This window comes from Protomyctophum parallelum (genome assembly GCF_964188405.1).
Source record: "Protomyctophum parallelum genome assembly, chromosome: 13".
Taxonomy (NCBI): Eukaryota; Metazoa; Chordata; class Actinopteri; order Myctophiformes; family Myctophidae; genus Protomyctophum; species Protomyctophum parallelum.
The window spans coordinates 40,954,427-41,026,515 of NC_139708.1; the positions used below are offsets into that span (position 1 = coordinate 40,954,427).

General features: G+C 43.7%; 3 protein-coding genes across 3 annotated transcripts in view; 1 reads left to right on the top strand and 2 right to left on the bottom strand.

Annotated features, from left to right (window-relative positions):
- Positions 1–5,555: 5,555 nt before the first annotated feature.
- LOC310868668 (uncharacterized protein) lies at positions 5,556–19,381 on the bottom strand (the record flags this gene model as incomplete). The annotated part of the gene is made up of 7 exons (XM_083779124.1): positions 5,556–5,671; positions 6,370–6,487; positions 6,645–7,538; positions 16,951–16,987; positions 17,431–17,542; positions 18,297–18,414; positions 18,569–19,381. The coding sequence occupies 7 exons, from the start codon at positions 19,379–19,381 to the stop codon at positions 5,556–5,558; spliced, it is 2,208 nt and encodes a 735-aa protein (XP_083635250.1).
- A 13,420-nt stretch (positions 19,382–32,801) lies between these two features.
- On the bottom strand, positions 32,802–60,328 carry LOC310868817 (voltage-dependent calcium channel gamma-1 subunit-like; the record flags this gene model as incomplete). The annotated part of the gene is made up of 5 exons (XM_083779288.1): positions 32,802–33,037; positions 35,096–35,233; positions 37,497–37,568; positions 59,039–59,138; positions 60,188–60,328. The coding sequence occupies 5 exons, from the start codon at positions 60,326–60,328 to the stop codon at positions 32,802–32,804; spliced, it is 687 nt and encodes a 228-aa protein (XP_083635414.1).
- Positions 60,329–66,039: 5,711 nt separating this feature from the next.
- The window catches only part of LOC310868669 (uncharacterized protein), a gene marked incomplete at its 3' end in the record, with an annotated part of 10,410 nt that continues 4,360 nt past the window's right edge, over positions 66,040–72,089 (top strand). The window contains exons 1-4 of the mRNA XM_083779125.1: positions 66,040–66,344; positions 70,396–70,508; positions 70,753–70,827; positions 71,577–71,882. Of these exons, the coding sequence (XP_083635251.1) occupies positions 70,433–70,508; positions 70,753–70,827; positions 71,577–71,882 (457 nt within the window). The 5' untranslated portion in view covers positions 66,040–66,344; positions 70,396–70,432. The remainder of the gene's footprint in view (positions 66,345–70,395; positions 70,509–70,752; positions 70,828–71,576; positions 71,883–72,089) is intronic.

The following is a 72,089-nucleotide window of genomic DNA, read 5'->3' on the forward strand; positions in this document are numbered from 1 at the left end:
ATTCCAATTCATGATTTCTTCTACCTCAGAAACATTTCCAAACTCCGCTCCACAGTTCACACTCCCCCTGCCAGGGGTGCAGTACTTTAGTTCGACTAGTCATTGGTCCGAAAAACGACAACCCACCTCAAACGGGAGGCATACTATCATCCGACAGAGCATTGCTCCGAAGGAGCAATGCTCCGAGGTGCGCTGCGGGTCGGGAGAGGGTGGCGGTTAGGTTTAGGTGTCTGCCCCGGGGGAGGTTAGGGTTAGGGTGAGGGAGGAGGTAGGTTGTCGTTCGGACCAATGCTCCGTCGGATGAAAGGCATGCACTCACCTCAAACCCTAACCTAACCATAACCGCAAGCACGGGAGCAGGCGCTAGTCCGAGATGCGTTTGCATGTCGGACTAATGCTCCGTCGGATTTACATGCGGTCCCCCCCTGCCAGATGCTGAGAAACTTGTCCATGCCTTCGTCTCCTCCAGGCTGGATTACTGCAACGCACTACTCGCCGGGATCCCTAGCAAGAGCCTCCAGAGGCCCCAATACATTCAAAACCGCTCAGCTAGGATCCTAGCCTAGCCACCGAGTTTGCTAGCGCTCTGGGAGAACAGAGCAGCTGAATTCTTTGTTTTGATTAGGTGGTGAATGGTGCTGGTTTAATCAAGGGCTATAAGGCTGGTTCAACCAATCAGATTGCTTCCTCGAAACGACCTGTGGTTATTAGTTTTAACCTGACCCTTATCGGCCCCCGTAAAATCTGAATCCCCCCCTCACCCCCCCTTTTCCCCTCACTGTATATACTGTTTCTTTTCCCTTTTTGCTTCCTTTATGATGAATTCCTGTTCTTTAACTATATAGAAGTGTCTATTTGTACGTCTCTAATTGTTTTGATGAATTGAACATGGACCCTGTTGTAAACAAGTGTAATGCTTAATTGGGTCGTCCACTCACAGTTAACAGTCTTTGTATTGAGTTGTGCTTGAAATGTAATAAACTGTTAATAAATATTTCAATCAATCAATCAAATCGTTTGGCTGGGCCAGTTACCACAAATTTGAATGTTGTATAATGCTGTTTTACCTTTTGCTTTTTTTTTGCCATGCTTTTAACTCTGTAAGCGCTTTGAGATTTGTGAGAATGTAAAGTGCTATATAAATAAAATGTATAATTATTATAATAATTATTATTATTTATTTCCCACTGCTTTATAATGATCAATTATCTGAAAATTAAAACACAACAAAGATATTTCACTTGTCAAAGTCATTTTTGACATTTGTGATCGATTCATATTCATCCATGTCCACATTGTAGAGCATGACATTTGTTCGGGATTTCCAGGGGTCCCTTGGAATTCCCGCAGGATGGGATTAAAATTTGTATTAATTTAGAGGGGGGGGGGGGGGGGGGGGGGGGAGGGGCGAGGTGGTGGCGAGGAGAGAGAGAGAGAGAGAGAGAATGAAAGATAGAGAGAGAGAGAGAGAATGAAAGATAGAGAGAGAGAGAGAGAGAGAGAGAGAGATACATCAAAGAGGTTGACCCCCATTTGAAGAGAGATGCCAGGGACCCCCATGCATGCACAAGAGAAGATTTGTACGGCTCTAGCAGTGATTTTCAACCCGTTTAATTTCAAGGACCCCTCCAGTTTGACATGCATATTAATATACAGAGTACAGACCCCCCATTTAATGGCATTTCTATCTCTGGGAACCCAATTTATATTGTAAAATCAATGTTAATTTAACTCTGAGAGAGTACAAATGGAACCAAATAGGGTTCATTTGGTTCCATTTGTATACACTCTACAGACCCATAACTTTGGTTCCAAACTATAATTTAGCTGTGGACCCCTTGGAACTCCCTCAAGGACCACGTTGGGAACCACTGATGTAGAGTGTGCTTTCTGCTGCTGCTGCAAAGAGCACACAATAAAGCAGCATGTTTATATTCACTCTTCCAGCACTTTACTTAAAAAGATAATCATTTTATCCCATACAGGACTTACCTTACTTACCCTTACACTCATAATATATGAGTATATGCACAATCATGCATATATTATACGTATAAATGTACCAGGTTGCCTGTCACAACGCCAGCAGAGGTCAGTGTTGTTCAACTTTAGTTTAGCCATCTTAAACGGAGTCCAATAACATCTAGCTCTCATCTATTTATTATTAATCTCTCACAGGCCCGGCGCCAGGATGAAATGACAGAGGGGGCAATCGGGGGCAAGTATTGGACATGAAGACAATGCGCCACAGTTGCATATCTATAGAGGGCAGAGGCGCACAATTTTGTTGGCTTCCTTCGGAAATGTACCATTGTTTTGTCTGTAACTATTTGATCTAATTAAGGGGGCAAAGAGGTTGATTTAGGGGGCCGCCGTGGCGCCGGGCCTGATCTCTCAAGAACAGATTCTTGTCAGCAAGGCCATTCAGAATGTGTATAGATCTGTTGATAGGGGGAATGAAAACACAGACACACCACAGGAAACGGAGGGCTGAGGGGTGGCTAAACGGGCCAACATCCTGTTATACATTCTACTGGGGCCATAGAGTATTAAAAGGATAGAGACTGAACCGGAGCGATTGTATTATGTTAAAAAAGGTTGTTTATATATATATATATATATATCTCTAAGATGGTCAAGATCGCCTAGATGGCCAGGATGGTCGAGATGTCCAAGATAGTCGAGATGGCAGAGATGGCCGAGATGGTCAAGATGTACTACTAGTCAGGAGGGAGCTGATGGGTTATTTAATACTTCAACCAATACGATGGTCTGTCACTCTTTGATTTGTGTGGCATATCATGTCTTCATACAATGACGACATCAACCTCTTTGGTCTCTCTCTCTCTCTCTCTATCTCTCATTCTCTCTCTCTCTCTCCTCACCACCACCTCGCTCCCCCCCCCCCTCTAAATTAATACAAATTTTAATCCCATCCTGCGGGAATTCCAAGGGACCCCTGGAAATCCCGAACAAATGTCATGCTCTATAATGTGGACATGGATGAATATGAATTGATCACAAATGTCAAAAATGACTTTGACAAGTGAAATATCTTTGTTGTGTTTTAATTTTCAGATAAATTATCATTATAAAGCAGTGGGAAATAAATAATAATAATAATAATAATAATAATAATAATAATAATAATAATAATAATAATAATAATAATACATTTTATTTATGTAGCACTTTACATTCTCACAAATCTCAAAGCACTTACAAAGTTAAAAGCATGGCAAAAAAAGCAAAAGGTAAAACAGCATTATACAACATTCAAATTCGTGGTAACCGGCCTAGCCAGGTTAGGTTAAAACAAATTATACCATAGGTCGTTTCGAGGAAGCAATCTGATTGGTTGAAACAGCCTTCTAGCCCAGGTTTAAACCGGCACCATTCACCACCTAATCAAAACAAAGAATTCAGCTGCTCTGTTCTCCCAGAGCGCTAGCAAACTCGGTGGCTAGGCTAGCTAGTTTCTTGGGACATTTGTGGTCGTAGTGCCTACATCACTGTCGTGGCAATAATCACGTTAAACCACATCCTCTCGTGTAATATTGCTTAAGTAAGAGGACAACAAGTCAAGGGGAATGCTTAATTGGTAAAAAGGTTATAGTTTTTTTGTTCCAGAGACATGGGGCTGTGTGCTGTGTGAGGGATGCGGCGAAGGCAGAGCTCTTTAAGAAGATCTTTCCTTGAAGATTTCATCCTATGAGACACAGAGTAGACAGAATGTAGAGGGACCAATATAAAGACAGGTGAACATTGACAAAGTGGTCCTTTAACCAAACACAACTAATTTGTTAATAAAATACAAAAGAATATGTTGCAGTTCTAGTTCTCATTATTCCAATACAATGGATGATAGCGTGCAGGTTAAATAAGACACCTAACAGCTGCTAAACTGTGATTGTGGTAATTTAGTGTAACTATAGACCAGCCAGCCCCTTTGTGCAGATAACCAGAAAATTCAGAGGACCTTTACACATTTTACAATTCCATTTGGTTTTGCGGACCACCAGCCACACAGAGTTTATCTGGCCTAGAGCGAGGGTCCCGAACCCAACATGCTTGCGTACCATTACAATATTTTCGGTTCTTCCTATCGGTTCCCACAGACGGGTGCAGTCACAGGCTATTTTTTTTATATTCTACTCTTTTTTGGACACGCAGGGTCAGGAAACAGAGCTGATCTACAAGCCTACACTGCGTTGCATCAGCGACGCGTTGAGAGCTTGGAGATCGGCTGAGGCGGAGCTATAGTTATCTGATCCAAAACATCATTCCCGTGCCCTGATAGTCTGATCTCAAGTCGGGATATCATGGATGTAACGACCAAATAAGGGCGACGGGCAATAGGCGAGTTAACGGTTAGAAGTCCTATTGCATAACTGACGATGCCAGGGAGGCTGTCTGCGGACAAACATTTCGCCCTGTGTAGCCTGGCTATCCTGTGTGTGTGGCATGCATGCAGAGAGAGAGAGAGAGAGGCGTCCTGTGTCGGTCTCGCGCTTATAGGCTACTGTATCACGGCATATCCTGCATGTGCGTGAGATGTCAAAATGAATTGGAATAAAAAACTAATGATGTGTATAGCCTATATCGGGTCTGGATCGCATCTTGGTGAACTCTTGCAGTGTGTTATCCCTATAGTCGGCGATCAATCGTTTAGTGTGAAAGCCACACAGATATAATGACAGGCAATTTAAAAAAAAGACTCCTGTAGTGTGAAATACGATCTGATGACTCGCCGACAACTTTAAAACTCATACAGAGTAGTGTATAGGGGCCATTAGTCTTTAGAAGAACTCACCCTCAGCTTGTTGTACGCGGCATCAATCACGCTGCGTCTGAGAACACACACACACACACACACACACACACACACACACACACACACACACACACACACACACACACACACACACACACACACAAATGTTATATGGTGCATAGTGCCTTTATCCAAGGCGCTTTTACGTAGATTGTGCATTACATTCACCCATTCACACACCGATGGCGGCGGAAACCATGCAAGGTTCCCTAACCGGGGTCATACCTATGTTCCCTCAGCCCTATGTTCCCTCAGCCCCGAGGTGCGCTGCGGGTCGGGAGAGGGTTGCGGTTAGGTTTAGGTGTCTGCCCCGGGGGTGCGCTGCAGGTCGGGAGAGGGTTGCGGTTAGGTTTAGGTGTCTGCCCCGGGGGAGGTTAGGGTTAGGGTGAGGGAGGAGGTAGGTTGTCGTAGACTGAGGGAACATAGAGCTGAGGGAACATAGGTACGGTCCCCCATAACCAGCAGATCGGGAGCAATTTGGGGTTCAGTGTCTTGCTCAAGGACACTTCGACATGTAGACAGGAGGAGCCGGGATTTGAACCGTCGACCCATGGATCATTGGACGATCTGCTCTACCTCTTCAGCCATGCACAGTCACAGACACGTACGCACGCACGCACGCACGCACGCACGCACGCACGCACGCACGCACGCACGCACGCACGCACGCACGCACGTGTGTTTAGTTGGTAGCCTACATGTGTTTTCCGTGCCGTATTACTTACTTGCTGGCCAGACCTCCACCAGGCGGGAGGTTGGGGATGTTCACAGCTGCAAGGGTCTGCACGACATTCATCAGGCCAGGATCTTTATCACCCCCACCTCTCTGCAGCACCTCTGCACGCACACGCACAAGCACACACACACACACACACACGCAAGCAAGAGTACGCACGCACACACGCACACACCATGCCAAAATTCAAAAAGTAGTTACGAAGTGCATAATTTTTTACATGTTAAATCCCAGTTTAAAGGCATTTTAACTTATTTTAGCCACCGTGGACGTCATCTTGAAAACGATGCCTTTCTGGTTGTTTGTTTTTCCTAACATTTTACTATGTTATTTAGCACACCCAATGAAAAATCTATTTTTATAAATTATTTTGGTTTATAACCATAGCTATACGTATCTAATATTTGAGTCTGTGCAAACAGCCCAACGCGTTTGCACAGCTTTTTGAAAACCTTATACCCATACCTACTGTAACACCAAAATTCTAAAATTCAAAAACTAGTCACCACAAGCCAAATCGTGGTGATTTCTTACGAGTTTGCCCCCAGCTATAAGAGAAGATTTTGACGGCTCTAGAAGTGATACTCAACCCTAACAGGTCCATTTGTACAATCTCAGAGTTACAGACCCACAAGGGTCCATTTGGTTCCAAACTATCATTTAGCTGGGGACCCATGGAACTCCCTCAAGGACCCCTGGGTGTCCCCGGACCCCATTTGGGAAGTATAGGCAGCTTTTCCGACACTGCATGGGTATATAACTCTAGACTGCAGATGTATCCTGTTGGGTGTCCTCTTACTTTGAACCCAAGTGCATAATTTCGCATCCAGCTCCTTGTCTTTCCTCACGGCCTCATCGGAGACCTCGGGAGCCCCAGGGAAACACACCAGCACCACGCTCATATTGTCCCTGCTCCCCTGCAGAACCAGACCGGAGAGAGAACAACACATAAACATAACATTTCATTCTTGGTGAAATTATCCTCTTGGGATATATAGTCTCATATCACAATATTGAAATCCAATCAAAGTATATTTATTATTATGCTTCAATCAATATGTGTACATTCCCTACCTTGTGCAGGCACGTATCCAACACTTCGTTGCAGACTTTCTCCAGGTCGCCGCACACCTGTAGCCTCGAGCGCACAAACTCGCACAGCTCCTCGTTGGACATCACGTCCCAGACGCCGTCGCAGGCCAGCACCACAAACTCGTCTCCCTCCGCTCTGCGCTCCATCGTCACCTCGGGCTCTGCGCTCACCGGCTGCTCCGTGGGACCCTTGTCCGTCACGCCCTTGTACTCATAGTCCCCCAGGGCCCGGGACACGCCCAGGGAGCCATTGACCCTCTGGTTCGTGACATGGCCGCCGGCGTTCTGGATGCGTTCCATCTCCCGCGGGTCGCGGGGCTTGTGGTCCTTGGTGGAGAAGCAGACCTGTCCGTTTCGGCACAGCACGGCCCGCGAGTCGCCGCAGTTAATGAAGTAGAGGCAGTCGGGGCTGAGCAGCACGCCCACCGCCGTGCAGCCGCTGGGGTCCGGCTCCGGGCCCTGCTGCTGCATGACCGGGCGCATGAGCTCGTCGATCCGCAGGAAGCCCCCCTTCACGGCACGCTCCACGGAGTCGGCGGGCTGGAGGGCCCCGGGGCAAACACAGTATGTTTGGCCAGTATGATATGTGGCCAGATCAGTACTTGGCCTCCCGGGAGCCGGCGAACACAGAATGTGTTCCAGCATGTGGACGGAGCAGTACTTTGCCACCCCGGAGCCGGCATGGCCGTCATACACGGCGAAGAACGACCAGTCTCCAGGGAGTCCGACCACGGCCGTGTGGGCGTCCTCCATCTCCCTCCGCAAGCCCTGCATGGAGCTGAGGCCGTAGCGCAGCCCGTTGCCGTCGTCGTGGGCGCTGTGCTTCTCCGTCTTCGGTTTGTCCAGGAATGCACTCATAGTTTCACCGTCTGACCGCTGCAGGGAGAACAGAACAGAGGAGGGAGATCAACAACCATCCCATCCCTTTATACTTTTGCCCAGTGGACTTTAACGTTTGTTTAGGGCAGTAAATTACAACGTATTTAGTAAGACGTCATGACGATATAAATACATATTGTATAATTTTGTATTTGTAACTAACTTTGTTTCATACAAGAAACAATAAGCAAGGATGGATAAAGAAAATAAACAGTGCAGCTGTAACCAATGTGGAAAAATAAAACAGAACGGAGCGAAGAAAGAAAGGAGCCAGGTTCTTGGCTGCAACCTCGTCAACTCTACATGGACTCCTCTGTGACGTACAAAAGCAAAATAAAGGCCCCCCTCACTTTTTAAAACCTCTAAAAGTAAAGAGATAATACATTAATGTGGCAAAATAAATCAGCTAGGTACGGATGGGAGAATCACTTCGAAACATGCGTTTCGCATTCATGAATGCATGGCTTGCAGTGTTGTGTTCAAAAGGAAATAAATTGAGTGAAACTCCTCTGTCTGCAAAACACTCTAGACCAAATTGAATCCCCCAACAATTCCAGACATGAATTTCACAAATTAAATTCTACTCATTTTAAAAATAAGTGAGTATATTAAGTTTAGTTTTCAAATAATTTTAGTGGAGTAAAAGTACACTATTTACCTGTTAATGAGATGTAGTGGAAAGGAAGTCCGGAAATCTCTGTCTGGATAAGTGGTTGAAGATGGATGGATGCAGTTGAGTGGAAGCAAAAGTATTGACAATTGGAGGAAAGCGAAAGAAAAACCCTTCAAAGTCAAGTAGGCCTACAGTACTTTACACCACTGTTCACCTCTCACACTGATGACCTGCATCCTGTCAGCCTCCTTATAAACAGTCTTATCAACCCCACCCCTAAACCCAACCACTGGCATCATGGAGAATGAAAACCCAACCACTGGCATCATGGAGAATGAAACCACTGGCATAATGGAGAATGCAGTGATTCACTGTTGCAGGAAGAATCTTTCACAGGAATACAACCAGAAAACGAACAATTTGAACAATCACTGATCTTCAAAGTGTGGACGTCCCCCAGTAGTTCAGCTATAGACATATTGGTATCATCAGGGCATCAGGGGTTCAATTATCTGTTGGGAGTCTGGGAGTTTCACTTAGCCCAATCTAAGCATCATTTCATACATAGGCTATTGGAAAATAGCCAATCTACAACCTCACAAAATGGAGAATCGTGCATTTATATAGTGCCATTAACCAAGGCGCTTTTCGTGAATTGTGCATTACATTCACCCATGCATACATGGCTCCCGGTCGCTGCCCGCACAGAATACAAAACTCTGATGCTGGCATTCAAAGCAACCAAAGGTATGGCTCCCCCATATCTTACAAGTATGATTGAACCCTACAAACCCTCCCGCGCACTCAGATCAGCCAACGCAGGGAAGCTGGAAGTACCCTCACTAAAAACGCCGGGACAACGCTCCACACGTCCCAAACTCTTCTCCCTTCTGGCTCCAAAACTGTGGAATGCACTTCCCATTGCAGTCAGAACTGCAGCATCACTCCCAATCTTCCGCCGTAGCCTGAAAACCCACCTTTTCAGACTCCATCATGGCCCATAGCACTTACCCTACCCCCTTAGATAGCATTTATGTTGCCTTAGATAGCATTTGATACAGACTTATAGCATGTTATGTAGACAGCACTATAATTGTATTGTATTTAGTCATAGCACGCCATAGTACATATGTATAGCATAGTAGTAAATATGTATAGTTTATATGTATATATAGTATTATATGTATAGTGTATGTATAGTTTCATTATATGTATGTATAGTTTCATTATATAGATATTCCACTGTTACTTTCTTAGCTTACGCATGTTTCATGATAAATGCTTTTATGTGATGTATTCCCATGCTTTTGTTCTTGCTTAAATGTAAGTCGCTCTGGATTAAGAGCGTCTGCTAAATGCCTAAATTGTAAATTGTAAATTGTAAATTGTACACCGGTGGCGGCTGAAACCATGCAACGCACCATGACACTTGGACATGAACTCAGGGGGAGCCCAGGATCAACCGGCAACTCTGCTCTCTACCACTGCCACCCCACAAGCTTGTATAGTTCTGCTAACTTTGAAAAGGACATGCATGCCAAACTAGGGACAACATCAGGTTTTAATGTGGTTAAACGTTATTAAGTTACTTTGCGGTCTGATACGTCTTCCCTTCTGAGTTTGTTTACAGGACTTCACAGGAGGGTATTTAATATCACATCATATTCAATCGATTCAATTCAAAGAGTCATGTATTTACACTGTGGAAATACTGTAATACCTTGAGATTGGGCCTGCTCCTAAAATAAATAACCCCCAAGAACAGAATGAATTAGGCCTGCATGTGTTCTGAACTGCAAAGATCCGTAAAAATTGGCCCTCACTTGAGAGGGTCTAATGATGCTGTGGCTTCCATCTCAGATGTCATGTGGCCAGTCTATGACATACGGCAGTCATCTAGGAGATAGACAGCTTCAATGGAACAAATAAACAGGCATGTACAAAAGAATAAATGTTTTTATGGTTTATTACCTACAATATGCTGCTGCATTATTTGTCTGTCTGTCTGAAGGAAGGAAGCCATAGTACATATGTATAGCATAGTAGTATATATATATAGTTTATATGTATAGTCTCATAATATAGATATTCCACTGTTACTTTCTTAGCTTACGCATGTTTCATGATAAATGCTTTTTTTTGTGATGTATTCCCACGCTTTTCGTTCTTGATTAATTAATGTAAGTCGCTCTGGATTAAGAGCGTCTGCTAAATGCCTAAATTGTAAATTGTAAACAAATATACGTGTCAGTACACAATATACAATGAAGCACAACTTGAACCTTGAACCCTGAACCTTGAGTTAGGTATAGCCTAATTCTCATCAGCTGACATTGTCATTTGTTTGCGGCTGGATTTAAATGAGGCTATTCATATTATGACAGTGTTGATTGATTGGCCTCATTGATTCCATATTATGATAAAGACATTGTGCTCTTGTTAGCCTACTGTATGTTTCCCCCAGACATATGCTGCTGAGTGAGGTCATTGTGCTGCTGACTGAGGTCATTGTGCTGCTGAGTGAGATCATTGTGCTGCTGACTGAGGTCATTGTGCTGCTGAGTGAGGTCATTGTGCTGCTGAGTGAGGTCATTATCTTTAACTGATAACTTCATCTTTGCTACTAGATTTAAATGTGGCTATTCATATTAAAACACTGTTGATTGATATGATAAAGTATTTTTGATTAGCCTCGATGAGCTGCGTTTTCAGCTGACATGCTGATGTGCAGTGATAGAAGAAGTATTTGCATGTTTATAGTAAGTAAATGTATCAATGCTGTAAATAAAATATACTGTTACCCAAATACTGTAGAAGTCCTGCATTCATGTATCGGCAAGTATCAAAATATACTTTAAAGTATACCAAAAGTAAAAAGTAAAAGTGTGTAATAATTGTTTTTAAAATAGCAGATCAAGCTCACAATGCATCATATTGTGAGCTTGTAGATCAGCTATTTCAAATGGCCAAAATACATATTGTGTTTTGTATAATAATCAACATCTACATAGGCCTAACTATAGTAAATGTTTTCAGTCTTTGGACTTGTTGTGATTTTGTCCAGTTGTGTCCAATGTGTTTTTCTGTCTGTCTGTTTTTTATTTTTACATTTTACACTATGCTGCTGTAACGTATCAATTTCCCTGCGGGGATAATAAAGTACATCTCATCTCATCTGATCTCATCGATCCGGATTAAATAAACACAAACTGCCAAAAAAGTGTCTAATACTGTCACAATCACATAAATATACATACTAAATGAAAGTAGATTGTCAACAACATAGCAAACAATATACACAGTTAATTTATATTTTCCAATAAATATCTCATATCAAATGTGTGTCCCACGTCTCCGTCAACTCCGTCAGGTTTTTTTAAAAGTCTTAAATTAATCCGAAAATATTGTCGACAGATTTAGCCTGAAGACTCCTTTTCCAAGTCCTGTTTATATTTGTTGCAACAGTGGAGCACCTCGTCTGACAAGCATTCAATTGTTTGATATTTTAAACAAACAATGTTGATATCAATGTGGTCACAGCTTTTACATGTCAACTCCGTCAGGATATTATTATTAGTTATTTGTTAAGAATTCCAAAATAATGTTTAGTATTTTAGTTTAGGGTTAGCTAACAACTGAAGAAAAAACTAAATGGCTACATTGTACTACAGAGGGTTAAGATGAAAACAAATGCCATTTTTTCAACTTCGTCAGACGTCAACTCCGTCAGGTTTTGTGTCTGACGGAGTTGACGTGTATCTGACGGAGTTGACAAAAGTGTTCCTAAAACAATAAAATTATAGTTTTTGAATAATGGGAAGTATTCTAATTCGGCACACAGTTAGAGCATGCCTTAAGGAACATTTTTGGCTATAGGGCCATCACAGATTTGTCTCGTGGTGACCATGGCAGCCATTTTCCAAAATGGCCGCCACCTGATGTTATTTTACAATAACGCAAGTTCTACACCACCTAGGATCTTGATTCTGGTGACTAAGACTACATTTTCAAGGATGAGGGATACAATGGTACAATTTAGATTTTCCCTGTGACCATGGCAGCCATTTTCCAAAATGGCCGCCACCTGATGTTATTTTACAATAACTCAAGTTCTACACCACCTAGGATCTTGATTCTGGCGACTAATCATTACATTTTCAAGGATGAACTTTCTCTGGGAGGGGCTTATTTCAGGTGCACGTTGAGTTGCTACTGACAAGGACATTAAAAGGAGGTGGGCTTTCTGGCCTTTGACTTGTCCCTTTACAGATGCACAGTTTGACTTCACTGGCCACTGCAGGGAACTGTGGGGGAGAAACTTTGGTCTCTTGACACCCTGATTAGGTTCAGGGTTTTTTTGGTGGAGACTTGCCTTTCATGACATCGTTGCTGCAGCAGTTGATCCCCTTACTGCCAGCGGTGGCACACTCTGGGTCTCTGGGGCGTTGTATCTTGGTGGCCTCCTGCCAGTGTTTCTCCATCCTTCTCATGAGCTCTGTGTTCTGGGGCTCTGTTATAGTCAACTTACATTGTCTTGGCTGGAGATTGCTTTCCTGCAGGGTCCAGCCCAGTATTGTGCAGATGGCTGCTGGCCCACATGGAGGCCCCAACCTCACTTGTTCGGTTGGTGTGATTAGGTGATTAATAATAGATGATTCGATGTCAAATATTTTGTGCTTATGTATTGAAACACCAACTGAAATACTACGTAATGATGCTTTTTTTTTACATGGTTTTTATGTTATAATATTGAAAGTAGAGGTTGCAAATGAAGGATTTGAGAAATGGGATATTTCATAATAGTGTGATATTGGAACATAACAATAGTAAATGAATTGTATTACTTAACTTGACTACTGAAAGCCATTATAAGATAACAGAGGACTTTATATTATTCATGCATAAAGGTCCCATTTTAGAAACAAATACATTAGGCGAAAAACCTGTTCCTTCTCAAGATTGGTAGTTGAGACCTGTGTCTACAAATACATCCATTTGAGTTTGATGTTTCTTAAAATTCTTAAAATTTCTTGATTTGAAAAAAGTTTTGTCCCTTATCTCAAGAATGAGTGATATATTATACCCATAAATGTACCAGGTTGCCTGTCACAACGCCAGCAGAGGTCAGTGTTGTTCAACTTTAGTTTAGCCATCTTACACGGAGTCCAATAACATCTAGCTCTCATCTATTTATTATTATTCTCTCAAGAACAGATTCTTGTCAGCAAGGCCATTCAGAATGTGTATAGATCTGTTGATAGGGGGAATGAAAACACAGACACACCACAGGAAATGGAGGGCTGAGGGAGGGCTAAACGGGCCAACATCCTGTTATACATTCTACTGGGGCTAGATAGGATAGAGACTGAACCGGAGCGATTGTATTATGTTAAAAAAGGTTGTTTTTTATGAGTTGTTTTATTATGAATCGATCACAAATGTCAAAAATGACTGACAAGTGAAATATCTTTGTTGTGTTTTAATTTTCAGATAATTGATCATTATAAAGCAGTGGGAAATAAATAATAATAATAATAATAATAATAATAATAATAATAATAATAATAATAATAATAATACATTTTATTTATGTAGCACTTTACATTCTGACAAATCTCAAAGCACTTACAGAGTTAAAAGCATGGCAAAAAAAGCAAAAGGTAAAACAGCATTATACAACAATCACATTTGTGGTAACCGGCCTAGCCAAACGATAAGGGTCAGGTTAAAACTCATTATACCATAGGTCGTTTCGAGGAAGCAATCTGATTGGTTGAAACAGCCTTCTAGCCCTGGATTAAACCAGCACCATTCACCACCTAATCAAAACAAAGAATTCAGCTGCTCTGTTCTCCCAGAGCGCTAGCAAACTCGGTGGCTAGGCTAGCTAGTTTCTTGGGACATTTGTGGTCGTAGTGCCTACATCACTGTCGTGGCAATAATCACGTTAAACCACATCCCCTCGTGTAATATTACTTAAGTAAGAGGACAACAAGTCAAGGGAATGCTTTGGTAAAAAGGTTAAAGTTTTTTTGTTCCAGAGACATGGGGCTGTGTGGCAGAACTTAAGGCCCGGTTGACCATGGTGCGGAGGCTGGTGTGAGGGATGGGGAGAAGGTGGGTGTTGGAAGAGCAGAGCTCTTTAAGGTAGGGGGGGAGGGGTGTATTGCCGTAAATGCACTGGTGAGTGTGAAGTTAAATCTTGGATTCAGTCCTGAAGGCGATGGGGAGCAAGTGGAGAGAACGGAGGGTGGGTGTAATATGGTCATATGTCTCGTCAGGATCCTAGCTGAGCTGTTTTGAATGTATTGGGGCCTCTGGAGGCTCTTGCTAGAGATCCCGGCGAGTAGTGCATTGCAGTAATCCAGCCTGGAGGAGACGAAGGCATGGACAAGTTTCTCAGCATCTGGCAGGGGGGGACCGCATGCAAATCCGACGGAGCATTAGTCCGACATGCAGACGCATCTCGGACTAGCGCCTGCTCCCGTGCTTGCGGTTATGGTTAGGTTAGGGTTTGAGGTGGGTTGTCGGACCAATGACTAGTCGAAATAAAGTACTGCACCCCTGGCAGGGTGAGTGTGGACTGTGGAGCGGAGTTTGGAAATGTTCCTGAGGTAGAAGAAATAATGAATTGGAATTGAGATGCATCAGTAATCGATTTATCGTCAAAACATGGTCTTCTTAATTGGAGTCTGATCATCAAGCTTTCCGTTTTTCCGAGGAGATTTCAGCGCCTATGAGACACAGAGTAGACAGAATGTAGATGGACCAATATGAAGAACATTGACAAAGTGGTCCTTTAACCAAAAACAACAAATTAATAAAATACAAAAGAATATGTTGCAGTTCTAGTTCTCATTATTCCAATACAATGGATGATAGGGTGCAGGTTAAATAAGACACCTAACAGCTGCTAAACTGTGATTGTGGTAATTTAGTGTAACTATAGACCAGCCAGCCCCTTTGTGCAGATAACCAGAAAATTCAGAGGACCTTTACACATTTTGCAATTTGCGGACCACCAGCCACACAGAGTTTATCTGGCCTAGAGCGAGGGTCCCGAACCCAACATGCTTGGGTACCCATTACAATATTTTCGGTTCTTCCTATCGGTTCCCACAGACGCGTGCAGTCACAGGCTATTTTTTTATATTCTACTCTTTTTTGGACACGCAGGGTCAGGAAACAGCTGATCTACAAGCCTACACTGCGTTGCATCAGCGACGCGTTGAGAGCTTGGAGATCGGCTGAGGCGGAGCTATAGTTATCTGATCCAAAACATCATTCTCGTGCCCTGATAGTCTGATCTCAAGTCAGGATATCATGGATGTAACGACCAAATAAGGGGCGAGTTAACTGTTAGAAGTGCTATTGCATAACTGACGATGCCAGGGAGGCTGTCTGCGGACAAACATTTCGCCCTGTGTAGCCTGGCTATCCTGTGTGTGTGGCGTGCATGCAGAGAGAGGGGCGTCCTGTGACGGTCTCGCGCTGGTAGGCTACTGTATCACGGCATATCCTGCATGTGCGTGAGATGTCAAAATGAATTGGAATAAAAAACGAATGATGTGTATAGCCTATATCGGGTCTGGATCGCATCTTGGTGAACTCTTGCAGTGTGTTATCCCTATAGTCGGCGATCAATCGTTTAGTGTGAAAGCCACACAGATATAACTAGAACTGCACTCTGTCGAGTGCATACTTGCTTGTTGCACACTAGTAGACCATAAATGGCCAACTAGTGCGCAAGCAGAGCGCGCAAGTACTTTCGACCGCTGTAAACTGTCAAATCTCAGTATCTCTGTGAAGGAACGTTTGAAATGTCTAATTATTAGGTGTAACTATTTGCTACCCACCTACTTTATGCATATAAACACCTATAGTACCTATTATTAAGTATGGTTCAAGTTTCTATCTATATAAGAAATACAGTTTTATCGATGTAGATATATTCTGGATCCCTTTTTAGTTTTTTAAAGAAAAATAAATCATTGATATGTGATGAAAAAAAAAGTATATAAACTGAATTAAAATATGTTATACAGTATAATTATTCTATTATTTATTCTAAATTGTAAATTGTTTTAAATGTATTTCATCTTGGAATATAGTGATATTAATACTAAATCATGATCAGAGTAATAGGTGTCTCACTTCAATTTCTGTAATAATACTTTCACATTTGTTAAAATATTCATGATCTAAAATACTTCCGTAATCTGTAGTTGGATTTGTATTTAATTGTTTAAAGCCTAATCTTGACATGAAGGTGACTTAAGACATATACGTATACATATACATATACTATATAGAGTATGTAGTTGTAAGTTGATTAGCGGTATACTGTGGTTACTTTGCGCCAAAAACCGTGCCAGCCACTTGATGAGTATGGAAATATGCGTATGCCAAATAAAACAGCAGATTTGTGCCTGGTTTGCTGGGACCAGATTACACAAATGACCATATTTCTCACGTCATCATTGAGAGCTAGTCATACATATACACACCATGTACTCTGGTCCCAGCAAACCAGGCACAAATTTGCTGTTTTATTTGCATACGCATCAAGTGGCGGGTTGGCTGGCACGGTGCACACAGACCGGGCGAAATTATTACTTGTGCGCTCTGCTTGCGCAAGTAATGACAGCCAATTTAAAACCAAAAAGACTCCTGTAGTGTGAAATACATAACGATCTGATGACTCACCGACAACTTTAAAACTCATTAGCCATTAGTCTTTAGAAGAACTCTTCACCGATGGAGTGAAGAGCTGAGAGAGAAAAGTGAAGAACTCACCCTCAGCTCGTTGTACGCGGCATCAATCACGCTGCGTCTGAGAACACACACACACACACACACACAAACACACACACACACACACACACACACACACACACACACACACACACACACACACACACACAAATGGTAAATGGTGCATAGTGCCTTTATCGAAGGCGCTTTTACGTAGATTGTGCATTACATTCACCCATTCACACACCAATGGCGGCGGAAGCCATGCAAGGTACCATAACCAGCAGATCGGGAGCAATTTGGGGTTCAGTGTCTTGCTCAAGGACACTTCGACATGTGGACAGGAGGAGCCGGGATTCGAACCGCCGACCAATGGATCATTGGACGACCTGCTCTACTTCTTGTCACAGAGACACACACACACAACACACGCACGCACGCACGCACGCAAGCGCGCGTGTGTGTGTGTGAATGTGTGTTTAGTTGGTAGCCTACATGTGTTTTCCGTGCCGTATTACTTACTTGCTGGCCAGACCTCCACCAGGCGGGAGTTTGGGGATGTTCTCATCTGCAAGGCTCTGCACGACATTCATCAGGCCAGGAACTCCATCAACCCCACCTCTCTGCAGCAGCTCTGCACGCACGCACATGCACACGCAAAAGCACACACACACACACACACACACACACACACACACACATGCACACGCACGAGTATGCACGCACACACCATGCCAAAATTCAAAAAGTAGTTATGAAGTGCATAATTGTTTTTTACATCCCAGTTTAAAGGCATTTTAGCTCATTTTAGCCACCGTGGACGCCATCTTGAAAACGAGGCCTTTCTGGTTGTTTGTTTTTCCTAACATTTTAGTATGTCATTTAGCACACCCAATAGTAACAGAATGCATTGAAAAATCTATTTTTATCAATTATTTTGGTTTATAACCATAGCTATACGTATCAAATGTTTGAGTCTGTGCAAACAGCCCAACGCGTTTGCACAGCTTTTTGAAAACCTTTTTGAAAACCTTATACCCATACCTAACACCAAAATTCTAAAATTCAAAAACTAGTCACCAAAAGCCAAATTGTGGTGATTTCTTGTGAGTTTGCCCCCAGCTATAAGAGAAGATTTTGACGGCTCTAGCAGTGATACTCAACCCTAACGGGTCCATTTGTATACACTCTCAGAGTTACAGACCCACAAGGGTCCATATGGTTCCAAACTATCATTTAGCTGGGGACCCATGGAACTCCCTCAAGGACCCCTGGGTGTCCCCGGACCCCATTTGGGAACCACTGTTTTAGGCAGTATAGGCAACTTTTCCGACACTGCATGGGTATACAACTCTGATACTGACGTATCCTGTTGGGTGTCCTCTTACCTTCAACCCGAATCCGTAATATGGTATCCAGCTCCTTGTCTTTCCTCACGGCCTCATCGGAGACCTTGGGAGCCCCGGGGAAACACACCAGCACCACGCTCATATTGTCCCTGCTCCCCTGCAGAACCAGACCGGAGAGAGAACAACACATAAACATAACATTTCATTCTTGGTGAAATTATCCTCTTGGGATATATAGTCTCATATCACAATATTGAAATCCAATCAAAGTATTTATTATATGCTTCAATCAATATGTGTACATTCCCTACCTTGTGCAGGCACGTGTCCACCACTTCGTTGCAGACTTTCTCCAGGTCGCCGCACACCTGTAGCCTCGAGTGCACAAACTCGCACAGCTCCTCGTTGGACATCACGTCCCAGACGCCGTCGCAGGCCAGCACCACGAATTCGTCTCCCTCCGCTGCGCGCTCCATCCTGTTCACCTCGGGCTCGGCGCTCACCGGCTGCTCCGTGGGACCCTTGTCCGCCACACCCTTGTACTCGTAGTCCCCCAGGGCCCGGGACACGCCCAGGGTGCCATTGACCCTCTGGTCCGTGACATGGCCGCCGGCGTTCTGGATGCGTTCCATCTCCCGCGGGTCGCAGGGCTTGTGGTCCTTGGTGGAGAAGCAGACCCGTCTGTTTCGGCACAGCACGGCCCGCGAGTCGCCGCAGTTAATGAAGTAGAGGCAGTCGGGGCTGAGCAGCAGGCCCAGCGCCGTGCAGCCGCTGGGGTCCGGCTCCGGGCCCTGCTGCTGCATGGCCGGGAGTTGGCGCATGTGCTCGTCGATCCGCAGGAAGCCCTCCTTCACGGCGTCCTCCACGGAGTCGACGGGCCGGAGCCGAATGTGTTCCAGCATGTGGTCGGAGCAGTACTTGGCCACCCGGGAGCCGGCGTGGCCGTCGTACACGGCGAAGAAGGACCAGTCGGCGCATCCTCCAGGGAGTCCGACCACGGCCGTGTGGGCATCCTCCATCTCCCTCCGCCAGCCCTGCATGGAGCTGAGGCCGTAGCGCAGCCCGTTGCCGTCGCCGTGGGCGCTGTGCTTCTCCGTCTTCGGTGTGTCCAGGAATGCACCCATAGTTTCACCGTCTGACCGCTGCAGGGAGAACAGCACAGAGGAGGGAGATCAACAACCATCCCATCCCTTTATACTTTTGCCCAGTGGACTTTAACTTTTGTTTAGGGCATTAAATTACAACGTAAGACGTAATGACGATATAAATACATATTGTAACTAACTTTGTTTCATACAAGAAACAATAAGCCAGGATGGATAAAGAAAAGAAACAGTACAGCTGTAACCAATGTTACAACTCTACATGGACTCCTCTGTGACGTACAAAAGCAAAATAAAGGCCCCCCTCACTTTTTAAAACCTCTAAAAGTAAAGAGATAATACATTAATGTGGCAAAATAAATCAGCTAGGTACGGATGGGAGAATCACTTCGAAACATGCGTTTCGTATTCAAGAATGCATGGCTTGCAGTGTTGTGTTCAAAAGGAAATAAATTGAGTGAAACTCCTCTGTCTGCAAAACACTCTAGAGTCTAGACCAAATTGAATCCCCCAACAATTCCGGACATGAATTTCACAAATTAAATTCTACTCATTTTAAAACTAAGTAAGTATAAGTTTAGTTTTCAAATAATTGTAGTGGAGTAAAAGTACACTATTTACCTGTTAATGAGATGTAGTGGAAAGCAAGTCCGGAAATCTCTGTTGAAACTGTTACTCCTGCTGGAACCCAATTCCTGGATAAGTGGTTGAAGATGGATGGATGTAGTTGAGTGGAAGCAAAAGTATTGACAATTGGAGGAAAGTGAAAGAAAAACCCTTCAAAGTCAAGTAGGCTTACAGTACTTTACTCCTCTGTTCACCTCTCACACTGATGACCTGCATCCTGTCAGCCTCCTTATAAACCGTCTTATCAACCCCACCCCTAAACCCAACCAATGGCATCATGGAGAATGAAAACCCAACCACTGGCATCATGGAGAGAATGAAAACCCAACCACTGGCATCATGGAGAGAATGAAAACCCAACCACTGGCATCATGGAGAGAATGAAAACCCAACCACTGGCATCATGGAGAATGAAAACCCAACCAGTGGCATCATGGAGAATGAAAACCCAACCACTGGCATAATGGAGAATGCAGTGATTCACTGTAGCAGGAAGAATCTTTCACAGGAATACAACCAGAAAACGAACAATTTGAACAATCACTGATCTTCAAAGTGTGGACGTCCCCCAGTAGTTCAGCTATAGACATATTGGTATCATCAGGGCATCAGGGGTTCAATTATCTGTTGGGAGTCTGGGAGTTTCACTTAGCCCAATCTAAGCATCATTTCATACATAGGCTATTGGAAAATAACCAATCTACAACCTCACAAAATGGAGAATGGTGCATTTATATAGTGCCATTAACCAAGGCGCTTGTCGTGGATTGTGCATTACATTCACCCATGCATACACCGGTGGCGGACGAAACCATGCAACGCACCATGACACTTGGACATGAACTCAGGGGGAGCCCAGGATCAACCGGCAACTCTGCTCTCTACCACTGCCGCCCCACAAGCTTGTATAGGTCTGCTAACTTTGAAAAGGACATGCATGCCAAACTAGGGACAACATCAGGTTTTAATGTGGTTAAACGTTATGTTACTTTGAGGTCTGATACGTCTTCCCTTCTGAGTTTGTTTACAGAACTTCACAGGAGGGTATTTAATATCACATCATATTCAATCGATTCAATTCAAAGAGTCATGTATTTACACTGTGGAAATACTTTAATACCTTGAGATTGGGCCTGCTCCTAAAATAAATAACCAGAATTAGGCCTGCATGTGTTCTGAACTGCAAAGATCCGAAAAAATTGGCCCTCACTTGAGAGGGTCTAATGATGCTGTGGCTAGGGATGCACCGATCCGATACTCGTATCGGAGATCGGCGCCGATCCAGGCTAAAATTCTAGATCGGGTATCGGATCGGTGGCCGATCCATTATCCGATCCGATCCGATATTTATGTGTAATTACAGTATGAAAACAACTCTACCTCCTCTGTGACACAGCAGTGTAGTATTGACAGTATAACATGTGGAATGCAGCCAGGCTAGCCTGCTCACACATTAACCTGGTCTAATTTTTGCACAGTTATTTAATAAATAATTCAGTGCATTTATATCTGTGTTTGTTACATTTTGTTTTACAAAGTTGGGAAAGTAATGTTTAAGTCAAGCCTTGATTTTGCCTTACACAAAATAATGATTCCAGACTCCACACAGTGAGGTATACAGCTTAATAGGTTATTACGTTTTTTTGTGGGGGGTATCGGATCGGTACTCTGTATCGGCAGATACTGGACCCCCATGTATCGAAATCGGTATCGAATGCCAAAAAGCCGGATCGGTGCATCCCTAGCTGTGGCTTCCATCTCAGATGTCATGTGGCCAGTCTATGACATACGGCAGTCATCTAAGAGATAGACAACAGCTTCAATGGAACAAATAAACAGGCATGTACAAATAAATAAATGTTTTTATGGTTTATTACCTACAATATGCTGCTGCATTATTTGTCTGAAGGAAGGAAGCCAAACAAATATACGTGTCAGTACACATTACAATATACAATAAAGCACAACTTGAACCCTGAACCTTGAGTTAGGTATAGCCTAATTCTCATCAGCTGACATTGTCATTTGTTTGCGGCTGGATTTAAATGAATATTATGACAGTGTTGATTGATTGGCCTCATTGATTCCATATTATGATAAAGACATTGTGCTGTTGTTAGCCTACTGTATGTTTCCCCCAGACATATGCTGCTGAGTGAGGTCATTGTGCTGCTGAGTGAGGTCATTGTGCTGCTGAGTGAGGTCATTGTGCTGCTGAGTGAGGTCATTGTGCTGCTGAGTGAGGTCATTGTGCTGCTGAGTGAGGTCATTGTGCTGCTGAGTGAGGTCATTGTCTTTAACTGATAAGTTCATCTTTGCTAGATTTAAATGTGGCTATTCATATTAAAACACTGTTGATTGATATGATAGTCATGATGTGCAGTGATAGAAGAAGTACTTGCATGTTTATACTTATACTAAGTAAATGTATCAATGCTGTAAATGAAATATACTGTTACCCAAATACTGTAGAAGTCCTGCATTCATGTATCGGCAAGTATCGGCATCAAAATATACTTTAAAGTATACCAAAAGTAAAAAGTAAAAGTGTGTAATAATTGTTTTGAAAATAGCTCACAATGCATCATATTGTGAGCTTGTAGATCAGCTATTTTAAATTGCCAAAATACATATTGTGTTTTGTATAATAATCAACATCTACATAGTAGGCCTAACTATAGTACATGTTTTCATATAATTGTAGTTGTGTCAAATATTTTCCTCTGAGAAGTTGTGTATATAGAAAATTGTAAATACTGGAGAAAGTAAAAAAAATACCTAAAAATTGTACTTGAGTACAGTACTTGAGTAAACTAGGCTGGTGCCCGCGGCTGTAAAGCACCAAGTTGGTAACGATGGAAGTTGGAGATCCTGATCCATGCCCCAACCGGCTTAAGGCTCATATAGGTCCTGATTCTTCAACGCATTTACGCTGATATAATGACGTGACGCTAGCGGAAAGGCATTTACGTGGATTTCCCACATTAATTTGGAATTCATGGAAATGGCCGTGAACTTGACGTTCACGTAGGTTGGTCGGAAACTCCGTCAAATCCTACGGGACGTCTTTAGGTGGCGGAGAAATTTGCGGAAGCATACACAGCATAAACTGCCCCTGCAAGCCCGACACACCTTTTTATTTATTTATTAGGATATTACTATAGCATGCGCGATTGCGCTTCTCACTTGACAGCTTTCTACTCGCAGTGCAACGCGTTGTGAGCTTGTAGATCGGCTCTCGCGCATGTTAAAAAACAAACTCACAATTATAATAAGAACATAGGCTTATCTGCATTCTGCACTGTACGAATCCAACATTGTTTAGTGTAGTAATGCCTGCAGTAGGCGGCAGGCCTATTGAAATTGTTTTGTTACGGAGCTCCTTGAGTCAGTTGACTGTCGGTCGGTGTGTGTGTGTGTGCAGGGTGTGTGTGTGTGTGTGTGTGTGGGGGGGGGGGGGGCAGACAGCAGCGTGCTGCCGATCCGATTCACATTGAAAAATGAATAGGGCTATATAGCCCTATATAAAAAATAGAAGACCACATTAGCCTAATGAATGGCATCAGCGTGTTTGAAAGTCGGCCAGTCATATCATAGTTTTCACCTCCACTCACGCTTGTTCACAAACATGATTGACAGACTTTATAATAATGTATATTGATATTGATCACATGCATGGATGCCACACACAGAATAGTTTAACTCACTGGATAAACTCACTGGATTATAATTTCTTCAGACAAGAGGATCCCAGGCCTACGAGGTAGGCCTATAATTATTCACTTATGAATGTAGGCTACTGTTCTTTATCGCGCAAACAGTGTCGAGGGCCCATGCCCCCCTCCCTCTCTCTCTCTCTCTCTCTCTATCTCTCTCTCAAAAGACGACTTTTGCATTGACAATTTGACATATATCCGATATTTTAAATATCGGATATGTTTTACCTCTGCAAAGGTATGAGTGAGCACCCGCCTTGGTCCCGAACTTAATTAAATACATTATAATTATATTGCTTCAGCGTAGCACGCACCGTTGTAAGCTTGGAAATCTTTTAATTTCCTTTGGTGTCCTTTGATGGATTGATGTCAGTTTGTACATATATAGAAGCCTACAGTGGTAATATACAATGGTGCAAAAACGACATTTAACATAAAAGCCCTAACTGTCCTGCTCCTACATGTGTAGAATTATTAAATTAATAGAGTGCGGGCTATATTCATAGCAGTGACCGCGGCTGTGATTTCTTTCCAGCAATCATTTTTATTGTAATTTGTGAAGCCGCTATTATAGTCTGCGGCTGCAAAGCCTTTTTTCTTTTTTTGACAGACGGATCTCAAACTGCTGTCTGCTGAGTCATGCTTGAAGCCTTTTATGGTGCGATATGGGGCGTGGATCTATGGTTGTCGGGTGCTTTTCCGATCACTTTGCACCCGCTGCATTCAGTATGATATACACCTGCGATACGCCTGCGTACCTGTGGTACACACCACTCTCTGAATAACACGTCATCTCAACGTAGCTTGATCGGACGGATAAATACGATATCTGTTTCCGCCACCGTTACACTCTGGCGCATTTCGTTTTTGAAGAATCAGGACCATAGTCTGGATTTTCGGTGGTGAGGTGACCAACGAACTACAACATGACGTCACGAGCCGCCCCAGCCCTTCTCTCTGTTTTTACTCACCGCCGCTCAACGTTATTTTAGCTCTGGTGGTCACCTCACCACCGGAGCGGTAGTCACCTCACCACCGAAAATCCAGACTATGTATGAGCCTTTAGCCATGGTTCACATAACACTTGTACTTCACGAGATTCATGGCTTAACTTCCGCCTGTTTTTATTTTTATATATTTTTTATCCCACGATTTTGTAACCCATTTTTCACCTCTGTGTCAATCATCTAATGTGATCCTGGGCTCTACACACCCTCCACCAACCCCATATATGGGGGACAAGGGGAGAGCAACGGACTTGAACTCATGCTTCCTTCATGCCTGAGTGTCTTTACACCTGACAGGGGGGAGTTTCCCTGGTTGGACGTAGCGCGTGGAAGGAACACGTTATTCCAACCAGTTCCTTTCCCCTCCATCAGACGCCCCGGCTGGCCAGGGGGAAGCAGTTTAGTGACCAGGATTACTGCATGTTTTTTGTGAGGGTACCTACTCTAGGGGACACGGGGAGAACATGCAAACTCCACACAGAAAGGCCCTTTCGCCAACCCCGCCTTCGGGTATGGGCACTGATGACGCTCTGTGTCCCTTTATAACTATATATGGAGTTCTGTGTCAGGCATGCCCAACATATTGTAATGTCAGAACAGGCCAGCTCCATATATGGAGCTGGCCTGTCCTCTGCCCTGCAGAGCCTGGGCAAAGGCCTTTTTGGGGTGGTTGTCCTCTATGACCAAGCGCGTTTGTTGATAAAGATGAAACTGGTCTAGCTACATGGCAGCTTTTGTTATTACTCTATACCTAATGCGACCAAAAGGATTAATGTTTCTACAAGATATCATACTATTTTCATAGCCTAAAGATGATTTTGTTAATTAACAGATGTGGGCCTTTCTGTGTGGAGTTTGCATGTTCTCCCTGTGTCCCCTAGGGTAGGTAAGTTAAGTATTAAGTATAGGCTACTTAATGAAAACACTGACCTGCATCGTGTACAATTTCCAATCAGGCTACACTCACACCTAACATTGGTCTGTCTATTGTGCCAATGAAAACACACAGCATACACCCATTGTTGTGAAAACACAAAAGCCGTGAAAATGGCACCCATTGCATTATGCTGTCAAATACATTCTGGGGGTCCTTGGCATGAAGAAATGATGAGAACTATAGGCTTACTGATTTAGTCAGTATCTTTGTAGGTCCCAATGGGCTAAAGTGCAGTGAAGATTGCCTCTGCCTGGCAGTCTTTAAGTGGCGCTCAGGCAGGGTATGAAACGACCCTCGCAGCAGCAGGTGCGTGTGCACTCAGCGGGCGGCTCCACACCTGCTGCTGCAAACAGTGTTTTCTATGTACACAGCATTACGCGCGCCACACGCACGCACGCCACGCACACACAGAAACACATGCACGCACGCATGCACAGTGCTTGAGAGAGAAGACACGGACAGCAACAAACACAAAGAAGAAGATTACGCGTCTCTCACAGCTTGTCGAGCCAGCAGGGGTGTGTGTGTGTGTGTGTGTGTGTGTGTGTGGGGGGGGGGTATTTCAACATCTCAGACTCATCATGGGCTTCGATGACTTTTGCTTTGACCTCAATCTTCTTTGAACGTGTCAACTCCACACCATCTGCTCAACAGATCTGTGCGACACGCGCCTGTTGCATCTCTTATAAGCATTCTGCCCCGTCTATCAGGGTTCCATTTAGTGGGGCGAAAATACAGAAGGGGGGGTAATTTGGGGGCGTGGCCATGTCCCCCCGCCATTGTCTTGGAGGTGCAAACAACACAGTTCATCAGTGTAGAGTTTGGGAGCAGGATCATATATGCGGTAATAGATTATTCCGGGACGCACATGTTGGTTCGACATACTACCAGTCATGACATACTACCAGTCATACTACCAGTCATGCACCTGTCCGACACAAAAACGGTTAAAACTCACCCATGGCTCCCGAAATGCGTGGCCGGTTAAAACTAACCCGTGGCTCCCGACATGCGTGGCCAGTTAAAACTGACCTAGGCCTACTGTATATGGCTCCCGAAATGCGTGGCCGGTTAAAACTAACCCGTGGCTTCGCTATGAGGTTAGGGTAATAGGTTAGGGTTTGGGGTAGGGTAATGGAGTAGGGTAATGTGGTAGGGTTTGGGGTAGGGTAATCGGTTAGGGTTTGGGGTATAGGGTTTGGGGGTAGGGTTTGGGGTAGGGTAATCGGTTAGGGTTTGGGGTATAGGGTTTGGGGGGTAGGGTTTGGGGTAGGGTAATCGGTTAGGGTAATAGGTTGAGGTTTGGGGTAGGGTTTGGGGTAGGGTAATAGGTTAGGGTTTGGGGTAGGGTAATGGAGTAGGGTAATGTGGTAGGGTTTGGGGTAGGGTAATGGAGTAGGGTAATGTGGTAGGGTTTGGGGTAGGGTAATCGGTTAGGGTTTGGGGTAGGGTAATCGGTTAGGGTTTGGGGTAGGGTAATCGGTTAGGGTTTGGGGTAGGGTAATCGGTTAGGGTTTGGGGTACGGTTTGGGGTAGGGTAATCGGTTAGGGTAATAGGTTGAGGTTTGGGGTAGGGTAATAGCTTAGGGTTTGGGGTAGGGTAATCGGTTACGGTAATAGGTTAGGGTTTGGGGTAGGGTAATCGGTTACGGTAATAGGTTAGGGTTTGGGGTAGGGTAATAGGTTAGGGTTTGGGGTAGGGTTTGGGGTATAGGGTTTGGGGTATAGGGTTTGGGGGGTAGGGTTTGGGGGGTAGGGTTTGGGGTAGAGGGTGTTGGACTAATTAATGGCTGTCAGACTGATAGTACATCAGACCAAACACATGCACCCATTCTTCCGTCTACAGGCGCCAGAACAATGGTTCAATTAACTTCAGTATAGCGCAATGCAGGGACCCGAACTTCTCAACCTTTTCAGGCCACGACCAACCACAATAATCATTTTTGAACTGGGGAACATGTGCAACATTTAGTAATTGTCAACTCTAAGCATGTCAATTGCCTTCCCATTACAGTCTGCTCTTATACTAAGTCACTGTAGTGCCTTGTGAGCTTGTTTTTATTTGCATCTATTTGTGGAATTTTTAAAAACTAAATGGGCACATTCTGGCTGATTTTGAGATATTTTGTCTGAAAGTGTTTACAACCAATGGTCCTTGAAGGTGTTCTCAGCTAAATTATCTTAAAGGAGTTGGTAACCAAATGGACCCTTATAGATCTTGAACACTCAAGAGTTAAATGATTGTTAAACATCTGCATTATACGTATATTTACAAGAATATATTAACACGATTATAGAGAATCCAGAACAATTGTTATTTTGATGAATTTCCAAGCGATCAAAATAAGCATAAGCTTATAAGAAGAAGAAGTCTTCAGACTGCCGGAAGCAGAACAAATCAAATTAAATGAACATAAATAAGCATCGGGCCTGCCACAGACACAGACATGCACAGAGTAAGTTCAGTCAGGAAACTCAGTGCAGTTACCGCCGGTCGGTCATTGGGCCGCCTCAGCATCACGTTCTCATTCACATGATTCACTTCATCCAATCACACACCATTCACATGATTCACTTCATCCAATCACACACTGCATTCACATGATTCACTTCATCCAATCACACACTGCATTCACATGATTCACTTCATCCAATCACAGACTCCATTCACATGATTCACTTCATCCAATCACACACTCATTCACATGATTCACTTCATCCAATCACACACTGCATTCACATGATTCACTTCATCCAATCACACACTCCATTTACATGATTCACTTCATCCAATCACACACTCCATTCACATGATTCACTTCATCCAATCAAACATTCATTCACATGATTCACTTCATCCAATCACACACTGCATTCACATGATTCACTTCATCCAATCACACACTGCATTCACATGATTCACTTCATCCAATCACACACTCATTCCAGCTTCATACCGATTATTTAAACTGGAAGTTTGCTCATCCTGCTTGCTTGCTGCTGCACACTGATTCTGCTGCGTTGCATTATGCTTTTGCTGCTCCTCCACCCCAGCTACCACCTGTCTCACCCTCCTCCACCCCAGCTACCACCTGTCGTTTTGGATCTGCTGTTTAGGTACGGGGGATTCGGAGTCCCTATGGTTGGGACTGATGCGCTTGATCAGAGTACCCAAAAAGCAGATCCAATTAATCGCCAAACCATAATAAATATATATTGCTCATTTTATATTCAATACCTATATCCATCCATTCATGAGTTATCCTGACTGTAACATTATTCTGTCCAATAACCAGATTGACTCTTTTTTTTTTTTTTTTCATTTCAACAAATAGATCTGAAATCAATAATAATAATAATTAAAATCCATAGTAATTAATGGCCTTCCGACGAAGCAAGGTTGACAGATAGTAGTTTCACAGATTTTTCTTTTAGCAAAAATGCATATACACATGACCAAATATTTGTACACGTCTATCAAAATGATATATATTTTTTTAAATGAAACAAACCATGAGAGCTGTTTAATAAAACAGCCCAGAGTTGACTGTGTATTTCGGTATACAGTACACACAGAAACACCTTGCTCTTTGATCGAAACCTCTCCCTTTTTGTGCACGCTGTGGAATTATAATGGCAGTAATCAAGTGGCCGTTGCAGATTCCAATTGCCAGAATGTGTAATTATGTCTCCAGCACTCAGCATGCAGCCGCGCCGTGCACACCTGCTGCTGCACAACAACAACCACAGAAGGGAACGGAAAAGGGCATCTTTCAAAAGGACGTTTGGGTTTAGAGAGACACAATGTAATCATTAATTGTCTTGTGGTTTTCCTCACGCATGCAGTGAAACGCCCCAGATCACTTACAGAGGTTTCATTTCAGTGCACCTGCTGCGAGTGTGGAAGAGTCAGGAGATTCACACGTACCAAACACCAATCAAGCAAATGTTTTTCACACGTACCAAACACCAATCAAGCAAATGTTTTTCACACGTACCAAACACCAATCAAGCAAAACGTTGTTTTTTTTTGGGCCAACACAATGCTTTTCCAATGGGAGTCACATGGTTTGATCCAACATTTGTGTTTGATTGCTGATTGCTATAGTGGTGTTCTGTCCCTCCCCCTTCATCAAACAAAAATGTTTGGTCAAACCATCATGTGACTCCCATTGGAAAAGCATTGTGTTGGCCCAAAAAAAAAAACGTTTTGCTTGATTGGTGTTTGGTACGTGTGAAAAACATTTTCTTGATTGGTGTTTGGTACGCGTGAATGAGGCCTGAGAGGATGTTATGTTCACGTCAGCCCATTTAGACCTGAGGCCGATTCTAAAAGAATGTCTTCTGAATCCTAACGGTTTTCTGAACAACCTGTGCTTCTATATCAGTGATGCTCAACCTTTTTCATGTCAAGGACCCCCAGAATTATCTGTATATTTGGCTGCGGACCCCAATCTGAAAATATGTGTAGAGTTCCAGGGACCTCCCCATGCAGAAGCATGCATTTGCGCCACATTTTCTCGATCTTTCAAAAATGGCTATTTTTCAATATAGCAAAAGTATAACATAATGCTTTAAAAAACACCAAAAGGCGTTCCCGCCCAGAATGTGTTAATGTGGAAGTCAGGAGACTGACGTGATGTTATATGGAATAATGACTACTGTATCGTCCCTGTCGGGGGGGAAACCTTGTATATGTATTTTATTTATGTATTAATAATACCATTTACAAAAAAACATGTTTTAATAACAAAAGTGAAAACAACACATTGCGTCACAACATGTTATGAGCTTGTAGATCCCCCATTTTCACTACATTTCTGTGACAGTCTTATGTATGATGATAAGTATACGGACATTCATTTACATTTTAAACATGGACATAATATGAGGTTTCTGCCCGAGAGCAATGATAATATAGCGTAGCTCTGTCTGTATTCTGATGTCAACCATTTACTCTAGAATGTTTGTTCAGGAAGCCTATATCTGCTGCTCTTTAGTCAACAGAAAATACATGTTCCGGTCGGGATGCCAATTTCATCCAATCAGGAGAGAGAGAGAGCTCGTACAGGATACACTATTTACGGGTGGAATTGGAAGTGCAAAACCAATAAAATCAGACAACATTGGAACTGAAAACGGCATGAAATCAAAGCTGATAATGAATTAAATGGATAATGATATAATTATCTCATAAACGGATGAAATGTCCCGATTTTTATTGATCGAAGAGCTGGAGATAGACAGGGAGAGTTCATAAACAATAACCTTTTTCATATCAATATATATATATATATTTATTCAGCATCTGAGCCACAGACTATGCACCATTTGATGACATTTAGCCTCTCAGACCCAAAACTTAAGAATATTTTCTTATTGTTGGAAAAGATTCTGTCCAAAATTCCATGCTGTATTGATGTTGGTACCATTAGGAGATCTTCTACATTCTTGAATTGTGTATACTTCTTGTAACTAAACTAATTAGTAATTTTACTCTTGAGAGTGTCGAGAGTTAAAGATCAATAAGGGTCCATTTGGTTACCTACTCTCCCATCATGTAGGTGCGGGACCACCTGGAACCCCCTCAAGGACCACTGGTGGTCCCCGGACCACTGGTAGAGAACCACTGATCTATAGCAATGACTACTATCAGAATATAGAGCTTTTAAGTGTTTATAAAAGATAAAAAACAACATTTTATTACTAAATAACTAAATAATATCGCTTACACTAACGTTTGCTAAGCATATCCTGGTATACAAGCTTTATATAAGAAAAAAGAGATCAAACAAAACAGCTAAACTCTAATAATCATATTTTATAAATATTTATCTTGCTGTGGACAATAAAACACATTATTGTACTTTTTTTTCAAGAGTTTCAAATATGCCTACATGGGCACAACAAGTTTAAACAGAACTATTTCAGATAATTTAAAACACCTTTTCCCCACAGTGAATAAAATAATAAATTATACTAATATAAATAAAAACCAATAAAAATATTCCAGCTTCTTATCATTTGATATTTTTAAAGGCCACATTTATATGAATAAAAGTTAATGTCAATACTGAATATACAATGCTGAAAAAACATACATACAAACATCTAAATTATATTACATTTTCTGTGTTTTTCCCCTATGAGAGAGAGAGAGAGAGAGAGAGAGAGAGAGAGAGACATGGACATGGACTGAAATGTCTTAAGCTATTTAGACTCATCTGTGTCTTCTTATACTATAGATTTTAACAACTGTTACTTTAAACTTTGGCTGTTGAAAAATAGATCTGCTATTCTTTTTTAATGGTGAAAGAAACGTGTGACCAACAGGTGTTCTCTGTTCTGTACAATATGTTACATTTTGGCTCAAAGGCTCATAACAGGTTGACCTAAACGTACATAATCTGTCAGATAAGGGTCTTTTCTAGATGAACAACAAGTATGGCACACATCGATTAGGACCGCATGCAGTCATCAAAGGACGTTATTAACCGTTATCGTGGTCACTTGAGAGAAAGTATTGCGCAGTGGTTTTGCCAACTCGGATGGTGACAAATCATGACAAAACACAATATTTTGGGCCAAACAAATAATGATAAAAACAAAAACAAAAAAGTGTTGTACCCTGCCCTTTTTCTTCTTCTTTCTAATTATTTGTTCGGCCCATTTATTTTTGTTTGTTGTCATAATTTGTCACGATCCCATTTGGCTTTGTCTGAGGCTTACAGATCTTTAAATAAATACTTTTTGAAACGTCTAAGGGAAAAATGCAAGCATGGGAAATTATTTTCATGTCGTCGTCATGAAAGGGACTGCGACGCATGGTCTTTTTGATAAGGGCTCATGGTGGCTATCAAATGAACATCCGAAACCGCTAATAAAGATGGGCTGAAAATGGGTGAAGAAGTCATCCTTTAAAGGGGAATACCACTCATTTTCAACATTTTACTATGTCATTAATATACCTTGGAGCTGTTGTGTGGAAAATAATAAAACAAAGTCCCCCCATTCTGTGTTTCCTAGAACTGGAGGTCTCATCATTAACATGGTGAAACACATCTTGATGATGCTCCACAGACGGTGCGGTGCTCTGTCCAGTATGGTGTCGTTGCTCTGCGTTTGACGTGCTTCTCCACATGGTGGCGCTGGCTCTAGTCCAGTATGGTCTCGGGCTCGGCGTCCATGCACGACTCCCAGGGGTTGCGGGGCATCTGGGGCATGGAGACGACCAGCAGGGCGGCGCCACCCAGCAGCAGCAGCGTGAAGGAGGTGCAGGCGCAGAAGAAGGACCACGAGTAGTAGTACTCGATCCAGATGGTCTCGTCGCTGGCGATCATTCTCTTCACCGACTGACGCATCACCTCCACCGAGATGATGATGCACAGGCCTGTGGGCGGGGGGGAAGGTTAACGACAACTAATGAAATAACGAGATGATGATGCACAGGCCTGTGGGCGGGGGGAAGGTTAACGACAACTAATTAAATAATGAGATGATGATGCACAGGCCTGTATAGGCGGGGAGTATAGTCAGAGCCTTAGATATAGACAGAGTTACGCAAACTGCGTTCACCTCAAGGGGCTTCAGTCCCTTTATTTTAGATTGTTTTGAAGTAATTGTACAACATAAACATTAAAGAGACTTTAGTTGTTACTGTACAATACTTTAAAACAGTTGTCATGCTCGAACACTCGGTTTCTTCCCCCTCAATGTCATAACTCTTCTATTAGATGGCTCTGAGTATAGTTAACGGAAACTAATTAAATAACGAGATGATGATGCACAGGCCTGTAGGCGGGGGGGAAGGACAGCCATGGAACAAGGTTATTATAGAGGGTATGCGTGACATCATCGTCGTACCCGAAAGTTATACAGGAAAGCAGTGGCAAAAACTACTTTCTGGCCTTGACAGCCCATATATCCACACAGAAAGGTGTATCCTGTACTGTCTCTCCAGATTGGATGAAATTGGTATCCCGACCACTCACTTATAGCCTCTATTATAGTTATCGAAAACGAATTAAATAACTAAAACAATAAATGTAAATACATTTTTGTTAACTTAAGAAAATTAATACGACACACCATCATGGCACCTTGTGGTACGTGACGTCACTTGTTTACAATCTAACAAATAACCGAAAGTATAAAAAAGTCACACCCGTGTGAACTGAGTGGTGCAACTACCCCCCGTCCCCCTCGCTCTCTTTCTATCCCTCTCTCTCTCTCTCTCTCTCTCTCTCTCTCTCTCTCTCATTAGCAGGCAACAGTGCAGCACTCTCTCTCTCTCTGTTTCTGGCACAACAGCGCACAACAGCGCCCCTACTGGTACTAATAGTCATACTCATGCTCATTAACGTCACACGGACACATAGACACATAGGTGAACACGAACATTGCTGTTCCCTTGGAGTGGTTGCACCACTCAAAAACTAAATCTATGGCCCAGGCGGTGGCGTAACCGTCTGGGCACCCAACTGGCAATCCTAGTCGCAGTGTGCCGCGGGTTCGACTCCCGAGCCCGACACGGCCTTTACTGCATGTCTTCCCCCATCTGTCTCTCTCCCGTTTCGTGTCAGCCTACTGTCTGTCCCTTCAAAAACCAATAAAAGGCGTATGCCGCAAAAATAAATATCTTAAAGTCTATCTATATCTATATCTATATATATTAGGGCCGGGACTAATTGCGATTAATTTAGATTAATTAACTACAGAAAAACTAATCGCGATTAACTACAGATAAATTAATCGCACCTTTTCTTTCACCGCGGAACGTTTCTCACTGGGCTCTTTTCTATAGTACTGAAAACTGGAAATAATAAAAAGTCACCCCATTTTGTGTTGTCTAGAACTGGAGGTCTGACAAAAAACAGTAACAATATGAAGTAAGTACAGCTTTGTGATGTCACTGAGATGTACTTGTTACTGTTACTAATTTGTTTTCAGACCTCCAGTTCTAGGCAACACAGAATGGGGTGACTTTTTATTATTATTTCCACAACAGGTATATTAATGACAGTAAAATGTTGAAATTAGTGGTATCCTGTAGTCACTATTCGTTGATTCACTGGGATACCAAAAAACATTAAAAAAAAAGGTTTCTCGCTGTTCTCGGGTTGAATATTGATATGCGATTAAAATGCGATTAATCTAGATTAATTAATCGCAAAGCCTCTGATTAATTAGATTTTTTTTTTAATCGAGTCCCAGCTCTAATATATATATATATATATATATATATATAAAATATATCTAACACAAAAACTGACTCGAAGTTGAGGAGTGCCTCAACTTCTACAATCCAAGTGCTTGTCAAGGTGGGGAGGTCCCCAGTTCAAATATGACTATTTGGGGGGGTCCCAAGTTTAAGTCCAATTAAATATGAGGGGGGGGGTCGCAGCACTGAAAAGGTTGCGGACCACTGCCATTATACAGCATGGCTGACCTGCGAAGGCGAAAAACATCCCGGCGGGTCGGAGCAGGTAGTCGCGTCCCTTCCCGAAGGAGAAGATGACGCACACACTGCCGAGGAGCATGAAGAACAGGCTGAACATGGAGATGGCAGCCGCGGAGATGTTGTACTCTGTGGAGAAATACACAAACACAACATGTTGTATACTCTGTGGAGAAACACACAAACACAACATGTTGTACTCTGTGGAGAAACACACAACAAATACAATATGTTGTACTCTGTGGAGAAACGCACAAACACTGTAACATGTTGTACTCTGTGGAGAAATACACAACAAACACAACATGTTGTACTCTGTGGAGATTAGAAACACATAAACAACATGTTGTACTCTGTGGAGAAATACACAAACACAACATGTTGTACTCTGTGGAGATTAGAAACACATAAACAACATGTTGTACTCTGTGGAGAAACACACAACAAACACAACATGTTATACTCTGTAGGGAAACACACAACATGTTGTACTCTGTTGAGAAACACACAACAAACACAACATGTTGTACTCTGTGAAAAAACACAGACAAACGAAACACAACATATTGTACTCTGTTGAGAAACACACAACAAACACAACATGTTGTACTCTGTAGAGAAACACACAACAATCACAACATGTTGTACTCTGTAGAGAAACACACAACAAACACAACATGTTGTACTCTGTAGAGAAACACACAACAAACACAACATGTTGTACTCTGTAGGGAAACACACAACATGTTGTACTCTGTGAGAAACGCACAACAAACACAACATGTTGTACTCTGTAGGGAAACACACAACATGTTGTACTCTGTGAGAAACGCACAACAAACACAACATGTTGTACTCTGTAGGGAAACACACAACATGTTGTACTCTGTGAGAAACGCACAACAAACACAACATGTTATACTCTGTGGAAAAACACATACAAACGCAACACAACATATTGTACTCTGTTGAGAAACGCACAACAATCACAACATGTTGTACTCTGTAGAGAAACACACAACAATCACAACATGTTGTACTCTGTAGAGAAACACACAACAAACACAACATGTTGTACTCTGTAGAGAAACGCACAACAATCACAACATGTTGTACTCTGTTGAGAAACGCACAACAATCACAACATGTTGTACTCTGTTGAGAAACGCACAACAATCACAACATGTTGTACTCTGTAGAGAAACACACAACAAACACAACATGTAGTAACACTGTCTCTAACCATAACTGCGCGTGCAGCCACGCCGTCGGACTAATGCCACGTTGGAAATGCGAGCGGATCCCGGACCGCGAAGGCTTTCAAAGTGGGCCATATTCCAGAAAAAGGTTGAGAACGACTGATTTAGTGAGAGAGAGAGAGAGAGAGAGAGAGAGAGAGAGAGGGGGGGGGGGGAGTGAACTAGGGGATAGTTTAGACACCTAAATATTGCACTAGAGGGAGTTATGACACAGATAATTATCCTCTAAACGAGCCCGAGTTAAAGCATGGAAGTTATTATTGTCCAAACGAGCAAACAGAGTCACTCGTCTCCATAACAGCATGGAGGCCTGTTATAGCATGGAGGCCTGTTATGGACAGGCCATGCTGTTCACTGGTCCCCACAGTGGGGTCCGGCGACCCCCAGGGGTCCTTGGAGTTCCAGGGGGTCCCCCCAGCTAAATTCTGGGCGCGAACCCCTTTTGGTGTTTTAAAGCATTATGCTTTAGCTCATAGCGCGGCACCGAGTGCCACGCTACGAGCTTGTAGATCTGCTATTTTTGAAAGATCGTGAAAATGGGGTGAAAATCTTTGCATTCTTTCAGAGCGAACGTTGTGAACTCAAATCTTTGCTTCTGGGTCCCTGCCTGGATCAACATATTTTCAGATGGGGGTCGGCGGCCAATTACATAATAATTTTTGGGTCCTTGACATGAAAATGTTTGAGAACCACTGACACAGAAACATGAGGTTTTTCAGAAAACTGTCAGAATTTAGAAGGCATTTGTAGAGTCGTCCTCAGGTCTAAATGGGCTAAAGGAGCTTTTGTGTGACTGAAGCATGTGGACGTATAGTATAGGGCATTTATTAATGAACTGAAAATAAAGATTATAGAAATTAGAAAAGTGGAGATATGATGTTTCATGGCCGACCGCGACGATGGCACTTCCAACTGAGACAGAGAGATGAGGTGCTGTTTTCATCTCTGCAAGTTACTGCTATGACGCCCTGCTGTGTGCGTTATGTAACGGTGTGTGCGTGCGTGTGTTTGTGTGTGTGTGTGTGTGTGTGTGTGTGTGTGTGTGTGTGTGTGTGCGTGCTTGCATTCGTGCATTCGTGCGTGCGTGCGTGCGAGTGTGTGCGTGCGTGCGTGCGTGCGTGATGGACAATCACCTTTCTGTGTCTCGACTTCAAAAACGTCTGCCTCGCCCGATGTGAAATGTCTGAAGTAGGAACAGTTCTTCACTGAGAGAGAGAGAGAGAGAGAGAGAGAGAGAGAGAGAGAGAGAGAGAGAGAGTTAATTAGGGTATACTCATACAGTATATAGTTCCTATTCAAACTATTCCGGTCTGTTTAACATGCAGTAAACGGAGGATAAGTTAACTCATCAAAACGATGAAAGACGCCTGAGGGCGAGAATCGACCTCGCCCTTTGCACTGTCCATTTATGGAGCATGTATTGAGTGTAACTTTGTGCTATTTCACAGATATAGCACTGACGAAGTTCTTAGGACCGAAACGTTTGCTTTTTAATTGCACCATGAGCACAGAGCACCATAAGAGCATGATAAAATAAAAGATCTAAGATCTAAGATCTCAGTCTAAGGAGTTTTTCTTCTTTTTCTATACGGTGAGCGAGTCTTTTCCCGTCAAAGTTTCCCTTATGTTTTTGAGACCACCGCTACCGTAGTCAAGTTTGAAAAAAAGGACGAAGAAAGGCGCAACAGTTTTCTCAGTGCATGTATTGAGTGTAACAGGGTTTGATGAGGTCAGATCAACATATGGAATGTCAACAGGTCATATGCTTCATATAATGGAGATCTAAGGGTGGCAGAGTCCCTATACCTGATGAGGGCCCGGGTAGGGGCGGGCCTTCATTTTCGGTTTGTCTGTTGAGAACTCTAGTTTTCGCTGGCTGCCTGCTTTCTAAACAAATTTGTTCAACGCATCTACAGTATATAAAGAGTGCTGGGTTTACTAGTTACGACCCGGAAATTGCTGATCTACAAGCTCTCAACGAGTCGCAGCGCAACACTTTGGGAGCTGATCTGCTATTTTTGAGTGGTGCAACCACTCCTACAACCAGCTTGCAATGTCCTCGTACCTGTTTGTTTGTTTGTTTGTGTGTGTGTCTGTGTAAGCACGAGTGTGTGACTTAATAATAGCAGTAGGGGGCGCCAGAAACAGTGAGAGGGGTAGTGACTCTAATGAGAGAGAGTGAGAGAGAGAGAGAGAGAGAGAGAGAGAGGGGGGGGGGGGGGGGAATTGCACCACTCAGTTCACACGTGTGTGATTTTTTTGTTCATGTGTTGTTTTTCTTTCTTTTATGACGTCTAAATACATGTAATCAAATCAAAACCCCTCCCACCGTCCTTTCTTTCAGAGATTAAACCCATAAAACATATCCGTGTGTGTGTGTGTGTGTGTGTGTGTGCGTGTGCGTGCGTGTATGTGTCCAGGCAACAGGGGAGCTGTTTGTGACTCGGTGTAATAAGTGAGAGACTCGCTAAACGGGTAACCATGGCAACAGCTAGGCTGCTTCCGTGCACGCCGTCCAACTCCTGAGTGGCAAATGAAGCGGGGGGGGGGGGGGGGGGGGGATGGGAGGGGGGTGAAAACATGGATCCATTTTCCACCAAGTCAAGGGTCACATTAACGCAGAGGAAATGACTGGCTGTGTGCTTTATTGCCTTATTATCCGCTTATCTCTGTGTGTGTGTGTGTGTGTGTGTGTGTGTGTGTGTGTGTGTGTGTGTGTGTGTGTGTGTGTGTGTGTGTGTGTGTGTGTGCAGTGTGTGCAGTGTGTGTGTGTGCGTGTGCGTGTGCCTGTCTCGACTGTTGTTGTGAGCTGTTGTTGGGTGTGTCGACTGTTGAACACCGCGTTCGGGGTACGGAATGAAAAGGAGGCATTTGGCATTGCTTTAACGAGTTGGAGTTTTATCATTATGATCATGCAGCTCTATTAGTTAAAGTGTGATTGTAGTAGCTTCAATACTGCAAGTGTTCACATTTTGTCAGCGCTATTTGTGTCATGATTCTTTCCACTGGGGGATGTAATCTTCTACCGCTCTCACCTCTGAGACTCACAGATCTGATAATAATCTACCGCCTCATAATCATCAGCTGCACGCGCGCGCGCAATCACGCACGCACGCACGCACGCACGCACGCACGCACGCACGCAAACCTTTGAGGCATAACTAACCTGACCTCTAAATGTCTAACCCAGGCATTATATGACCACAAAATACTCCCAACTCAACTCCCCAAATCATTTTAAACAATAAAACAACCATTTCTCTTGTGAGGGAAACATTTCCTCATAACTTCTACTACATCTGTGGGGAGATTTGGTCGATTTGGTCGCCACGCCACACCACACACGCAGGCACGCAGGCACGCACGCACGCAGGCACGCACACACTCACGCACGCATGCACGCACACACGCACGCACACACACACACACACACACACACACACACACACACACACACACACACACACACACACAGGGAACACATACAGTACATAAGACGTCCACACACATTAATCTCACAGCTCACTCATTAGTTCATGTTATTTCCCAGCTGAGCGCGGTGGTTGATGCGATTTCTACAGCTATCACTCTGTCATGTGTCGTTTTGTTGGAAGGGTATCATTGCATAAGAAGTCACCATTGGGGGGGGGGGCTCTGTATCATTAAGTACAGTAGTTAAGTAAATGTACTCCGGTTACTTTCCGTTTAATTTCAAACCTTTGTTTAAGCTCGAATTAAGGCATGAGGTTGTGACCTCATTTGTGTCATGATCTGTTGTATACACTACTGTTACTTTGCAGTGATGTCTTGAGCCTAATTCCAACACCCAAAATCTCAGCGACTCGCTCACTCACACTCGCTCACTCCAGCACGGCAATGTTACTGTGAAATTGGTGACCTGCCGAGATATGTGACCATCTTGTGGAATTCACACAACTTCCATATGGGCGTCTTTAAATACGTGGCCTATAGGTTGAACTGTGAGTGGCCGGGATTTTGGATAATGGAATTCAGCTCTAGTGTTTACTGTCTCCTGTTTTGCCTACCTGCCTTGTGTCTGACCTTGTGATTGATTAGTCTAGTTTTCTCCACCTAGTTCCCGTTATTATCCCAGCCAATCCTGTGTTGATTGGTCAGTTCTGTTCACCTGTGTATGGTATATCTCTGTGCCAATTTGAACCGTGTGTTCCCTGGGTAAACAGTACTTGAGTTAGACTAGTCATTGGTCCGAAGAATGACAACCCACCTCAAACCCTTACCTAACCATAACCGCAACCACGGGAGCAGGCGCTAATCCGAGCACGGGAGCAATGCTCCGTCGGATTAAAGTATGCCTCCCGTGTTCCCTGCTAGTTCATTAGAGTTGTTGTTGTTTATGGTGTTTTTGTTCCAGTCCTGTAAACTGTTCTTGTGTGTTTTCCGGAGAATAAACCAGTGTTAATTTGACCTGCTCTGCTCTTGCCTGTCTGCTGTTCTGCATTTGGGTCCCACTAGCTTGAGTCACACGGTGACAATTCGCAGCGATGATGAGAGAACAAAGATAAAACACAACAGCAGTAGCATTTAGCTTCAGCCAATTTCATTTTGATCACCTTTAACTGTTTTTTAACCCATTTAGACCTGAGGACTTCTTACAAAAATCCTGACAGTTTTCTTGAAAACCCCATGTTTCTATGTCGGTCGTTCTCAAACATTTTCATGTCAAGGACCCCGAAGAATTATAATGTAATATGGCAACGACCCCCATCTGAAAATATGTTGTTCCAGTGACCCTCCCAGAAGCAAAGATTTGAGTTAAAAACATATATGAATATATATATATATATATATATATATATATATATATGAATAATATTTATTCAAAGATTTATTTTTCAAAAATAGCAGACCTACAAGTAGTGCGGCACTCGGTACCGCGCTATGAACTTGGAGATCTGCTATTTTTCAACAGCTAAAGTATAACATAATGCTTAAAACACCAAAAGGGGTTCCCGCCCCAAAATGGGTTTTAATATGCTGATACCACTTGATAGTATCGATACTGGTGGAGATGATCAAATAAACTAAAACAACAGCTGCAGCAAACACTGAAACAGACAGGAAGACACATAAAAAAACAATAATAAAAAAAAAAAGCTAGATACAAAAATGTATAAATTTATTTCTTGGCCGGTTTAAAAACAATTACAAACAGATACACAATGCATTATCTTCATCATGGATTTAAACTGTGCAAGTGATGACACAGAAACTAACTTTATAATGTGTTGAAGGGCATTCCAGACCAGAGTTGAGGGCATTATAAAGTGAGTATGTACTCTCCTTACTACGCCCTAGGGATGTTGAGTAAAAGTAAGTCATTTGATCTCGTACATGCAGCTCTCATTTTTCCAGGACAACATCGTCTCGGACAGATTAAAGCATGTGTCCGTATGAGGGGTGGTGTAAAGTAACTTATACATCATGTACTCAAGTACTGTACTTTCAGTATTTACAATCTCCAATACTTGTACTTCTACTCCACTACTATCGCAGAGGCAAATAATATTGTACTTTTTAACTCCACTACAATTGTTATTGAGCATGCAGAAGTTCCGACGAGACTCCCCTGGTTGATCCCGGAAGTATAATTTCTCTAACATCATTAGGGTCATCTTAGAATCGTCATATAAGTGTCACGGTTCGAGACCAGAGAGGGCAGGACCTAAATGCAGGACGACAGTCAGGAAAGGTTCAAAGTGTTTATTAACACCCAAAACCAAGGAACACGAGGAGCATAGGGACAACAAACTGTGACTATAACTAATAATCCAACAAGGAAATGAACAAACGGGGGAGTATATATAGACACAGGGAGCAACAGGACACAGGTGAAACTAACTGACAATCAACACAGGGATAGGCTAAGGCCTGGGCTATACGTCTCTAGGTTTTTATAAAACGGATATTTTCGTACTCCGTTGTCGTATGGGCAAGGGCCCATACGACAAAGATATCTGTGTCCACACATACAACCCAAAACTATCATTTTTGACTCCAACAAGCATGCCAGGCCAGTAGGTGGCGATAAGAAATATGTAACGCAATAGAAAAATGTTCTGAGCATGCGCGGTGAGCTGGTTTCCCAATAAATCCCCCCACGTAACCCGGTATTACTAAAAACAAAACAAACAAGGCATGCAGACAGGACTCCGTCTAGTGAGCAACTTTGGAACTCACCTTCTAATATAAACACAAACCCCATTTTCCCAGCTGACTCGCTACCCTAGTGGACTACTACGCACACTTGTAATCTATGCTTTGCTTCGCTTCGCTGGTTCGCGCCCCACTGCTTTTACAACCGCAGACTTTTTAATAGTTTTTGGATTAAGGTTGCATTAAAAAGACTGGATTAAGGTTGGTGAACGATGTGTTGCTTCCCTGCTTGCATACATAACCGCAAGCAGGGGAGCAACGCATCCTTCACCAACCTTAATCCAAAAACTATTAAAAAGTCTGCAGTTGTAAAAACAGCTGCAGCAGTGGGGCACGAACCAGCGAAGTGAAGCAAAGCATATTCTTTTCTTAGTCTGCGTAGTAGTCCACTATAGGCTAGCAAGGCTGCTGGAAGAATAGGGTTTATGATTATATTAGATGGTGATGATCCGCCCGCGCGGGTGGCGCTAGCTGCCATCGTGTTTGTCGTTTCTATGGTAACCTCACGTTCACCCCGGAAGTTGTTCGTTTTTCAATCCATGAACTGATGCGCATGCTCAGTGTTAAAAGCAACAACGAACATGCGCGACTAGGGAGGTGACGTCATCCTTCCTCAAAAACGCATGACTACACAGCTTCACCATCCGGATCTTTTTGAAAATCTCCACTTATTTATCCGTTGCCAAAAACCTCCGTTTGAGTGTCCGAAAACGCCGTTTGCGTCTGGCTGAAAGGCCCAAACGCACATAGAAATGTGCGTTTGAAAAAACACCCAGAGTCGTATAGACCAGGCCTTAAGACTAAAAGGAAGAAGTGCAAAACATAGGCTAATCACAGTACTGGTGAGACAAGGCAGGTACAGAATACAGGGACAGACAGGAAGGCACAAAACAATGCTACAAAATAAAGGTAGGCTACACAGTGCAAGATGAACTAACTGGAAATAAGAAACAAGGAACACAATACTAAAAATAACAGGAGAAAAGTAAAGTAAAACACTAAATAACTACAAACCAAGAAACACATGTCACGGAACGTGACAATAAGCATCGTGGTACAAAAATAAACAAGCTGTGTCAGCGATTGTTGGGGAGGTGTGTCTGTATCGTTTACGATAGTCAGTCATATTTCATACAGTCTGTTATATAAAATATTAAAAACAGTTTTAAAATGCATGTTATTTCTGCTTTAACTAATTCTGGCGGCAGTAAGTTAGTAACATTAGCGTTTTCTCACAGTCAGTTGATACTTCATATCCATATGAATGAAACCGTCGGGATCATTTGTTTATCTTTGGAACACAGTTCTAATTTGACGCGATACAAGAAAGAGTCTATGGGAATTCAGAAAGAGTCTATGCGAATTCAGAATGGGTGGAAGAAGAAATATTCTATGGAAGAAAGAGTCTATGGGAATTCAGAATGGGTGGAAGAAGAAAGCGTCTATGAAAGAAAGAGTCTATGGGAATTCAGAATGGGTGGAAGAAGAATGCGTCTATGAAAGAAAGAGTCTATGGGAATTCAGAATGGGTGGAAGAAGAAAGAGTCTATGAAAGAAAGAGTCTATGGGAATTCAGAATGGGTGGAAGAAGACAAAAGGCGACCCAGTTATAGGATGTGTGACGTCAGGCTTCGGTGCTATTGCTCGTCATTCGTCAAATAACTGATTTATTGAGTGCTCTTCTCATAATGATGGTGACCTTTTTAGCCAAGGTAAATGAGTCACCTTCCTGAAGGAGCACTTCACCTAGTTTCAACATTATGTTTGTATAATTGGTCCTTCCTTAGTAATGTTCATTTTAAGATGGCACCATTTCGGTCCACTCCCTCCTTGTTGCCTCATTGGTGGGCGCCATGCCTGTGCCAAGTTATTAGAAACTACAGTCTTTTCTCTTCCTTAGCGTTAGCGTGCTCTTGCATTCTCTTGCATTAACAGTTCTACTGTGTAACGTGCACTCCCCGCTATTTAATGCATGTGTCGGTGGCGGTGCTGCATAATGATTTGTTTAATGTTTCGCCGTGTTTTAATAATTAAAAAGAAAGTGCGGATTTGTCGCGGACCTGGTGACGAGGCCGTCGCGTTATGATGAAGACACCGGAAATCAAGCCTTGCTCTGGGTTGCTAGGGCTTCTGGGAAAATGAGTTGAATGCAAGTGAACAAAGGGGTTTGTTTGGACTACAACGTGTTCGCCTCGCATCGTGATGGCGGCATGTTTTTCTCTTCAACAACAAACCATATGGGACTATTTTCCACCTGATTTTTGCCGATCAAAGCTGCAAATACTTTGGCGTTATGCTCCAAAGGTAATAGATCAATCCTGGCAGCCTAGATAGGATGGATAGATTAATCTAAGGCCCTGAAAGTGTTAAAACATTTTTTTAATAAAAATCTGAAAATCGTCTATTTTCAAATGGCCACGCCACAATAAAAATATTACCACTGGTCATTTGGTTCCATTTGTACGCCCTCTGTGCGCGCGCGCGTGTGTGTGTGTGTGTGTGTGTGTGTGATAAAGTAATATTGTGTTTTGTTCTGTTTATATAATTGTATATGTATATCTTTTTTTTTATTAGAGAACCTTATTATTATGAGCAAAGCGAGTGAGAGGAGCTCACTCGGAGCTGGTGATTCATGAATGGCACTTATTATCAGCATGACTGTCTGAGGCTGGGAGGGCGTGCACGTGTGTGCACATCATGCACGTGTGTGTGTGTGTGTATGTGTGTGTGTGTGTGCGCTCGTGCATGCGTGCGTGGCGTAGGGTGTGTGATCTTCACCTGTTGCCACGGCGATAAGATTCAACTTCAGTTCAAACAACACAACAGTGATTTCATCCACCTGAGGACGATTCTACAAATGCAGTTTTCTGAAAAACCTCATGTTTCTATGTCAGTCGTTCTCACAGGGTTAAACCTCATGTTTCTATGTCAGTCGTTCTCACAGGGTTAAACCTCATGTTTCTATGTCAGTCGTTCTCACAGGGTTAAACCTCATGTTTCTATGTCAGTCGTTCTCACAGGGTTAAACCTCATGTTTCTACGTCAGTCGTTCTCAAACATTTTCATGTGAAGGACCCCCAAAAGTATATGCAATTGGCCGCCGACCCCTATCTGAAATATGCTGTTCCAGAGACCCTCCAGAAGCAAAGATTTGAGTTAAAAACGTTCGCTCTGAAAGAATATATCCAAAGCTTTGCACTACATTAAAACGATTACGATTAAAAGAAATAGCAGACCTACAAGCTCGTGAGCTTATAGGTCTGCTATTTTTCAATAGCTAAAAGTATAACATAATACAAAAAACACCAAAAGGGGTTCCCGCCCAATATGATTTAAGTAAATCTGTGTCCACCATTGCAGACCACTTAGACCTGCATGCTGTTGATGTAACAAGGTCACAATTATAGTTTTATTGTCATGGTTTAAATCCCGTAGGAGAAGGAGGGAGACCCGCACACTGCCACTTGCTGGTTCAAGAGCTTTTTTATGTCATGTCAAAGTGCAACATTTGGGTATTTCTTTCGACCTTCCTCAGGCATGATTCAGAACAGGCTGCATGACTCACTATTGTTTCAAAGGGATAGAGCAGTGGTTAATCCCAAACCTTTTCATGTCAAGGACCCCCAAATTGACACTTATGGACCCCCATTTGAAAAATATATGACAGTGACCCCCATAAGAGGAGATTTTTACGGCAGGGATTTCAACCCGTTCAATTTCAGGGACCCCTCAAGTTTGACATGCATATTAATTAGTCTACAGACCCCCATGTCATTTCTATCTCTGGGACACCCCGATTTATATTGTAAAATCACTGTTAATGTAACTCTGAGAGTGTACAAATGGAACCATATGGACCCGTTGTCCATTTGGTTCCATAACTATCATTTAGCTGGGGACCCCCTGGAACTCCCTCAAGGACTTAAAAAAAGAATCGCATGCATAGAATTTCTAGACAGAAAGTAGCTCATAACATGTCTACGGTGGATTTTTATGAAACAAAAGCTCGGCAGATTGAAAGGGGATAATTCAAGCTTGGACTTGAGCTACAATGATGGTGAGTTTAACGTTGTTTAATACAAGCAAAACGCAATGGTAATGGCATTTCTATCTTTGGACCCCAATTTATATTGTAAAATCAATGTTAATTGGACCCAATTAACATCAGGGTCCATTTGGATCCATTTGAACACTCAGAGTTACAGAATCATAAGGGTCCCTTTGGGAACCACTATTACAGGGTTCCAGGGTCTGTTGTAGCTGCAATTAGCAACACTAGATTGTTTTATAATGGAATTAATCTAGAGTTGCAATACCCTCCATTGACATACCATTGATCCAAATTGCCATTCTGATCTGCTTGCATTAATCAACGTTAAACTCAACAACATTGCAGCTGTACGGAAAGCTTGAATTATCCTCTTAAGCTGTAAAGTTTTTGTTTAATAAAAATCCACCGTAGACTTGCTATGAGCTACTTCCTGTAAATAAATTCCTATTGGAATTTGGAAGCACTCGTTCTTCGTAAAGCGACATCCTGCTGCCTCCGGCATTATATGTGCAAGTTCAAAACAGGTTGTATAAGGTCTGTATCAGGACTGTTGAGTGATATCCAACAAGCAATTTTTTATAAAACAAAAACTTTACAGATTGAAAGAGGATAATTCAAGATTTATGTACAGCTCCAATATTGGTGAGTTTGATGTTTATATACAATTAGATAGGACTTTTCTGTTGAAAATGAACGGGCTGTCAATGGGAAGTTGCACCTAGTTAGCACCTTGCTGGCAAGATGGCTGCGGTCTGAATATTGTCAATTGACATCCCATTGATCCAAATTGCCTTTACGATCTGCTTGCATTAAACTCACCATCAGTGCAGCTGTAGGGAAAGCTTGAATTATCCTCTTTCAAACTTTGTTTGTATCATAAAAATCCACCGTAAACATGTTCTGAGCAATTTTCTGTAAAGAAATTCCGTGCCGTGATAGTTTTTCTAAGTGTTGCAGTTTGGAAACACTCGTTTGTATTAATGGGTCGTGCTGTCTCTGCATTATGTGCAAATTCGAAACGTGTGGTACGCAGGGCCATTCAGTGACTTCGACAAGCACTTCCAAACTCTAATACTGTCAGGTGTAGGTGAGGTAAGGACCCAAACGCAGGACAGCCAGGCATGTAGTGTTGGAAACCATGAAATGGTGTTTTAATTCAGAAGACAGGTGAACATGAAATAACTTAAAACAGACTGAAACAGGTGACAGGATACAATGACTCAACAAACACTGACTGGGGAACAAGACTGATATACACATGAGGGTTGATTACAAAATGAGACACAGCTGGAGCAAACAAACATAGAACCATGAAAACTAGACCAGGGAACAAAACATAGAAATACAAGACCTAGACTGTACAATAAATGACAAAAGTCTGTGACTGTGACAGTACTTCCCCCTCAAGGGACGGCTCTTGACGTCCCACAATGTCCATGAAGAAGAGGGACTTGGGGATAGTGGAGGGGGCAGGCTTGAGAGCGCAGGTAGACAGGAGGGCAGGCAGGGAAAGGGGCTAAAAACCCCCAGAGCGTTCTTCCAATGCAGTGCTGGGACAAGGATGGGGCATAGAGAGTAGGTCCAAAGAGCAGGGAAAGGGGCTGAAACCCCCCGGAGCTTTCTTCCACTGCTGGACAGGAACAGGGCATAGTGAAGTGGGTCCAAAGGGCAGGGAAAGGGGCTGAAACCCCCCGGAGCTTTCTTCCACTGCCGGACAGGAACAGGGATTGACAAAGGGACTGAAGTGGCATAGGACAGTCAATACTTGCATGACCAGGACTTTGAGTGGAGATATTGGAGCCATCACGACCAGGACTTCAAGGAGTGACACTGGAAACTTGCACAACCAGGACATCACAATCAAACTAGCATGTGCTTCAGTAGTATCCCCTCCAAGTAACAGTTGACCAGCCGGTGTATCAAACAATTTCCCCAACAGTCGACCAGCCAGCTGTAGCACCAAAAATCCATTTGCCACTCATAGGGCTCGTACTGCAGTCACAGAACCATACAGCTCACTGGGTGAATGGCAGCCTGTGTGGTAGGTGGGTGCTGTCCGCTGGGTCCATTTGGTTGAGTCATTCTGTCAGGTGTAGGTGAGGTAAGGACCCAAACGCAGGACAGCCAGGCATGTAGTGTTGGAAACCATGAAATGGTGTTTTAATTCAGAAGACAGGTGAACATGAAATAACTTAAAACAGACTGAAACAGGTGACAGGATACAATGACTCAACAAACACTGACTGGGGAACAAGACTGATATACACATGAGGGTTGATTACAAAATGAGACACAGCTGGAGCAAACAAACATAGAACCATGAAAACTAGACCAGGGAACAAAACATAGAAATACAAGACCTAGACTGTACAATAAATGACAAAAGTCTGTGACTGTGACAGTCTGTCACGATCTGACGTTTTCTGCTGTGTTCTAGTGTTCCTTGTTCTTAGTTTGTGTGTTTTAGAGTTACTCTTATTTTGTAGTCTTGTTCCTGTGTTTCCTGTTTGCCTTGTTTGATGTCACCTGCCTTGTCTCACCTCCCTGTATTAGTGTAACCCTAGTCACCTGTGTTCTGTTTGCCTGTTAGCCTATCCTATTGTTGATTGTCAGTTGTGTTCACCTGTGTCCTGTTTTTCCCTGCCCTTATATACTGCCCTGTTCTGTCAGTGCCTTGTCGGATTATTATTTGTATGTCTCGGTGTGTTCTGTTCCTGAACCTTTTGTCAATAAATGTCTTGCATTTGAGATCTTCTGCCTCAGCCTTGCTGTCTGCTCTTGGGTCCTACCCTCTTGCCCCGCACACGTGACAGAATAATCCGACCAGTTGGACCCAGCGGACATAGGTTTGTTTTTTGTTTTTTGGCTTTTTTGGATTTTTGGATTTTGCCATGCTGCTAAGGCTGTCCACAATGGCCGACAGCCACCAGCCCAGACTACCTTTTGCACCTAAGGACTTTGGTGTAACAAGGGACGTCTTTTATGAGGATACTCAGTTCCTTGTTCAACTGGAAAAGTATTGGAGGCAGAATCCTGTATTTGCCCAGTTCATGGGTTTTTTCCGATGGGAGAGTCAGGGAGCCATTTTTCCCCAAGTGCCTCCTCTGCCGGCAGCCCTACCTCCTCTGCCTGCAGTCCCGTCTGCAGCCCCGCTTCCTCTGCCTGCAGTCCCGCCTGCAGCCCTACTTCCTCTGCCTGCAGTCCCGTCTGCAGCCCCGCTTCCTATGCCTCCAGTCCCGTCTGCAGCCCTACTTCCTCTGCCTGCAGTCCCGCCTGCAGCCCTACTTCCTCTGCCTGCAGTCCCGCCTGCAGCCCTACTCCCTCTGCCTGCAGTCCCGCCTGCAGCCCTACTCCCTCTGCCTGCAGTCCCGCCTGCAGCCCTACTCCCTCTGCCTGCAGTCCCGCCTGCAGCCCTACTCCCTCTGCCTGCAGTCCCGCCTGCAGCCCTACTTCCTCTGCCTGCAGTCCCGCCTGCAGCCCCGCTTCCTCTGCCTCCAGTACCGTCTGCAGCCCTGCCTACTGTGCGTGCAGCTCTGCCTGCAGCCCTGCCTACTGTGCGTGCAGCTCTGCCTGCAGCCCTGCCTACTGTGCGTGCAGCTCTGCCTGCAGCCCTGCCTACGTTGCTTGCAGTGCTTGTGCCTGCAGCCCCACCTGAAGCCCCGGCTCCTGCAGCCCCGCCTCCAGAGCCTGCAGCTTCCCTGTCATCGCCTCCAGTGTCCTCTGCCTCCTCTGGTCCTCCTGGCCGACCACCAGATGACACATCCGCCTCATCTCGTCCACCTGGCCGTCCTCCAGACACCCCCGCCTCATCTCGTCCGCCTGGCCGTCCGCCAGACACCCCCGCCTCATCTCGTCCGCCTGGCCGTCTGCCAGACCACGCCTCTTCCTTCGTCTCGTCTCGGCCTCCCGGCCGTCCGCCAGACGGCGCCTTCTTCTCCGTCTCATCTCTGCCTCCCGGCCGTCCGCCAGACATAACCTGCTCACTCCTGGTCCATCGTCCAGGCCACCCACCTGAAGGCACCTACACTGCCCCTGTCCAGTCTTCAGCCTGTGCTTGTGGTGTCCTTGCCCCCATACCCCTTTTCCTGGTCCAGTGACAGTTTCCCTCCTCCGGACCCCCTCCACCCACCCTGCTCATTTATTGTGGACAATCGTTTAGGGATGTCTGGAAGCCATCCCTTAAGGGGGAGGCACTGTCACGATCTGACGTTTTCTGCTGTGTTCTAGTGTTCCTTGTTCTTAGTTTGTGTGTTTTAGAGTTACTCTTATTTTGTAGTCTTGTTCCTGTGTTTCCTGTTTGCCTTGTTTGATGTCACCTGCCTTGTCTCACCTCCCTGTATTAGTGTAACCCTAGTCACCTGTGTTCTGTTTGCCTGTTAGCCTATCCTATTGTTGATTGTCAGTTGTGTTCACCTGTGTCCTGTTTTTCCCTGCCCTTATATACTGCCCTGTTCTGTCAGTGCCTTGTCGGATTATTATTTGTATGTCTCGGTGTGTTCTGTTCCTGAACCTTTTGTCAATAAATGTCTTGCATTTGAGATCTTCTGCCTCAGCCTTGCTGTCTGCTCTTGGGTCCTACCCTCTTGCCCCGCACACGTGACAAATACTCCAACACTGGGAGGAAAAAAATTTACTAGTTGACTGAATTAACTTTGAACTTTGAACTTTTTACGCGAAGCAGCATTCACAGAGAAGGTAAACTTCAGGGAACGTTCTAGAAGACTTAGTGACAGTCTAACCACAAATCTTTTTCTTCTTTCAGCTAATTCCCTCAGCGGTTTCCATCTCCTGTTCTGAGTCTTCCTCAGTCACTCCAAACATATCTGCATGTCCTCTCTCACCGACAGCCTCCATAAACCTCAGTCACTCCAACCATCTCTGCATGTCCTCTCTCACCGACGGCCTCCATAAACCTCAGTCACTCCAAACATCTCTGCATGTCCTCTCTCACCGACAGCCTCCATAAACCTCAGTCACTCCAAACATCTCTGCATGTCCTCTCTCACCGACAGCCTCCATAAACCTCAGTCACTCCAAACATCTCTGCATGTCCTCTCTCACCGACGGCCTCCATACACCTCAGTCACTCCAACCATCTCTGCATGTCCTCTCTCACCGACGGCCTCCATAAACCTCAGTCACTCCAAACATCTCTGTATGTCCTCTGTCACCGACAGCCTCTATAAACCTCCTCAGTCACTCCAAACATCGCTGCATGTCCTCTCTCACCGACGGCCTCCATACACCTCCTCAGTCACTCCAAACATCTCTGCATGTCCTCTCTCACCGACGGCCTCCATAAACCTCAGTCACTCCAAACATCTCTGCATGTCCTCTCTCACCGACGGCCTCCATACACCTCCTCAGTCACTCCAAACATCTCTGCATGTCCTCTCTCACCGACAGCCTCTATAAACCTCCTCAGTCACTCCAACCATCTCTGCATGTCCTCTCTCACCGACAGCCTCCATAAACCTCAGTCACTCCAAACATCTCTGCATGTCCTCTGTCACCGACAGCCTCCATAAACCTCCTCAGTCACTCCAACCATCTCTGCATGTCCTCTGTCACCGACAGCCTCCATAAACCTCCTCAGTCACTCCAAACATCTCTGCATGTCCTCTCTCACTGACGGCCTCCATAAACCTCAGTCACACAGATGTGCTGCCATCACCAAAAAACCTACATCAGTGGTATGGCGAGGATCCAACCTGCCCCCTCTGCCCAGCTCCAGCGACTCTCAGACACATCATGTCTGGTTGCAAGACCAGCCTCACACAATGCCGCTACACCTGGAGGCACAATCAGGTCCTCAAGAGCCTGGCTGCAGCACTTGAGATCAAGAGGAGTGCAACAAACTCCTTACCCCCAAGAACAAGCAATCCCAGCAAAACGACAATATTCATCCGGGAGGGACAAAAAAAGCCCAAGCATCCTTCAACAAAGCCAGAAACTGGACACCTAGCCATGGCCCGCGACTGGAAGATGCTTGTCGATATTGGCCAGCAACTCATTTTTCCACCTGAGATTGCTTCCACCAACCTTAGGCCAGACATGGTACTCTGGTCCCCTTCACGCAAGTCTGTGTACATAATAGAGCTCACAGTCCCATGGGAGAACTCTGTTGAGGAGGCCTATGAGCGCAAGAAACTGCGATACACAGAGCTGGCAGCAGACGCAATTCAGCGTGGCTGGAATGCAAAAGTCTGTCCAGTCGAAGTGGGATGCAGAGGATTTGTGGCTTCTTCCACCATCAGGCTACTGAAGGAACTTGGCATCCATGGACAGGCTCTGCGGCAGACAATCAGAACACTTTCTCAAGCAGCTGAAAGAGGCAGCCAGTGGATCTGGATTAAAAGGAAAGACCCTTGCTGGGCTATAAGAACATGACCCCCCCCCCCACACACACACACACACACACACGCACACACATCTGAGAACTCCATTCAAACCCCTCAAACATGAGGGCATATGAGGTATGCGGTCAGCTGTATGGCTGGCTCAGGGAAGAGGACGCCCCTGCCTTGCATAGTCCCGTGGGAGGCAAATCTCAATGATTGGGCATGGGACAGAAGCTAAGGCTTGATCACCCTTTAGCTGGCCACCTTTGATGAGGGTGTATAGTGTTGGAAGGCCGAAACACCCGCTGATTCAAAGGCACACTACTGAGGATGTGTCCCAAAATTGACATCATACCCTAGTTGAAATACACCTCCTAATGCCACTCTTAACATCAAGGCAATCTCATGTGAGCCCACACCATCTATTGGCACAATGGACAACATCACGTCCCGTGTTTTATGATTCTCCAAACATCTCTGCATGTCCTCTCTCACCGACGGCCTCCATAAACCTCAGTCACTCCAAACATCTCTGCATGTCCTCTCTCACCGACAGCCTCCATAAACCTCCTCAGTCACTCCAAACATCTCTGCATGTCCTCTCTCACCGACGGCCTCCCTAAACCTCAGTCACTCCAAACATCTCTGCAGGTCCTCTCTCACCGACAGCCTCCATAAACCTCAGTCACTCCAACCATCTCTGCATGTCCTCTCTCACCGACAGCCTCCATAAACCTCAGTCACTCCAAACATCTCTGCATGTCCTCTCTCACCGACGGCCTCCATAAACCTCAGTCACTCCAAACATCTCTGCATGTCCTCTCTCACCGACAGCCTCCATAAACCTCAGTCACTCCAAACATCTCTGCATGTCCTCTCTCACCGACGGCCTCCATAAACCTCAGTCACTCCAACCATCTCTGCATGTCCTCTCTCACCGACGGCCTCCATAAACCTCCTCAGTCACTCCAAACATCTCTGCATGTCCTCTCTCACCGACGGCCTCCATAAACCTCCTCAGTCACTCCAACCATCTCTGCATGTCCTCTCTCACCGACAGCCTCCATAAACCTCAGTCACTCCAAACATCTCTGCATGTCCTCTCTCACCGACGGCCTCCATAAACCTCAGTCACTCCAACCATCTCTGCATGTCCTCTCTCACCGACGGCCTCCATAAACCTCCTCAGTCACTCCAACCATCTCTGCATGTCCTCTCTCACCGACGGCCTCCATACACCTCCCGGCTGGCCTTCCTGATCTCCTCTTCCTTGGCAGTGCCGTCTTCAGCATCCGTCTCCCAGTGTTACCTAGACTGAGTTTTTTTTAGCTTAATTCGATCTGAGACTAAATGGCTTCTAAATTGTCTTTCACAGAAGAGGATCTTTCCTGCCCTTTGTGTCATGACATCTTTGAACATCCTGTTGTCCTTTTATGTAGCCACAGCTTCTGCAAAGCCTGTCTGCAGGAGCGGTGGCGAGAGACACAAGTGCAGGAATGTCCGGTTTGTATGGAAATGCATTCATTAGATCATCTACCCTGTAACCTGGCTCTGAAGAACCTGTGTGAGACCGTCACACAGTGGAAACTTCAGAGATCGAATGAGGTTCTCTGCAGTCCGCATGTAGAGACATTCAAACTATTCTGTCAGGAATGTCAACAGCCAGTGTGTGTTGTGTGTCGAGATTCTAAAAAACACACCGACCACAGATGCACACCTGTTGATGAAGCTGCACTGGATTACAAGGAGGAAGTCCAGAAATCACTGGAGCATTTGCGAGAGAAACGGAGTACCTTTAAAAGAGTTATGACAGAGTATGACCAAGCAGCAGAACACAGAGATGCAGATGAAGAAAGGGTTTAAGATGCTTCATAAGTTTCTTCATGATGAAGAGGAGGAGTCTATCACTAGACTGAGGAATGAAGAGCGGCAGAAGAGTCGGATGGTGAAGGAGAAGATTGAGGGTCTGAACAGAGACATATCAACCATTTCAAACACAATCAGAGACATAGAGGAGGAGCTGAAAGCTGAACACGGCTCATTCCTACAGACCTACAAAACCACAGTGGAGAAAGTACAGCTCACACTGCCGGAACCACAGCCGGTCTCAGGAGCTCTGATAGACGTGGCCGAACACCTGGGAAACCTGGCCTTCAGCGTCTGGGATTACATGCGGGACAATGTCGTCGACTACACTCCCGTCATCCTGGACCCCAACACTGTCACCGACACTGTCACCTCCAAGTTATGGAGGAGGGGGGGGGGGAAGCTTCCTGACAACCAAGAGCGGTTTGCCTGGTGGTACGGCGTCCTGGGCTCTAAGGGCTTCGACTCAGGGACTCACAGCTGGGATGTTGAGGTTGGAGACAACGCATTCTGTGAGCTAGGTGTGGTAGTAGAGTCTAACCAAAGGCAGAGCAGAGGTGTAGGAGGCCAATACTGGGGAATAGACATAAGTAGATTTGGTTGTAATGCACGTTCCTCATCAGAGTCATGCACTTCTCTCTCAGTCTCTAATCAGAAACCCCGGTGGATCAGAGTCCGTCTGGACTGGGAACAAGGAAAGCTGTCCTTCTTTGATCTCGATATCCAGACAAACCTGCACACCTTCACTGACACTTTCACTGAAACACTCATTCCGTACTTTTGGAATAAGGATTGTGATCACCCTGTGAAGATATTACCAGATGAGGTTGACCGTTGCTCTTTTCGACGGTCCCCTGACCCATTTGAGACGTCTTCATCTTCGTCCGAGTACGAGTGAAGAATCGGTGACCAAACGGCTCATCATCTCTGGGATGATGATCAGTGCAGACCAACGGGTCAAAGTTTACTCTCCACAATGTGACCTCATCACATCAAAAGCAGAGATACCTTTCTGAGTGATTACTGGTGGAAAAGGTACTCCATGTTTTAATGAAGTGAACGTTTCAATACTGCAATGTAGAAATACTGTTATTTTAAGTAAAATGTACAGAAAATAATAAAAGTCAAAGTATTCATAATGTAGAATGTCTCATTTCATTTTTTTTTAAATGTATAAAAAGTATTTTGAGTATTATTATGTAGTGAAGTAAAAGTGGATCCGAGATGTATAATGGAATAGTATTTGGGAATTGAAAATGTTCCAGTACAAATACCTCAAAATGGTACTTAAGCAAATGTACTTTTCACCACTGCTCTCCACAATGCGACCTCATCGCATCAAGAGCAGAGATACAGGCCGTGATCCCTCCTCGAGGCGTTTACATACACCAGGGGGGGTCCAAACGTTTATATTAGAAAATATTTAAACACCCAAGGGCCAACAATTATATATAACTATCATTTCAATATTTAATATCAATGGGCTTTTGTCATCTTAAATAAAATCTGTAAAGCAAAAGATATATCGCGCAAATCTTCAACTCAAATGTCAAATCCTCTACAGTTCAGAAACCTGGAAAATAACTAATGAGCATTTGTGCCTGTCGCAGTTGCTGCCGGCCGTTAATTGGGCCGCCTCAGCATCTCATTCACATGATTCACTGAGCCAATCACACACTCACTCCATCTATACCGGCTACTTTAACCCGAGGTTTGCATTTCTCCTCCTGCTTCCTTCCTTGCTGCTGTATACAAACCTGCTGCTCACCCACCTCCACCCCAGCTACCACCTGTCGTTTTAGGATCTACTGTTTAGGTACGGGGGATTCAGAGTCCCTATGGTCGGGACTGATGCGCTTGATCTGAGTACCTAAAACGCAGATCCAATACATCGCCAAACCATAATAAATATATTGCTCATCTTATATTCAATAAATATATATTCCATCCATTCGTGAGTTGTCCTGACTGAACTAACATACTCAACAAAATACAAACATTCTTCAACCGCTGCCTCCGACGCCTACTAGGAATCTACTGGCCCAACACAATATCCAATGCCAACCTGTGGGACCTCACTAGCCAAGACACCCTAGAAGCACAGATCAGGAGGAGGAAATGGACATGGATAGGACACACACTGCAAAGACATAACAAATCAATAAAACATTCACTAACATGGAACCCGTGCAGGAGGAGGAAGAGAGGAAGGCCTAGAGCCACCTGGAGAAGAACCACGGAACAGGAGATGAAGGCGCCAAGGGCTGTCATGGCAACAACTGGAGCGGAGGGCACAAGACTGAAGGGGATGGAGGAGCCTCATCGATGGCCTCTATGTTCCTCAGGGAATTTAACCCATTCTGACCTGAGATCAGATTCTAAAAAATGTCTTCTACATCCTGACAGTTTTCTGAAAAAGCTATGTTTCGATTTTTCAAAAATAGCAGACCTACAAGCTCGTAGCGCACCACTCGGTGGCGCGCTATGAGCTTGTAGATCTGCTATTTTTCAATAGCTAAAGCATAACATAGTGCTAACACCAAAAGGGGTTCCCGCCCAAAATGGGTTTTAAAGGCCTGAGTAAGTAGGCTAAGTCTTTTGTCAGTGTGCGCTGTGAACAAAAAAGTGTATCTCAGCCTTTTTTCATCCTTTTTCATGTCACATTACCAAATGTAACCAAGCAAGACGGGTAAAACTAAATAAAAAAAGATGAATACAAGGAACAATTAATTAAGGAACACTGACAAATATCTGGGAAATGCCCATGTTAAATAAAATAACTTTAATGTAAAAAATGTCCCATACTGTTGGGCAGGCCGTTAATAATGCAACTCAGATATGAAGCTGCAGGCCGTATAAAACATGTTATCACCTTATCACAGGCAGCTGCTGCTGCCTCTCTTTTAGTTCTCCTCCCCCCCCCCCCCCCCCCCCCCACACACACACACACACACACACACACACACCATGACATCACTGAAGCTGCGACGATATCACCAATCACTGCTCACCCCAACACATCACTCTGTTTTTACTTCCTGTCACTAAGTCAGTATAGTCTCGTGTACGGTGTTGCCAGACTGTTCTCGTGTTGCCAGACTGTTAACCTCTCAAAATTGCCAAATGCTTCCGTCATACAGTCTGGAGAACGGAAGCTCTGATCATGAGAAAGCGATAAACACTGACCCTTCGTTCCTCTGACCAGCTTCTCCTGGTGGTGCCAAAAACCAGGCTGATGCTCAGAGGAAACCGGGCTTTAGCAGTGGCAGCTCTCAAGCTTTGGAATGAGCTGCCTCTGCACATATAAGACAAGCCCCCACCCTTCAGGTGTTTAAATTACGCCTCTAGACTTATCTTCATTCTTTGGCATTTCCACAGCATGAGTTGTTTTCTGATGTTTAAAGGTGACGCTGTGTATGTTTTTTTTTATGTTTTACTGTAAAGCACACAAATGTATCCTAATACTGTAATACAAATCAAAATCATCTAATCATCTATAGCTTGCTGCTTAGCAGAAATGGAAATTAAAAACAATAAAATGTAAAGATAATTTTAAAATATATTTTTGTGAACGGAAATGGCAGCTTCCTTACTCGGATTTTGGTGTAGGTGAGGTGTAGTTTCGCATGCTTTTGGTTAGACATACCATTGGTCCGATAACGACAACCTATCTCAAACCCTCACCCTAACCCTAACCTCCCACGAGGCAGCACACCTAAAACTAAATTTAACCCTCTCCCAACCCTTAACACACCCCTCACCAACCTGAATCCGGTCGTCTTAACACACCCATCACCATCGTTAATCCGGTCGTATTAATGCACCCCTCACCAACCTTAATCTGGTCGTCCTAACGCACCCCTCACCAACCTGAATCCGGTCGTCTTAACGCACCCCTCACCATAGTTAATCCGGTCGTCTTAACGCACCCCTCACCAACCTTAATCCGGTCGCCTTAACGCACCCCTCACCAACCTTAATCCGGTCGCCTTAACGCACCCTTCACCAACCTTAATCTGGTCGTTTTAACGCAACCCTCACCAACCTTAATCCAGTCGGACCAATGCTATGTCTAGCCAATGCTATGTCTAACCAATGCTATGTCTAACCAATGCTATGTCTAACCAATGCTATGTCTAACAAAAGTATGCCTCCCCAGAACCTAGCATTCGGAGATTGTGGAATAGTTGTCTGGCTACGCGAGACTACTAATTCAATATACCTCCAGGTAAGCTGAGGGGTCCGCAGCCCGTCCTGTTGGGGTCTTCCTCCCTGATGAACATGGTCTTCTTGCACAGCCTCCATAGGCCGAAGTGAGCCGCCTGCCGCCATGCGTGCACACCAAGGTTATTAATGTGAGAGTTAAAGCAGCGGTCCTCCTTAATGCTCATTATGAGATGACACCAGTTCAGAGGAGCGCTGTGGACAGTTCAGAAACCTGCTGCATGCCTACCAGTGACATCATTGTTATAGTGCATGTTTGGTCATTTCAAACAACATAAATAGGTTTTTAGGTTTTTACATGATTATATTCATTTTACCTTGTATGTACTTTTTCTTTTTACTTTTGACACATTCCTGTAACTTGAAAAGAAAAAAACATTTACCTGTATGTAACATCTGATGTGAGGGGAAACCCTTTACTTGTACATTTTGTGATAAAAGCTTTTCTCACTATTTTACTTGTAAAACTGTGATGTGACAATCATGCTGATTGACTGCTATAGGCAGGTTTCTGAACTGGCCATTTGTATTGTCAAAAATACATCATCGTACATCATGACGTAAATTCTCCATTCATTGTCAATGGGAATTTAAGACGAAAATCTACACTAATAGCTGACTATAGGACGCGCTAGCTGCCCTCAAATAGTGAAAATAGCAGATCTACAAGGTCACAATGTGTTGAATCCTGACAGTTTGTGACAGAGCGGCAGTGGCTCAGGGGTAGAATGGCAAGTAGAGCAGCCAGATGAGAACCGTGAGGTTCCTAGTTCAATCCCTGTGGGCTCAAGTGTCCTTGAGCAAGACTCTGAACCCATAATTGCTCCTGATGTGAAGGTTGGTCCCTTGCATCAGTGCATGCATGGTTTCCTCCGCCATCGGTGTATGAATGGGTGAATGTAATGCACAATCTACCTGAAGCGCCTTGGATACACCATTTACCATTTTGTAGATCTGCTGTTTTCACATTTACCATTCAAAACTGAAATAAAATCTACTAGGTAAAACAAAGTATTTAAAATAAAATAAAAACTAAACTGAACCAAAAGCTTAAATGAATCAAAACGAAAATTGAAAATGAAAAGTCAAAATAAAATGAAAAAAGAAAATTAAAGAAATTAAAAACAAAATCCCAAAGTGTGCTGACCTGGCAGGTGACGTTGACACGCTCCACCCAGGGACTGAGCACGGCCCAGTGGTCGGTAACCACGGCGACCACCATAGACGCCATGCCCACCACGATCACCACCGACGTCAGCTTCACCTTGGTCGCCTGCTCCCACAGCATGTCGCCCAGAGCCGTGCACGCGCACGTGTGTGTGTGAGTGCGTGCGTGTGTGAGCGCGTGCGTGTGTGTGTGAGTGCGTGCGTGTGCGGCGTGCAAGGGTGCAACGTTTAATCAAACTAATTACCCGATCGAATTGATTATTAATTGATTAAAATAATCAAATTTTGGGTGGGGAAGAAATGTGAAATACCAAGTTTCGGTTGTTCTTCAGGTGTTCTTTGGGGGATCGTCCGAGACAGGGGTTGTCCTATCCTATGTTCGTCCTATGTTCTCCGCAGTCCAAGGGGTCGTCCTAATGTTCGTCCTATGTTCTTCTCCACAACTTCCAGATGTTGTTCGGACGTCCTCTTCTCTCGCCTGTCTGACACGATTCCTCTTTCTCTCTCGATCTGCCTGTTGCCTTGTGGTTGGTGAAAATGGGCCAGATAACAGTGCCCTAGTTATTACCTACTCTCTCTCTCTCTCTCTCTCTCTCTCTCTCTCTCTGTCCCTGGTTGCCTGATGTGCTTCTCTGCAAAAACGAGGATGTGAAATCGCGGTCAACCGAGAAAAGCTCACAGTGTGTGTGTGTGCAGCAACAGTGGCCGGCGTCAGAGCCTGTTGATGTTCTGACCCTTCTGTGGGTTGACCGCGATTCGGGGCGTTTGAAGGACTCTCATAACAATGTGTTGTTGAGCAACTTTAGAAACAGGCTACATGCAGCGGAGACACTCCTGTCATACTGTCAAGCTTTGACTTGAGTGTTGCAAAGTATTCGGTGTTCTGTGCTATTACCTTTGCCATTACATATTCTAGTTTACTTACTGTATATGTTTTCAGATTGGTGGTCAGACACCACGGTTCATCACCATGCTAGACATTTTTGTCCCACAGACATATACACAATGAGCGGACAAGAATATTACCAGGAGCACAGAAAGAGCTGAATGATCAAATATCCTTGCAAATAAAACATTTGAGAACCACTAGTAGCCTATACTAGTTGGACTCCTAATGTGCCATTAGGGGCGGCTGTGGCTCAGGAGGTAGTGCACGTCGGCCAATGATCCATAGGTCGGCGGTTCGAATCCCGGCTCCTCCTGGCTACATGTCGAAGTGTCCTTTGGAAAGACACTGAACCCCAAATTGCTCCCGATGTGCTGGTTGGTACCTTGCATGGCTTCCGCTGCAATCGGTGTGTGAATGGGTGAATGTAATGCACAATCTATGTAAAGCGCCTTGGATAAAGGCGCTATATAAATGCACCATTTACCATTTATATAGTGTCATCGTATATCAATGTCACACATATTCTGAAGAAAACCTGGAGACTTGACATTCAGTAATTTGGTCTTATGATCGAAATAAGAACATTATAACTGTCAGATACAGATGTTCATGATGCGGGCATGATAATAAAAACAGCTTGAGAACCAACTCTGCTCCAGAACGCTCTGTCTGTCACTCTCTCTCTCGTCAAGGATATTCTCACTCCCGTCGGCCCGGGGACGCCCCTGGGAGGGGAGGGGAAGGGAGGGGGGAGGGGGAGGGGGAGGGAGGAGGGAGGGTCTGAATGAGCTGGTCTACTTTCTCAGCCAATCAGCAAAACAAGGGTCCCAGCCGAAGGCAAAGGCTGATCCAGATTTGAGGAGACAAGAGGAGGAAAAGAAAGATTAAAAGATTTTAAAAAAATAAAATAACGAGGAGGACCTCAGGTGGTCATGCTGTGATGTGCAATGGTCATAGGTGGAAAAAGTACTTTTGTAAGTAAAAATATAAATACTGCAATATAGAAATACTCCATTACAGATCAAAGTAAAAGGTAAAAAAGCTAAATGTAGCCTGTAGTAAACATACAAAAGAGACAGATGTTACTAAAGCCCCGCCTTCCATTACTCCCCAAAACCGGGAGGCATAATCTTGTCTGCTATACGTTGCGCTGTCACATCTATACTCTCTCTAGAAGCGTTTCTGAACGAGCGCATGGTTAAGTCATTTAGGCCTGACGTCGATTCTACAAAAGGTCTTCTAAATCCTGACAGTTTTCTGAAAAACTCATGTTTCTATGTCAGTGGTGCTCAACCTTTTTCATGTCAAGGACCCCCATAATTATCTGTATTTTGCCGCCGACCCCCATCTGAAAATATGTTGTTCCCAGAGGCGTCTGGGAGAAATGCGAGGCCCTTATGCGCACGCACAATTTTTTAATTAATTAATTACAAATATTATGCCAGCTATGAGTAAGAAATTGTCATGCACTGCCCAATTTAGCAGCTTAACAGTGTGAATGCAGAGATTGTGGTCCACATTATGTTATTTTATTTGTTGTAAGGAAGATATAGTCGCGCTGCGATGCATTGTGAGCTTGTAGATCTGCTCTATTTCTGCAGTGCAAGCCAGCATGGCATTGCGCAGCACAGAGGGGGACAACAGGGGGCCCCATGACTGAACGGCCGGGCGTCGCTTAACAGGAGGATGAAGAAGTGACACCGGTTGGGAGGAGGAGGCGACGTGCGGCCGTTGGAGGCCCCCCTGGCGGCCCCAAACCGACCGCTGCTTAAATAGGTGAAAAATCAACTGCGACGGAACGGGCTGCGATATTATAGATTTTTTTTCAGGGAGAACTCTCGGGGCCGCTAGCCGTCGTGCGTAGCGCTAATAACCGCCCCTGCCTATTTTAGCTCTGACTTTGAGATGGAAAGTGTTTCTAGCCTCGCGCTGCCTATAGCGCGACGCTATACGCATGCGCGAGGCCCTGTGCGGCGGCACCATTCGCACTAACTAAAAAGCGGCCCTGGTTGGACCCACCAGAAGCAACGATTTGAGTTAAAAACGTTCACTCTGAAAGAATATATATTCAAAGATTTGCGCCACATTCTCACGATTTTTCAGAAATAGCAAACCTACAAGCTCATAGTACTGCACTCGGTGTCACGCATGGGCTTGTAGATCTGCTATTTTTCAACAGCTAAAGCATAACATAATGCTTAAAACACCAAAAGGGGTTCCCGTCCAAAGTCAGAAATGATCACAGAACACCGCCGCTTTGGTCAAAACCATGGAGAGCGCCCTAGATTTAGAGTTATGAGCCTCTTTTGTCCACTCGTAAACAGGGAAGTAAACGGCAGTGCGCAATGCATGCGCGAAACACAAGGAGTGTGTACACGTCCAAAGGCAAACATGGTGTTAAAGTAGCAAAAGTAGGAAGTATAACTTGTCGGATACAACAAAATGTACACATATGTTTATTCATTGATGCATCAATAAAAATGAAAATAAAGTGTTTTTTTTTTAAACAAAGTAGGAAGTATAGTCAATTAGTCATCAAGCAGAATGTCCCATTTCAAGTTTTCAAATGTATGCAGCTGTTTAGAAAATTGCAGATCTACAAGCTCGCGGCACATGTGTTCATTTGACCCTTTATTAGCCCAATAAACACACCTGATCACCCCGCAACTAGCCTCGGAAACCCAGACGTTTTCATATAGCACCGAAGTCTGACGTCACTTTCAGTAGAGGGCGTCTGTCCCCAGGTTCATGTATTGTTTTAGTTGCATTGTAATCCCCATAGGGGGGATTTTAGATCGCCTCATATAACAACTGTGTTTGAAAAATAAACATGTCACCCCGGCCGCTTCACTCATATGGATATGAAGAATCAACTGACTGAGAGAAAACGCTAATGTTACTGCTGCTGAATTAGTTACATTTTCGCTAGAAGCAGACTGTATCATATATGAGTGACTGACTGTTGCAAACGATACAGAGACACCTCCCTGACAATAACGCCGAGACAGCTTGTTTATTTTTGGACCACAACGCTTATAGTAGACGATATTAAGATCACCCCATGTTATTCTCCATAGAGAAATTACTTCCGCGAACCAGGGGAATCGAAGGGATGAGCGAGTTACGTCAGGACATCGGTGCTCTATTTCCAGGGAGAGAAAAAAAGTCTGGGAGCTTTTATTCAATCCGGCATAGAGTAGCGCAAACGTTGATCACTTTCTGCTGATTTCTGATTCGTCTGCACTGTTCTAGTTCATACAATAAATGGAATGTACAATAAAACTCATCTAATTCATGACTTATAATTTATTTATGTAGATGGACGGGCGATAAAATCACATTAATCTGCGAATTGTCGGGGACAATTATGCATACAATAAACTGAATTTGAGGTTAAATGTGAAGATTATAGGGGGGTGGCCATCTCCTGATGACCCAAATGACGCCCCTGGTGGTTATTTATTTATTATGTAGTACTGAACACTTTGATGGGAAATAAATAGTGTTCACCTCTGAGGCACAGTTCGCCTTTGTACTGTGAAACACTTTGGTAAACGGACACGCTTTATATAACCCCAAAGTGTCCCATTTTAACCAGCCAGCACTTGTGGCCCATATTCTGCATCCACTTCTCTGCCATGGCCCTTAAAGGACCACTTCAACACTTTTCAACATATCTTCATATCTCACTTTTCTACTCAGTCTGTGTCTCATATAGTGGCTGTGGGGCAGTTCAGAAACCGTCCTCCAGTGACATCATCATTAGGCAGATTTGTTTTTACAAAAATGTTTTAGGTTTTCATTATTGTGAGAACGATAGCTTCTATTTTCGCATTGCAACTTTTCAGGACTAGAAAGCTTGCAGTTTCTATTAGCTTGTATTCCCCATCGATGATGTCACTGGAGGACAATTTCTGAACTGCCCACAGCCCTCCTAAAAATTGCGCCATTTTATTTTAATAATAATAATTTTATTGATTATTAGTGAGGACCAGCTATTATATGAAGATAGGTTGAAAAGTGGTGAAGTGGTCCTTTAATGGCAGTGGTGGAAAAAAAAACTATTCACATCTATTACTTATAAGTAAAAGTATCAATACATATAGCCTACAATATACTGAAAGTCTGGAATTGACTTGGGTAAAAAAAGTAGGCTACAAAGGTATTCACATGGAAATATACTTATTATATATAGTTCATACTAGTACTATAAGGTAATACAAGTTTAATTTAATTTAATTTAATTTAATTTACCATTCCACAATTTCAAAATGTATACAACATATTTTGATCTACATGTCTGTCTGTCTGTCTGTCTGTCTGTCTGTTTTTCTGTCTGTCTTTTCGTACAAATAAATCAATCGTTTTTGTTTTTACTGTCTTCTAGACTGAGTCTTTTTGATGAATTGACCAAAGTGGACCCTGTTGTAAACAAGTGTAATGCTTAATTGGGTCGTCCACTCACAGTTAACAGTCTTTGTATTGAGTTTGTGCTTGAAATGTACTGTAATTCTGCAAACTGTTAATAAATCTTTCAATCAATCAAAAAAAAGTCTAGACCATATAGGGTCTAGACTCTAGACTCTAGACCCCCTCCTTTTAATACTCTATGGTCTTCTAGACTTATATGATTATAAACACTGGAAACACTGGAGGCAATGTTTATATGTTTTTAATTGACAAGGACTGCCTGGAGTGAAAATAGCCTGCCCTGATACATATAGGCTATCTCTGTGTTGTTGTTTTGTATTTACTGTCATGTTTTTCAATGTTGTTTGTATAATGGATCCCATTGTGTCTGAAATAAAGTTTTCAATCAATATAGAGTGTACTTTTATTCTGTAGAGCTCGACCACCGGAAGTCTTATCTGTGCTCGCTTATCCGTGTTCATTGAACACAGGTCGGCCAGTCGCCGCGGCATCTGTCTGTCTATGAACAACAGCAGCGCTGCCACCAGTCCCAAACAAACAGAGCAGAGATATGCAGACAGTGCACAACCCTTTGTACTTGTGCAATTTATTGTGTCTGATATTGCCGCTGCACGACAGTCTGTAAAGAGTGACAGACTGACTAGTGAACACGGGAGGAATTTGAACTTTAAAGACGGGTTTTGGTTTTGTTGTATGCTAACGCTAATGCTAAGATAGCTTCAACTACAACAACTACAGTCTTTTGACTAGAATAGTTCCTCACTCTGGATGCGTTAAAGTGGGGTTTCTGCCAGAATTAAGTTATCCGTGAAGGTATGTTTTTGTCTCATTTATATTATACAATAGTAGCCTAATGTAAATCAGAGTGTTGACCTGAAAGAATAGGGAATTTTTGGGGGGATGCTTTTGAAGCCTGGGCAGCATTGGCTGTGTGTTTTTTTTTTTTTTTTTGCCAGATAGCCTATAGGCCAGTGGTTCTCAAAGTGGGTTCCGGGGACCCCCAGGAGTCCTTGAGGAAGTTCCAGGGGGACCCCAGCTAAATGATAGTTTGGAACCAAATGGACCCTTATGGGTCTGTAATTCAGAGAGTGTACAAATGGAACCAAATGTGCCCTAACGTGTTCCATTTGTACACTCTGGGCTAAATTAACATTGTTTTTTCAATATAAATGGTGGTCCACTCCCAGAGATAGAAATGCCATTAAATGGGGGAATGAAATACAAATGTTTGAAAATCACTGCTAGAGCCGTAAAAATGTTCTCTTATGGGGGTCCTTGGCATATTGTCTAATGGGGGTCCTTGGCATATATTGTCTAATGGGGGTCCTTGGCATATATATTGTCTTATGGGGTCCTTGGCATATATTGTCTAATGGGGGTCCTTGGCATATATTGTCTAATGGGGGTCCTTGGCATATATATTGTCTTATGGGGTCCTTGGCATATATTGTCTAATGGGGGTCCTTGGCATATATATTGTCTTATGGGGTCCTTGGCATATAGTGTCTAATGGGGGTCCTTGGCATATAATGTCTAATGGGGGTCCTTGGTGTATATTTTCTTATGGGGGTCCTTGGCATATATATTGTCTTATGGGGTCCTTGGCATATATTGTCTAATGGGGGTCCGCAGGCTAAATAATATAATTTTGAAACGCTGCATTAGCCCCTCCCTAGTTGCTCGCTAGCTTTACAAAAATATTATGGAGATTAACTATGTTTTTCTTTTCTTCACATCTTTTAATTCATCATTGCTGTAGTAGGCCAAATATGACACATTGTACATTCTTACGTTTTTCAATGTTGTAAAAATGTGTACTTTAGAATAAACACCAAAGTTTCAACATTTCTGTCAACTAAAATGTGCATTATTGTAGCCTGCAACAATAAATATGAAGCTATTTAAACTGGTGAGGAAAGCCTGGTGACGCGAGGTTATTAAATGGGTGATGCCCCACAGCACCAGCTAGGGTAGCCCCTTACCCCAGGGTCCCTGAGTACTTATTCCACTCTCCATGGGAGGCAGATGCACATACCCTCCGTTCACGCCGTGCGGCGCTCCACTTGAGTGTTGGTGAGTTGTTTTCAAAGATGCATAAAGCGGCTATAGACAATGGAAACGTGGGAGAAATCACATTAAGCGCCGATGCCGTTAAGTATTTTTAAGTATTTTCTTTTAAAGTTTTAAGCTGCTCTGAAATTCTCTCTTCCTCACTTCCTTGACTTCCTCTAGAATGAATAAAGAGGATGGTGCACGGAGGCGCGGCCTAGGCTCCTTGGGAGGTTTGCACATGTGCAGTGTAAACAGGAACTGCGATGATGGGAGTGTTCCAGCAGAGGTGCTAGATAGAAAGCTCATAACTTGTGATGTAAATACTGAGATCCAGAACAGTTGAGAATTAAACAGCAGCCACCCTTCCCTTTTCAAATGTTTTGTATCATCCACAGCACTTGAATGAACAGTATTGATTGATTGATTGAAATATTTATTAACAGTTTGTAGAATTTACAGTACATTTTAAGCACAAACTCAATACAGTATCCATGTTCCTTTGTCATTTCACAAAAATAAAAGTTTGACACATGTACTAAAGAACATGGAAAATCCACAAAAGAAAATATACAAAAACATTAACATTTAGTGAATGTACTTGTCCTTTATCTTTCAATCTGTTATACACAACATTTTTTCCACAGTTATGAAATTGATATACTTTTTAAAATAATAACAAAATGTACTTTGTACTATTCTCTTTTTGTGGTATCATTTTTATTATTTCAGTTCCGGGTCAGCAACTCTCATGCACCTTAATACTCTATGCTAGCACCTCTGCTGGAACACTCCATCATCGCAGTTCCTGTTTACACTGCACATGTGCAAACCTCCCAAGGAGCCTAGGCCGCGCCTCCGTGCACCATCCTCTTTATTCATTCTAGGACTTCCTTGTTGACTCCCCATTGTACCGCCTCCCGAGGGGTGACTGGCTAGCTGCACGTCCTAGTTACTGCCTCTGATTGACCGACCGCGTACATGCAGGATGTTTATAATGCTGTTGTGTCGTTGGGAGGTGGGACATGGGAAGTGAGGAAGAGAGAATTTCAGAGCAGCCAAAACTTTAAAAAAAAAGATTAAAAATACTTAACGGCATCGGCGCTTAATGCGATTTCTCCCACGTTTCCATTGTCTCCTATAGCCGCTTTATGCATCTTTGCAACATCTCACCAACACTCAAGCGGAGCGCCGCACGGCATGAACGGAGGGTATGTACATCTGCCTCCCATGGAGAGTGGAATAAGTACTCAGGGACCCTGGGGTAAGCGACGTCCGAACTTCAGAAAAGCTTAACCGAGTGTTCCGAAAGGGGCTATAGCTAGGGTAGGTAAATGTGCCAAGTGCCCGCCCCGATTAAATGGGAATCGATAGCCATTATAAATCAGTAACTACCTTTTGTGGCACATATAAGTACTATAGTGTATAAGCCATTTCAAAATACATAAATCATAAATTGCATTAAAAAAATTAATGCATGTCTTTTAAAACACCTTATTCTGAAGGCAACCGGATTTCTTATATCTGCTAGCTCCTATGTAAAGTGGAAGTTATAAATCTGGCAAAAAAAACGGAGCTCCGTTTGTGCGTCCCGCCTTCCTTAGAACCTGTATATCCACTTTATCCAGTCATTTTGGGGCATAAACAATACGTTGGATAATGATGTACCATACATGTTCATCATGTAGCTTATAGTTTACATTACTATAAGACCATTTTTCATATATATATATATATATATTGGTATTTGGACAAAATTGCAAAACAGGTAGCACTGGTGCCACAAACCTTTATATTCGGTAAGGCATCACAAATTAGGCTGCACCATATTTTTCTTTGTATAGTGTGGTATTAATTCATGACCTTATCATGCTGATGATAGTTGTTAATTTCCTAGCCCTGGTCTAGGAAATTAACAACTATCATCAGCATGATAAGGTCAGGGGATATTCATTTCCATACAATAGTTTGTTTTGCCTTGATGTAAAGATTGAAAATGACCCAAATTTATTGGGATATTTATATTTTCTCTCAAACACACATATACACATAATACACACACGCATGCAGTTTTGTCCAATATTGTCCGTGTTCGCAAATTATGCAACTCTTTATCATTCACCGTTGTGCAACAGTCCCGAACAAAGCTTATTGACCATGTGCACATGCCATGTTTCCATCAGAGTTTGGAAGCATTCGTTTTCAGTAAAGCAATGTCCTGCTGCCTCTTGCATTATGTGCTAATTCAAAACAGGTGGTACACAGGGAAGTTGAGTGATATCTAACGAGCACTTCCAAACTCCAGCAAATATAATCTCCTGCAAGGACACAAAGTAGCTCATAACATGAAACAGTTTGAATGAGCTCATTTGGTGCGCAAACCAGAGGCCAGCCAAGCGAGATCTACAAGCTCATAGTGCGGCACCGAATGGCACGCCATGAGCTTGTAGATTTGCTATTTTTGAAAATTTGTGAAAATGTGACTCCAATCTTTGAACATATATTCTTTCAACGTTTTTAACTCAAATGTTTTCTTCTGGGTGGGGGTGGGGTCCCTGGAACAACATATTTTCAGATGGGGGGTCGGCGGCCAATTACATTACAATTTGTGGGGTCCTTGACATGAAACAGTTTGAAAATCACTGATTCAGAAAACCGTTGATGATTTAGAAGACATTTTGTAGAATCTGGTCTCGGTCCTAAATGGGTTAATATAGGTCGCACTCTGTAGCCCTGCGTTGAGGTGCCCAGATGTGCCTAGACTTGCCTACAAGCTTCAACTTCAATGTCAATGTCTTTATTCTGTCCCTTCATTCCAGAGACCCCAGACCTGTGGACTCCAGCCTGCAGGTGAAGATGACTTCTCCAGAGCTCCCAGCAGTAGGACGGAGGAAGAGACAATTACCCCGGCACCTCCGCGACTTTGACTTGGGTGAGTGGGTTTTTACTGGGGACTCTGGATCCCCTCATGGGGGCACAGCGTGGCAGTAGAATTTACAATTTAGGCATTTAGCAGTCGGATGCATCTAGCCCAGTCCGAGATAAACGCAGCTAAAGATCACGGGCATTACGGGACCCTATGGAGCGTGGAGGATCAAATTGTGTTACGTGTCTCTCTTAAAGTCTTTGTAATTAATCCTGAACTTTGGGATTTTTTTATTTTTTTTGCATTCCAGACTCTGGTGCTGAGGAACTACCAGCCAGACCCGTTTCAACGCTACGGGAGGAGCCGGAATACCAGCCAGACCTCGGTAAGTCTCTCTTTTCCAGCTTCAAGGCGTTCATTGTCACACACAACAGTTACTAGCATTAAGCTATAAAGGATAGAGACCGAACCGGAGCACTAGCCCCGCCACCAAGCTATTACTTTCAGTGGAAGTTGCTCAGTGGCGTTTTAAAGCACCCGGAAGACTGCTGGAAGTATAATTATAACTCAATGGCTCAAGTGAGCGGAAGTTTAGCCTAGCCTAGCCCCTGAGGTCCGGGCTTAGTATTTAGATATTTTATATTAATTTTAGCTGCCCCGTCCCCTTCCTATACAAACCCATTTCAAACTCTATTTTAACCATGATAGATTAATCGGAAACACCTGTCCTTTTTTCTGGTGACTGATACTGTCTTTCTAATACATGAGGGGGGCATGGTATTTCATTTAATGTTGTTATTCATTCCTTTAGATGTTTTGGGCACCGCAGGAGTAGGTTCTTTTTTCAAAATGAGTTAACAATAAATGAAAACGGTAAAAGAAAACCAAATGTTTTCAATGAATCTACCGTGGTTAAAATGGAGTTTGAAGTTACAATGGGTTTGTGTAGGATGAGATGATACAATTACCAAAAGTTTGTTTGAAAGTGAAATATCCCTTTTTTAAGTTTCCAGAACCACTTTTTATAATGTCTACTTCCTAACTGGTAATAGGTAATTTTTTCACTTTGTACATGGAAAAGACAGAAAATGGAATCCAGTGTTGATGACTATCATGTTGTTTTTCTGCTCCTAGACATCCAAGTGGAGTTTTCTCCTAAGCGGGAGAGGAGCCCCAGTCTGCTTCAGGAGGAACCGGAGCCTCCAGAGATTAAGCAGGAACAGGAGGAGCTACTTCAAAGACCAGAGGGGCCCGATGGGTCAACGTTGACATCACTAGCGGTGAAAAGTGAAGTTGATGATGATGAAGACATCTGGTGTGAAGTTGAAGTTGAATCTTACTCTGAGGAGGGCGAGGACGGCGGTTATCGGGAGGAGTCCAGTGATTATCAGGAGGAGTCCTGTGAATCTGACAGCGACTGGGAGGAGGAGTCCAGGGGAGGTCAGTGTTAAACACAAGACAGATTAAAATGCAAAAAAAAAGTTTATAGTTAAGGGACGCAATAAAACAACGACCTCTGCATCCACGGGATGCACTACTGTACTCAGCATGTACAGTACAGTAAAAAATAATACATATAGCCAAAATAATATAAAATAATTATGTAGAGATTATTTTTTATTCTAGTTTATTTTGCTAGTTTTAGTT